At 34.0% G+C, this 72,089-nt stretch overlaps 1 protein-coding gene and 1 pseudogene across 1 annotated transcript; one reads left to right on the top strand and one right to left on the bottom strand.

Annotated features, from left to right (window-relative positions):
• The first annotated feature begins 16,248 nt into the window (after positions 1–16,248).
• LOC112997666 (ATP-dependent DNA helicase pif1-like) lies at positions 16,249–19,898 on the top strand (annotated as a pseudogene).
• Positions 19,899–20,136: 238 nt separating this feature from the next.
• On the bottom strand, positions 20,137–27,237 carry LOC100809699 (linoleate 13S-lipoxygenase 2-1, chloroplastic). Its single transcript, XM_003555592.5, has 9 exons — positions 26,956–27,237; positions 25,928–26,199; positions 24,747–24,987; positions 23,882–24,205; positions 22,348–22,433; positions 22,139–22,249; positions 21,752–22,053; positions 21,367–21,633; positions 20,137–21,052 (listed from the first exon to the last, which is right to left on the bottom strand). The coding sequence occupies exons 1-9, from the start codon at positions 27,170–27,172 to the stop codon at positions 20,293–20,295; spliced, it is 2,580 nt and encodes an 859-aa protein (XP_003555640.1). The 5' UTR covers positions 27,173–27,237; the 3' UTR covers positions 20,137–20,292.
• Between the last annotated feature and the right edge of the window lie 44,852 nt (positions 27,238–72,089).

Raw genomic sequence — 72,089 nt, 5'->3', positions numbered from 1 at the left:
CCGATGTTAATGAACTTCGTTAACATCGGTTTTTCAGAAAACCGATGTTAACATATACACGGTATTTACAATTATGCCACCGCGCATATGTTAACATCGTTTTTTTAACAACCGATGTTAACACACCGATGTTGAATCCGCTTTTTGTAGTAGTGGGAATTAGAATGAACATGTGTAGGGATTCCTAGAGGATCAATTTTTGGGTTATTTTGGGATGTTTTATGAAGTTCAATTATGTTTTCATGTTTTAATCGTGGATTGAGTGTGGTTGATGAACCAATTGGTGTTCTGATACGAATTTGTTGTAAAATTGATGTGTTCTTGTGTTGGGTGTGTACCTTAGGGATTAGGATTCTTTATAATTAGCATAAGAATTGTGTGGTAGTGATTTTTTTTTATATCAGATAGGTTGACCTTTCAATCTTGTTGATTTTTATTTTATTTTATTTTATATTATTTTAATATTTTTACACCACAGTGTATACACATACATATATTGACACTCTTATTTCACAAACTTTATATTTTAATCCGCGTAGGTGATTTCTCATCATGAAATTCATATGTGCAAGGATTATTGGATAATTGAATTGACTAAAATCATTTGAAGAAATTAACTAAAGTTGTATTCACATTGTAATTAGCCATTTTGTTGATTTTGGTGACTTAGTTGAAATATGTTTGAAATATAGGTATACATGTTTTTCATATAAATCAATATAAGTAAGTATTTTTTATTTTATATATATATATATATATATATATATATATATATATATAGTACATATAATTGTACAGTAATATGTTATATATATTTGTTTATAAGTCTTGAAGTTAGAGGTGTTATGTTATTATTATTATACATTTTTATCTAATTGTTAAGTATATTTTGTAATTAGTTAAATTGTGAAATGTTAAATTCTAGACATGAGATATGGTTGTGAATGAGTGTGTAATTAATATTTCTAAGGATATTACTTGTCTTGTGAGTTATGAGTTATACAGTAACCTGACCAGTGTTTACCTAAAGAAAATTTTTATGCGCAGTGTTATAGGAAAAGTGTGGGGATTCCTAGTTAGGATCTTGAAAGGTTAAAATGTAGCGCAACTTGTTAAATATGTTTGAAATATCAGTGTGAGGTTGTGGGTATTGTATAATTCATTAACAGTGTTTGCGTGCAAAAAAATTATTTTAGGAGTTGGACCTGAATCAGGAAGGTGAGGCCCAAACAGATTCTTTGGAGTCTAGGCCTTGGGGGTAAAGATACTCGGTTTTAGTGCTCCTTTAAATCTATGTTAATCCTATGTGGTTGGAGCATTCTCGCAAAACAGAGTAACCCTGATTGGTCACTTTATGATTTTACTTAGTGAGAGTGACCTGACATACCCATTGTGTGTGGTGTCTTGTTATGTACTCCTAAGCGCCCCAGTGTAGTTTTTCATTGAGATGATACCACATTACATATAGGCTTGAGTCTTAGTATAATTGTTGCATAACGCATGTGAATTGTTTATTATGAAATCAGTGAATGTTGTTATGCCTTGATTGAGTGGGTGATTCATGAATAATGTGATGGATGACTGAAATATGAAATTTAAATGATAAAGTGTTGAAATAATATGAATTGAATTAAGTTGAGTTATATTATAAATGGTTGTATAATGTATTTTTATTATGTCTTTATTTATCTGTAATTTATTTAGAAATCTGATAACTCACACCCGGTTTGTGTTTGGGTTGATTGCCATTTTGTTTCAGGTGAGCCATCATATGATGAGTTACATGCTGGAGATGGAAAGACTTAGTTTGTGATAGGGATATGCTCTGATAAGTGTGACATAAGAGCATAGGATTTTACTTCGCATGTTATAATTTTCGTGAATGATATAATTGCGTTATGGTTTTTGTTTTAGTTTTTTTTATTTATTCAGAATAGACGGCCTTGTGTTGAGTCGGGATAACTTTATCTTTTATTTGAACAATTTCTACTATGTTTTCGCTAAGTGGATATGAATCTTTTATCCTTTTGAATTGATTTAAAGTAAATGTAGTGTTTTAAAAAAAATCTGCATGATTTTCTTCCCTTTTATTACTATGTGTTTAAAAACTTTTAAATAAATTTTGTATGATTTATTTATTTATATTTGTGAGGGTAGAGGGTGTCACATTTAGTGGTATCAGAGCAGGTCAGACCTTTCGGCCATGTGTGTTATGAACTTTCTGTGTTTCCTTGTGTACTCTGATGCATTGTGTTTTGTTTTGTTTTGTTTCTTGCGTGACATAGGAAGTAATGGCTACGAGAAATGAGCGAGAACGACTTCTTACCGAGGCCTTGAACAACTTGGTGCAAGTTATGGCCAATCAGGGAGGCAGTGGAGGAGCAACTGTGTACCAAGGTTTAGATCGCTTTCATAGGAACAACCCACCTACCTTCAAGGGGGGTTATGATCTTGAGGGTGCTGAGGCTTGGCTATGGGAGATTGAGAAAATCTTCCGGGTGACGGAGTGCCAGGACCATCAGAAGGTGTTGTTTGCTACTCACATACTAGCAGATGAGGCAAAGTACTGGTGGGAGAACACTCGCCCACGTCTAGAGGGAGGTGGTGCTGTTGTCCCATGGGGGACCTTCAGAAAAACTTTTCTGGAGAAGTATTTTCTAGAAGATGTGAAGAATAGGAAGGAGATGGAGTTCCTCGAGCTGAAACAGGGAAGTATGAGGGTGGCAGAGTATGCAGCGAGGTTTGAGAACCTTGTAAGGTATTTTCCTCATTATTAGGGGGAGCTAGGGAGAGGTCCAAATGTGTGAAATTTTTCAATGACCTCCGACCAGAAGTAAAGATGATGGTGAATTGTCACAGTATTCACAACTTTGCACAGTTGACCAACATGTGTAGGATCTTTGACGAGGATCAGCGGGAGAAGGTTGCATTTTACAAGAATGTCAATGCCAGACATGGGAAAGAAAAGAAGTCAGTGACCCACAGTCGTGCTAAGCCATATTCTGCCCCTCCTGGGCAATATGGCCACGGTTTTGGGGGACAGAGGACCAGTGGAGGACTTCAACCAGTTGGTGGAAGTTCTCAACCAATTAACAGGATGTCTCAGCCTGCTGGTAGAGGTAGTGGTGGAAGTGGTGCTCCTGCTATTGTTACTACACCACTTAGGTGTGGGAAGTGTGATCGACTTGGGCATATTGCTCGTGAGTGCACAGATAGAGAGGTGACTTGCTTTAACTGTCAAGGTAAAGGCCACCTCAGTACCAGTTGCCCACATCCAAGGAGGGAGAAGAGGAGTGGAAGTCTGAATAACCAGAGCGAACGACCAAGGATCACGGGAGAGTGTTTGCTCTTAGTGGTGCTAATGCCTCACAGTCTGATGATCTCATCCAAGGTATGTGTTTCATAAGTCAAGTTCCCTTGGTTGTATTGTATGACTCAAGTGCAATGCATTAGTTTATTTCTCGTGTCTGTGTTGAAAAACTTGCCTTACTTGTGTCTTCTTTGAAATTTGACTTGATTGTGAATACACCTGCTAGTTGGTCAGTTTTAACTTCTGATGTGTGCATAAGTGATAAATTGAATGTGTGATGAATTGTGAGATAACATGTTCCTTTGAGATCATAATATTGTTATTGGGATTTAGTATAAGTGCAAAGTTGAACATGTGTTGATTTGTGAGATACACGTAAACATATGATGGTGGATTGTGACATTGTGATGTGTTAAAATTGTGAACATGAAATTTGGTTGTGAATGCGTGTAGTTAACACTTGATGTGACAATACATATGTTGTGAGCTGTGAACTATATAATAACTCGACTGGTGTTTACCTTGAGAAAAGTGTTTATGCGTAGTGTTAAAGGGAAAGTGTAGGATTCCTAGTTAGGAACCTAAAGTGTTATATTGTAGTGCAATGTGTTAAATGTCTTTAAAACACGAGTGTGAGATCGTGGGTATTGTATAATTCATGAGTAGTGTTTGCGTGCAAAAATTGTTTTAGGGGTTAGACCTGAATCAGGAAGGTAAGGCCCTAATGGATTCTTTGGAGTCTAGGCCTGGGGGTAAAGACACTCGGTTTGAGTGCTCCTTTAAGTCTATGCTGATTCCATATGGTTGGAGCATTCTCGCAAAACAGAGTGACCCTGACTGGTCACCTTATGATTTTACTTAGTGAGAATGACCTGACATATTCATTGTATGGTGTGTCTTGTTATGTACTCCTAAACGCGCTAGGGTGGTTTTTCACTGACATGGTACCACATTGCAGATAGGCTTGAGTCTTAGTATAATTGTTGCATAATGTTTGCTAATTGTCTATTATGAAATTGATGAGTGTTATTACGTCTTGATCGAGTGTATGATTCATGTGTAATGTGATTGGTGATTGAAAAATGAATTTTAAATATATTTCTATAATTTATTTTGATCATGTCTTTGTTTATTTGTTTTTTTTTGTTTTTTTTAAATGTGATAACTCACTCTCTGAGTGTTATTTGTGTTTGGATCCTGTGATAATCTTGAACCTTGTGTTCGTGGGAGCAATTGACTAGGTTGATGACTTTAAAGATTCTCGTGCTAGAAGACATTGAGACATAATGCTCTGATAGGATGTGACATTGGGGATGAGTTTTTATGTCAATTGCTTGATGTTATTTTATTTTATTTTACCTCACTGATTTAACAAAATTTATTTTGTAAACTTTGACGGCCTTATTCTGAGCCGGATATATATGTTTTTAATAAATTTTATTTGACAATATTAAAATGAAGAATGTGAACCTTTTACCCACATGAATTTGTTTATTTGTATTTTTATATGTTTTATTTATTTATATGTATGTCGGAGTAGAGGGTGTCACATGATTAACCGATAGACGAATGATCGGAGGATATGCAATCTAGTCTAAAGTGATTTAGGAAAAGGCTAAACCATGCATGAAGGCCGACTGTCGAATCAATTGGTCCGATCCTCGTATGGCGACCGAGAGTGTGCATATCCACGAGATTGTCTAGTTGTTAGTTTCCCAATGACTTGGGTTAAAGTCTAAATAGGAACTTGATAGAGCTCAATGGCTCAACCAAGATTTTCTTACACCCTAATAGGACCTCGGCCTAGTGCATGTGTAGACAAAATTGAAGTCTCTTACAATTTGAAGTCTCATGTCGGACCTTGATAAAGCTAAAGGTTAGCTCTACAAAGATTTGTTATCCCCTAATACGACCTCACCCTAACTCATAATAGCCAGTACCGAAACCTCTTAATTTTGAAGTCTCGTGAGATGTCTCCACACTTCTTAAATATTTGAAAAGGTAAACTATATATGGAGAGTGCCATGTGAGACCTCGCTCACTTATTACAAATGAGAAAAATCAGGCAAATTAAAAAATGAGTTGAAATAATTTGATGTCTAACTGAAATAAAAAATAGTTGACATTTTTCTAAGAAAAAGCGTTATAAAAATGTGCAGTTTTTATTTTGAAAATTAATACGTGTGAAGAGAAATTAACTTATACACTTTTCATAATTGTATGCATAATATACTTTTAATTAATACTTTTGGATCATGACAAAGTTTTTAAGAAAAGAAAATAATTACACTACAAGTTAAATTTTAACAGGCCGGTAGTTAAATCCTTGGTAGCTAAATTTGGAGACTAATTAGAGGTTGTTTCAGAAATTGATCCAGTGATCGATTTTGTTGAAATCAATTCAAAGGATTTTATTTCTAAATTTTAGTGTCTAGAAAACTTAGTCTATTTATAATAGAGACTGAAAAATAAGTCTATAATTTTATTAGAGTTTGATATTGAAAAATCAATATCTAAAACGAGATAATAGAGTCTGAAAAATAAGTCTTTTGTTATATGAAGATTAGAAACTAAAAAACCAGTTTCTAATATTATTTCATTTTTAGACTGAAAATCTAGGCTCTAAAATATATTAATAGTGACTGAAAAATTGTTTCTAATTATATTTCTATTAGAGACTGAAAATTTTAACTCTGATTAAATAAATATTTTTTTGACCATTAGCCACTAAAATATTTTTTATAGCTTTGAGTAGAGGTTTTCTGCACTTCATTTTTACAGATTGAGAGAGTCTTCTTCAAAGATTCAATCACGCGACAAATTAAACTTGTCGGGAACTAGATTTGCAGCACGAAAATAACACTCTGATTATTGGTTCTTGCACTGGTTTATTAGGGAAAGGGTAATGAATAAGAACAAAATTACAAATGAAGGAGTGGCACGCTGATACGTTGATACAAATGGCAACGGCCGCTCACTATGAAGGATCTTGACTAGGGAAAGTGGTTGCGGAAAGATACGATGGTTTTCCCGTGGAGAACAATAATAGGAGACGGGATCCAGTGTGATAGGTGTATTGTATAAGTGTAAGGAATAGATGAATCCTATGGTCATAAAAAAATGGTGCAACTTGAACCACCTAAAAGGGTGGTCCACAGTAGCCTTCCCCATTTAGAAAATACCCAACTTCTTTAATTCACGCCATTAATGTGGCAAAATATAATCGAAAGAATACCATCCCCATGAAATCAGGTGAGAGTGAACTTTTCTTGGAAAGAAACTATATGCCTATGTTTATCTATATCCTATATTATAAAAGAGAAGTATAGAAAAATTACTGGTGTGTCCCCGCTTAGAAAATTGGCACCTATCCCTTTTCCTGGGTTTATTGTCATTTTGTTGGCTTTTTGGTTTGTGCTGGAGGTTCTACACGTGTGTGGTTTACGTGTTTGTTTTTTCATCAAAAAGGAATTGTTGTGCTATGTGTCTGATGGCTAAGTTAGCTTACACTCTTTGATTGGGCACATGGTTTGGGTGTTTTGTGCAATGTCGTTGGTTGTTGTTGTGTCATTTTCGTTTGTTTCATTTTCAAGTTTGAAAGCAAAACTGGATTTGAAGGTGTGAGACTCTGCCTTGGTTGTTTCTTTTCTAACTTTTATGTTGTGCATGACAGTGATTTTCCTTTTTGTTTTCCAGTTTGATTTTGTTCTGTTGTTCGGCTTGGCTATGAGAAGAAAAGGTAATGTTTTTTTGTTTAATGTCTTTGCGTTTGGTTTGGTTTCAGTTTGTATGTGTGTTAGCTTTTCCAGGTGATTTTAGAACTCTTTTTCGGTATTTTTCTTCTTTGGTGCTTTGTTTACTAACTTTTATATTGTGCATGACTGTGATTTTATAGTTTTTCTTTGGTTGAGAAGTTTCTTTTGGAGTTTACTTTTGCTCCGTTGCTGGGTTTGACTATGAGAAGAAAAGGTAATGTTTATGTTGTGCATGTGTGTTTTAGCTTTCGTTTTTTGTTTTTAATGAGTTATGTTTGTTTTATAGTTTGCCTTTTGTTGGGTTTATTGTCACTTTGTTGTCCTTTTGGTTTCTTCTTCAACTACAACACATGTGTGGTTTATGTGTTTGTTTTTTCCTCAAAAAACAACTGTTGTGCCATGTGTCTGATGGATAAGCTAGCTTGCATTGTTTGGTTGGACATGTGGTTTGGGTGTTTTGTAGAATGTCGTTGGCTGTTGTTGTGTCATTTTCGTTTGTTTCATTTTCAAGTTTCAGAGCAAAATTGTTTCTTTGTTTGCTTCTGGATTTCAAGGTGTGAGGTTGTGCATTGGTCGTTTGTTTTCTAACTTTTATGTTGTGCATGGCTGTGATTTTCCTTTTTGTTTCCCAGTTTGGTTTAGCTCTGTTGTTCGGTTGGTTGTGAGAAGAAAAGGTAATGTTTTTTTTGTTGAATGTCTTTGTATTCAATTTGTTTTCAGTTTGTATGTGTGTTACCTTTTCCGGGTGATTTTAGAATTCTTTTTCAATCTTTTTCTGATTTTGGTGCTTTGTTTTCTAATTTTTCTTTTGTGCATGGCTGTGATTTTACAATTTTTCTTTGGTTGAGAAGTTTGTTTTGCAGTTTAGTTTTGCTGCCTTGCTGAGCTTGATTGTGAGAAGCTAATGTAATGTTTATGTTGTGCTTTCTTTGGTTGACAAGTTTGTTTTACAGTTTTCCTTTACCCATGTTTGGGTTTGGCTGAGAGAAGTTGAGCCTTAACTTGAGGATGATTGTTTTTTCTATGGTTTGTTAAGTTTGGTGTTAATGCATTCTTATATGTTTGTCGCCTCTTTTGTTAATTCGGTTTACTCACATGGCCAGATGTTTATTTTTACTGATTCATATGCAGTTTATTGTGGTCTTATGTGTGTTTTGTGAGTTTTCTTCTTTGTTTTTTTGGTGACAGGTTGTTAACTTTGGTTTCCAGTGGTTGAGGTGGTAGTTTAATTTTTTCGTTGTTTGACTATATGCTTGGTTTTTAACTGATGTTCTATTTTTCTTGGTGTTGTTGTTCAGGCTTTGCGATTATAAAGTTATGGCATGTGTTGCTGATAAAATTAAGTTGATAGATGGATCAAGGGAAGCTTTTAAGCTTTCTGTAAGGATCACTGATCTTTGGTTCATTAGGATTCCCGAAAAGTCTGAACAAGTCGAAATGGTGGTTGTTGATTCTGATGTATGTTTTTGGCGGGTTTTTTTATTATATATTATATTATTGACCATTTAATCAGGTATTTATATGTTTTCTATATTATAGGGAGATGAAATCCATGTTGTTTGCAAACAGGATCAGTTGAAGTCTCGCAAGGCTAATTTGAAAGAAAATTTAACTTATGTGATGCATAATTTTAAAGTTATGAAGAATGATGGGAAATTCAGAGTTTGTGATCATGAATATAAATTATGTTTTACTGGAGTTACTGTTGTTAGGCAATCTGATATGGAACACTTACTTTTTAGGAAATTCAGATTTGTTGATTTTTCCAGTGTCATTGCTGGTCATTTTCAAATTGGACTCTTGGTTGATAAGATCGTTGTTTGCAATTTGTGGATTGATTTTGATTGAGGTGCTTATGGATTTTCAAATAAGATGCGTTTACCTTGTGGTTGCTTTAGATGTTATTGGCGTGGTTGATGAAGTGGTATTTCGATATGTGTCATCGAAAAATACGAGGGTTGTTTTGAAATTAAAGGATTTGAGGTTATCTTTTACAATTTAAGTTTTGAGTGTGTGTGATTGTTGTTTTTATCTAATGATGATTAGATGCTGATATACTGATACATTAATTGTTATTTCCTTCTGATAGTGGACAGGTGCTATCCTGCACACTCTGGGAAAATTACTGCTTACAGTTTTTGTCTTATTTGAATGACATTGAAGATGAAAGACTGGTCGTTATTCTTTTGACATATGCCAGGATTAAGGAAGCACAGGGTCAGTGTAATGTGAAATTTCTCAATTTTCATACTTACTAGATAATATTTTGTTTGGGTCTAATCTGTAGGATCATATCTGCTGTCGGTCAGTAATTCTTTCAAGGCGTTTAAACTCATGATCAACAACCTTGTGTTGGAAATTCAAGAATTTAGAGAGAGGTATTTTGGCAATGTGTTACTTATGTGATTGTAATTTCAAACTGTTAAATATGTAAGTAATCTTTGCTAGGCTTTTGCATTTGTTCTATTCTTATAGCCTTTTAGATTTAGGGATCGAGGTTAGATCAGTTTTGACGCCTATTGGACAAGGGAGTTCACAGGTTTCAAGGTCATCTCAATTATCATCAAAAGATGTGTTTCTGTCAAAGGCTGAAGAGAAAAATATCTCTCAGATTAATGCCACTTCCGAGGTGATGTTCTTATTCATTTGTAGCTTCTCTTTGTAGAAAATCTAATGTCAGATTCTTCAAATAGGAAATTGTTTGTGTTAGTGTCGCCAAGATTACAACAATGGTGATGGACAACTATTCATGGTGCTATCTGGCTTGCGGTCAATGTTATAAAAAAGCTGACATAGAAACTGTGTCGTTCACATGTCCGTGTGGCAAAGACAACGATCAACCTTTACTAAGGTGATTGATTCACTGCTTAATTGGTATGACGTTCATCAACTACTTTTTCTTATATGGTATCTATATTGCCAGGTATAGAGTTGAAGTGATGGTTAATCACCAGGGTGAACAGACCAAATTTTTTATCTGGGACCGTGAATGTGCACAGTTAATTGGTCAATCAACGGATGAAGTCAATAGACTCAAAATAGAAGTATGTTATTGTATTGTCATGCAATGTTTTTTAATTTATAGTGAAAATTTGTTAGGTTGCTATCCATTTTTATTCTTCTTTTTCGTGCAAGGATGGCGATGTTGATTTAAATGCCTCTCCTCAAGCACTTGATAGGCTATTGGGTTGTTTCCTTGCATTCAAAGTGAAGGTGCAACCAAGGTTCAGGAATTTTGTTGTTCTTAAATATTCAGATGAATCAGACTTGATCAATGTTGTGCTGGATATGATTCCCGATAGTGAGGTTGTGTTTTGTCAAATGTATTTGAGTTATTGTGAGTGTATGCATATATTTCATTTGTTTTTTTTAGTGTCAATTCATATATCATGCAGTCATGTTGCAAGATCGAGAATTCAATACTTGAGTCGACCGATCCTACAGAGCTTGAATCTGTAAGCTAACATTGTCTTTCTCTATTTTTCTTGGTGTATGTTGCAATGATGGCAACAAAATTTAGCTGACTCATCAATCAATATTTTATGCAGCAATCTATGTCTGTTACCGCTGATCATGACTGTTCAATGCTTAACTCAAGTGAGCCTACAGAGCTTGAATCTGTAAGCTGGCATTGTCCTTGTGTGTTTTTGCTGGTGTATTTTCCGATGATGTCAAGAAAATTTAGCTTACTGATCAGCTAATATTTTATGCAGCAATCTGTGTCTGTTACAGGAGATTATGACCCTCTTCTCAGGATTCCATTGACACCAACTAAGCGCGTATCTTCTGATGAGTTGGATGATGAGTGAAAAAACTTTCAGATTTCACCTGCCGAAGTTTCCTCCAACAAATTAGCCAAGCATTCTCAGGCTGAATGAATTATGTTGTTGACAGGTTGCCTTGGATGTTTTTTGATGATCGTATGACCAAATTGTAATATTTACCTCGTGGCACTTTTTGTGCTTTTTTGACTCTTTGCATGGACGATGTTGTTGGAACATTAACTGCTGGCTATTTTGTAGAATACCATTCCTCTCTCATTTTCGTTAAGTTCATTTTGTAGTTCCAAACCAAAACTTTTTTTTTTCCTCTTTGATTAAATGTAACAATAGTTTTTTGAGGCTTTGCATTACTCTATTTGTTAATACTGTGATGAAATTGCAATCTGTGGATTATTGTTGTCAAAATCTTAATGAATGTAATCAACTCAAGTTAACTGATGAATTAAATTTTTTCTTTTCTCTGTTGAGTGCTAATTAAAGAGAGATTCAATACAAGGATTATTTCGATTCAATACAAGAATGCTGATGAATGTTAACAAGTCAAGATAACACATGAATTAAGGTTTTTTTTTTTAACGAATTACACATGAACTAAAATATAAGCTGACATTTAGTAATTAAACTCAGTTTTTTTACTACTTAAATATTAATCATGAGTCATTACAATCAGTAAAATAGATTGACATATTAAGTAATTTTCAAAACTATTTAATCCTATCTTTATTGCTATTACACAGCTAATTTTGAAATTTAATATAATCAGTACTAAGTAAAGAGAGATTCAAGGCAAGAATTATTTCGACTCCATTAGGAATAAGAATTGCAAATATGACATATTGATCAATCAAAGAGAGATTGGACAGCCTTCGATATCAAAGTTTTCTCTACCGTGCATCTTTAGTTGTAGTTTTGTGTTCTAATTTCAATTTCATGCTTAATTTCTTTTTTATTACAATAACTGTAAAAATGTCTAATCACATTTAATCCACCAAACCCAGATTTGATATTTGTCATCTCTTGCTTTATGTCAATTGAGATTTGTTTATTAATTTACCGATGAATCTTTAGCTGTAATTTTGGATGCCAAAAGAAATCTATTCATTAGTTATGAAATCCATTATATAAAAATGTCTAATCACATTTAATCCCCCAAACCAGGATTTCATATTTGTCATCTCTTGCTTGATGTCAATTAACATTTTTTTATTAATTTACAAAATATTCCATCTTTTGTTCCAAGTTCCGTTCTAAATTCTTGAGCTCTAAACGTGCAGATCAATCACATAGTTGATTCTATATTCAGAACTTACTCCTCTATATACAATATCTTTACATGTGAGTCTGATCATTGCTACATGACTCATTTTCGAAGCTACTTTAATTCAACTTGCATGTTTAATTTTGTCTTTATTACACAACTGGACATTTGTAATTACTTTGATGTATAATTTCCTCTTTGTGCATTTCAAAACTTTTGTCGTGGTGAATTGATATACCAAACAACTTCATTGATATCAACTACAAACATGCAAAATAATACACATGCAAATGCATCTACCTCAGGTAAAGCCAGAATGTATAGGAAAGCTATCCTGCAAAAAAAAAAAAAAGACTCAGCCTGACAGATCACATAAGGCAACTATAGATTCCACTCTGAAAGATATACAATGTCATGGTGAGAAATTATAAATAAGATGTTTTCTTTTAAAAAAGCATTAGTCTATTCAACTTGACTTAATTTGTCTCTATTCTTAAGTCATGACAGCTGATTCATTAGAGGATATAAATTTTGAATCTCCACAAGGTACGATGATAGAAAATCCTTACTCAATTTTTTTTCCCAAATTTTAATTATATCTATGATATCTAACCTAAATTGTTACAGCATTTGATTCTAATTTTTTGTCTGAGGATGAAAATTGTCAATCCAACAGTAATGAACCTGCAATCGATACTGAAGGTAATAATTATAGCTCTGATATAACCTTAAGGATATCGACTGATATGCTTTAAATTAAATTCTACTATCTCATTAAACAATTTCAGGCTATTCTAACTTGGGTGATCAAGCCATGCAATGTAGACATTGCAATGCAAAAATGTGGTATAATGAAAGAATTTCAAAAGATAAAAATACAGCAAGTTCAAAATTCAGCTTATGTTGTGGAGATGACAAAGTTGAACTTCCATTATTATAAAGTCCACCAAAATATCTTGAACGACTTCTGTTTGATGGTAATGCAAGTGATAGTAAAAATTATCAGTGTAACATATGGACATATAACATGATGTTTGCCTTTACCTCTTCTGGTATTAAGCTAGACAAATCAATTAATGAAAGCAGAGGACCTCCTACAATTAGAATTCAGGGTCAACCATGTCATCGAATAGGCAGCTTATTACCAATGCCTGAAAAACAACCGAAATTTGGACAATTATATATCTTTGATACGCAGAATGAAGTTGAAAATAGAATTAATACAATGAGGTAGTACTTCTTTTGTTTCTTTTATTATCAAATATGAAGAATTCTGATTGGGAAAACATGTTTTCTGACACCAATGGTTGTATTTTTATAGTTTTTTGTACCCAACATGCTGTAATTCAACTAGAGATTGTTTCAACTTTAAGTCAAATGCTGGATTAGCACAATGTCCATGCAAAAAGTTTCAGAATGGCCAGGGACAGATTGGTAGATAGTCAACTAGATAATGTAAAATTGAAATTGATAGCTGCACGTGAAAAAGATGGTCGTACATACAATCTCCCAAATGTTTCTGAAGTTGCTGCCCTGATTGTTGGTGATTTTGATCCAGACTCAAGAAGGGATATTATTGTTGAAACTCAAAATGGAGAATTACAAAGAATTCATGAATTAAACTCTAGCTATCTAGGACTCCAGTACCCTTTACTCTTCCCTTATGGTGAAGATGGATATAGACCTGATATACTTCACTATTCTACATCTAGCAGCAGAAAAAGGAAGAGAAATCGTCTAACGATGAGAGAGTGGTTTGCTTATAGACTGCAGTCCAGGTCAAATGAAGCACAAACTTTGTTGCATTCTAGAAAACTATTCCAACAATTCATCGTTGAAGCATACACCATGGTTGAGTCTGAAAGACTTAGCTACATCAGGAACAACCAAAAAAAACTTAGAGTTGACAAGTATTGTAGTTTACAAACATCATTGGATGTTGGAAGCAGTAAAGGCTTATCTAAAGGGAAAAGAGTGATTTTGCCTTCAAACTTTGTTGGCAGTCCACGCTATATGGACCAACTTTACTTTGATGGTATGACAATATGCAGTCATGTAGGTTTTCCAAATCTTTTTATTACTTTAACTTGTAATCTAAATTGCCATGAAATTCGTAGAGTACTTGCACCTTTGAATCTAAAAGCAACAGATAGACCGAATCTTATCTCACGTGTTTTCAGATTGAAGTATGAACAGATGCTTTTTGACTTAACAAAAAAACACCTACTTGGAAAAGTAGTCGCATGTGAGTTTGCCATTAATATGCTTCTTTAACTTATACATTTGTTTATTGCTTTTCATTTTTTCCTCATATGATACAACTATATAGAATTTCTATATTACTGTTGCACTATTACTATGATCAACTAACAATTGCAGATATGCACACAATTGAATTTCAAAAAAGAGGACTTCCTCATGTGCATTTATTGTTATTCTTACACCCAGATAATAAATATCCATCTTCATATGACATTGACCAGATAATATTAGCAGAAATTCCTTCACATGAAAATGACCCTGAACTCTATACATTAGTCCAAAATCATATGGTACATGGGCCATATGGAATTCTGCAATCTAAGTCTCCATGTATGAAAGAAGGCAAGTGTAGCCGTTTTTACCCTAAAATGTTTCACCCTCAAACTGTTTTAGATTCAAATGGCTATCCAATCTATCGTAGAAGAAATGATGGTCGTACAATTTCAAAGAATGAAGTTACTATTGATAATAGATATATAGTACCTTACAATGCAAAATTGCTGAGGAAATACCAAGCACATATAAATATTGAATGGTGTAATCAAAATACTTCCATTAAATATCTATTTAAATATATAAACAAAGGCTGTGACAGAGTCACTGCTGTTGTTATTTATGATGCTAATGGTGCACTTGAGAATCCTATCACTCAAAATGATGAGATTAAAGAATATGTAGATTGCAGGTAATATTAATTTAAGATGTATACTTAATTTACTCATTGTTTCTTTAATTAATTCTTTTAATTATGAATTTTTTATGCTAGATATATTTCTCCATGCGAAGCTACTTGGAGAATTTTTGGTTTTCCAATACATGCTAGAAAGCCTGCTGTGGAGAGATTACATTTTCATCTGCCAGGGCAACACAATGTTCTTTATGAGGATGATGATGATATAGATGATATCCTGTCAAAGCCAAGCATTTCATATTCAAAATTCTTAGCTTGGATGAATAGCAACAAATGTTTTTCAGAAGGTAGAAATCTTACTTATTCACAATTTGTTTCCAAATTCGTGTACAACCAAAAGGCTAGATCATGGAACCTTAGAAAGAAAGGCAATACACGTGGTAGGCTAATATGGGTTCCACCAACCACTGGTGAATTGTTTTATCTAAGAATGATGCTTACTACATGCAAAGGAGCTACTTCATTTGAGGATATTAGAACAGTTGAAAATGTTCTATACCCGACATATAGAGAAGCATGCTTCGCAATGGGTTTTTTTGCAAGATGACAGAGAATTTGTGGAAGCAATCAAAGAAGCTAAGGACTGGGGCACAACTAATTATTTGAGGAAATTATTTGTCTTAATGCTATTATCAGGTGCCATTACTAAACTTGAAGAACTTTGGAATCAGACATGGAATTGGTTAGCTGAAGACATTGCATATCATTATAAAAAAACAACTCTGAACACAGGTTAGTTTTAATCAATTTGTAACTTTCTATGTTGAATAACATCACAGATATGCATTGTTTAACTATTTTCTTTATCATTTGTTAGAATTAGAGATTGATAATGAGCAACTTAAAAATTTAACATTACTGGAAATTGAAAAACTTCTACATCCAAACCAAAAATCACTCAAAGACTATCCTACAATGCCATATCCTGAGGGTGCAAATCCTGCATCGTGTCTAGAGAATAACTTGATATTATCTGAACTTAATTACAACAATGATGAGGCTAGACCAGAATTCGAAAATCTTTTTCTATCTATGACAAGTAATCTGCCAATTCATATATTATAAATTGTATTTAACAAAGTTAAATTCCATCTGTATCTTCTAATTTTGCATCTACTAATTCTTCATTTCTATCAAATCTCAACTTATTTTTTATTCTAGATGAACAAAAACAAATTTATCACAAAATTATGCAAGCTGTCAACAACAGTGAAGGTGGCAAGTTTTTCCTATATGGATATGGAGGTACAGGAAAAGCATACATATGGAGAACATTAGCAAGTTCATTGAGGGCAAAAAATCAAATTGTGATTATGGTTGCTTCTAGCGGCATAGCTTCTCTGTTATTGCCAGGAGGCAGAACTGCCCATTCCAAATTTAAGATACCTGTGCCAATTTTCGAAGACTTAACATGCAACATACTTCAAGGAAGTCAGCTAGCAGAATTGTTAAATCAGACAAATCTGATAATTTGGGATGAAGCACCCATGGCTCACAAATTTTGCTTTCAAGCACTTGATCAAAGTTTAAGAGACATTATTAAAGAAAAAAAATCCGAATCAAATTTTTGGAGGCAAAGTTATTGTATTTGGTAGAGATTTCCGACAAATTCTGCCAGCCATTCCAAGAGGAAGTCGTTCAGACATTATAAATGCAACAATCAATTCATCATATATGTAGCCTTCCTGTGAAGTCTTAACACTCAGCAAAAACTTGCGTTTACAAGGCAATCCCCCAATCAATTGATGATCAAGAAACTACTAAATTTGCAAAGTGGATTCTAGATATTGGAGATGAAGTTTTTGGGAATCAAAATGATGGATATGCTACGGTTGAAATTCCTGAGTACCTACTGATTACTGAATATAATGACCCCATTGATGCTATAGTCAAATCAACATTTCCAGATTTATATGAACATCACAGTAATCCTGAATTCTTCAAATGTAGAGCAATATTAGCTTCCACCAATGAAACAGTTGAAGAGGTCAATGATTATATACTTTCCTTGATTCCAGGTATTTATGCATATCTGAAACTTACAAAAACTAACATCTATTCAGTATTTATCCTCTATTTAACTTTGCATGCTACCTGAAATAAATATAATAGGTGAACAAATGGAATACTTAAGCTCTGATTATATAGAGAAGTCAGAAACCATTGACAGTTGGCATTTCCAATCAATTACAACTGAATTTCTCAATTCACTAAACACATTTGGTCTGCCAAAAGCTAAAAATTGGTAGTCCTATAATGTTGCTAAGAAACTTAGACCAAACGCAAGGTCTGTGTAATGGTACTAGATTAGTAGTTACTAGACTAGCCAAACATGTAATTGCAGCTGAAATCATTTCTGGCAAAAATCTTGGCGATAATGTTTACATCCCAAGAATGTCAATGTCACCTTCACAATCACCATGGCCTTTTAAGCTTTTAAGAAGGCAATTTCCAATCATGCTATCTTATGCAATGACAATTAACAAGTCTCAAGGCCAATCACTTTCTATGGTTGGACTTTATTTGCCAAAACCAGTCTTTCGCCATGGACAATTATACGTTGCATTATCAAGGGTCAATTCAAGGCAAGGATTAAAAGTTCTTATTCATGATAAAGACCAAAAAAATATGACTTATACTACCAATGTAGTCTTCAAAGAGGTTTTCAAAAATCTTACAAGGTAACTCTAAATTTTGAAACAACAAATTGTACTATTTATTGGCAACAATTCCTAACTGTTATCTTACTCATATACATTCTAACATACAGCCAAAGATGATATCATATATTACAATCTTAAATTTTACATTGTCATGTATGTAATCTTAATTACCACATTAATATCTTCCATTTATAATTTCATTTACTTAAGGCTATATTATTAACCCGTTTAGAAAGATATTCATAACCTTTGAATATTTAGCACTTTATCACAGCTTAGCATAGTGCTATCACAGCTTTAAAAATGTCTTTTACTTAATTAAACAATGTTGCTCATATTCAATTGCTTTCTTTTACAGCCAAATCATACAATGACCTCCTCTCATCCTCAAATAACAACTACTACAAGTGAACTAGAATCAAATGACTTTAATATATCTGAGCCCAAATTGTTGCTTTGACATTTACCTGTAAAAATTTTCTTTATTTTTCTCCGAAATATAGAAATTTAAACTATTGAAGTTCAATAATAAAGTATCTAGCATTCCACTGAGCTTAAAATTCCTTTTTGTTTCATACGCTACTCCTTATATGATAATTATCCTTTAAACAATATTTATCAAATTTTCGTGGCACTTTTGTGCGACTATGAAAAAAAATCGCTCATGCCAATCGTGCAAATATATCAGATCATGCTGCGTATACTCCATTGGTTGAAAACAACATCATTTTTATTTTACAAAAAAAAAAGACATTAAAAAAATCCAGTTATGCAACATGACATAGTTAGTTTTAAATAATTGCCATATATATCCTTCAGAAATCATATGATTAAAAAATACCATATCATACCCCCTCTGCAATACATTAAAAACCAAATCCTAACAAGCAATTCTAGAAATTGCCCCAATCCTCATATCCAGGCCCAAAATAAATCTACACCGTTACTGCCCCACACTATCAACGGTGTTAAGCTTCTACTTCCAACAAAAACTCTTCATTTACTTGGCATCTCTTCAATTCACAATTATTCACTTCACACCTATTGACAATCGTGCTCACTTTAAAAGCAATGATCAAATCAATCGTCAGTTATGCCATTGGAAACAAGCAAATATTAAATACCACACTCTAGAAAACGCTATAATCTACCTTCTCCTACAAATCCTCTTTCACTTTTCTGTCCAGACTCCACTTCCACACCATCCACAAAATGAACCGCACATCTTTAACAGCATCAAGTGAAGTAAGTCATTCCTACTCTCCTCTTCACGCCAGGCAATTTTTTCTTCCTTTTCTTCAAGATCTACACTTAATCTATTCAAACTACGATATCTTTGTCATTGCAGATGAAAAATCCCATGATCGGACCGCCATTGATCATTCAGTTTATCGCTGCCTTCAACAACGACAAAGTCATCTTTTTTTCCAATTCTTCCATTAGTATTATTGTTCCATATACATGCATTTATATTTCTCACTTTTTTTACAGAATACCATACAGCTTCCAGCGTTCTACCATACACAATGGGCACCACAGTATCCCGAGTTTGTTCATATGAGATACAATGGAGCCATCTACGAAATACGGGTCAGACAACACAAAGAAAAAGTGTATTTAGCAGATGGACTCGAAAACTTCAGGAAAGATTTGAAAATCTACGAGTCAACCACCATCAACTTTTTTGCCTGTGACCATCACTTTGTATTTGACATACATTTCATACCACCACTGGAGCGGCAAACTTGTGGCAGGCAGAGGCATTCATCCAGAAAGCATATCTGGACTCTTCGACTTACTCAGCAAATGCTGGATTCTCCTGAACCCCTGGTAAGTTGACTTTCATACCTTAATCTCTTTAAACACATTTTTTCCATTTTAAAAATTCTACTTTTTCCAATTTACAGAAACGCCCCCGTTGTACAGAAGTTCCTCTTAAAGCTTGCGGTAATCACATGACACTCTTAAGGCGACATGGCCCCCCATTGCAATGGAAAGTTGAAACCCTGAATCCTGCTATTGGTGGAAAAGGCGTTCTCCAACCATGGTACGATTTTCTTGAAGAAATGAACTTTGATAATGGAGATGAAATCTCTATTTACTATAGATATTATGAAAAAAATTGGGATATTATAATTAGGAAGCAGGAGGATTGGGAGGATAGTGACAACAACTAGACTGCCTTTGAGAAAAAAAATCTTGCTCATGTAGTTTCAACAAACTCTGTTAATGTTTACTCAGTGTATTTTGTTGTTAATCAACTTTGTTCTCAATCAACATTTTGCTATTAATCTCCATTTTCCTGTTAAACAATTTTGTTATTTTGGTGTCCATCAACATTTAGAAAATGCTTACCAAACAACCCGTGCATGTGCACGGGTTGCAGACTAGTTCTTTACTAAATGAAGAACTAGATATGGAATTTTCCTGTGCCATAACATAATCCGTGTACATAAAATGTAAAATATGAAGAATACATTGTGCCATTATATTTTATTATTTAGGACCCTATGAGGCACATAACAATAAAAATAAATTGTTCTAATTTGGCCTTAATTAAATTACCAAACTTTAAATAGATATGCTATATGGAACCCCTTTTCCAGTGACTCCAGGCCCTGAAAATGGCTTCAATAACTCATAAGGCATTATTCCAGCTCCATGTCTGTTCTTCAAATTACTATTTCCATTCCTTGAGTCTATAATACCTTCAATCTCCTTCAATCTCCTATTAAACCTTTCAAAGGCTACCTTTATAGTTGGATTCTCAGCCCATGATGGCTCCATGTATTTCCCAATGTACTGTTCATCAAGTGAATGATCTGACAATAAGTTCAAGACTACCATCACTAATGTTGCTTGAATTTGTGATGGGAAACACTCCAAAAGAGTTTGCTCAGGTTTGTTTAGAAAATTTCCCCATTCTTCTTCAGAAGGGTCTTCTGTTGGCATTTTGTTTCTTGCAATTGTGGGTCGGTTAGGGAAATAGCCTCCATAAGCATATTGAGAAAAGTTCACAGCTGCATGATGACCAGATGCTACCCAAGCTATTGTGGTTATGATGTCAATAAGATCTTTTGATGTGTTAAGATTTGGCCACCATGGTTCTTCAGATTTGTCTCCATGACCCACTGTTTTGATTTCTTTCCACCATGCTTGGAGCTCTTGGTCAGATTCTATGATGCTTGGGGTTGGATAGTAATGGTTGACATAGTCGGTGACCCATTGTTTGATGGCATCCCATATGAGAAGACCATCATTGGCAAAAGGATAATCTTCAATTGTTAGCTTTAGGCCATGTGGTGCATTAGGATCTGCCACAGCCATTCCCCTGATAGATAGAATAAAATTAAGATCAACAATTGAATGCTTAATGTGGTTTTGAAAAAGAAGAAAACATAATTAAACTAAGGAGGGTTAGGAAACAATTTGTAACACACTCTTTTTCAGAATATTCAATTGTTGAGTACAATTCAAAATTACAAAATCATCAGTAGAATTAATTAAATAAGAATTGAGATTGTTGACTGAATTTTTTAATTTCTAATAAATTTTAATAATCATAAAGATGTGTTTAAAAAAGTTTATTTAAGAGTATATTATTAGTATTTCTCATCAAACTTAAAACCTTTCTGATAACTTTACCTGGAAATAAGATCATTGGGAAGTGCTTGCGAATCAAATTGCCAAAGTTGATCGTATGCCACAGAGCTTAATTCCATTGAATATTTATTAGTAAGGAATGAAATTTCAATGACCCCATTTGCACTAATAAGTGCCTCACGTGCAAGGGAATTAATCTGCATGGTATATCTCAAATGAGGATGTAATAATCTATAAATTGGATGCATGGAACTAAGTTGCCTATGTGTTGCAATTACAAAAGGTTCCACGACACAGTGAGTCCTCAACCTACAAAACAAAATTACATGTTAGCACTAGTTAAGCTTCGCTGAAATTCGTACAAACTAAATGTTAAGAATAGTCAAATTATTGACGGATCCAAAAAAATTTAGTTGATAGTACTCACCAATGACTTATAAGTTCATGATAACCAGAATCATGGGCCAGAACATGAGCTTTAGCAAGCCTCCAAAGCCAGAGATTGGTTGAATCACAAGAAGGTTGGAAGACTTGTTTCCATTGTGGATTTCCATCCATAGGTGGTCTAGTGAGCTCAATAGCTAATGGCTTTAATATCCCTTGATCAGTGAGGAAGAATAATGTTCGTGATCCATATAATGTGGTGCCCTTAATTTTTCTCACTTTGCTTACATATGGTAAGAATAAATCATGGTAATCCAGCATGAACAACTTCTTTTCTTTAAGGGCCTGCATGTAATTAAATATACAAATTTTGAGCATAGTAAATATATATTCTTAATTTGATAAAGTGTCATCAATGCTTTGTTGGTACCTCTTCAATTGTTCCATAAGTGATAATTTGTGGCTCAATGACTTCCCTAGTTATTGTTGATTCCTGTGGACCATAGATTTGCGGGTCTAGTTTACTTGTTAAAGGCCATTCCTAAATAAATGAATAAAACATAAAAGAAAAGTTTAAAAGTTATTGTGCATACATAATAGTGTGAAAGAAGTAATCAAAATATTTGTAGCTACTCTTACCTTAACCAATTGGATGCTATATGGGTTGACACCTGCCAAAGTCTCCCTAGCAAATTCCACATCTGAAAACCAAAAGAACTTATCCCCTGCAATACCAAAAACCACTCTCAACAAGAGATTTGGAATGAACTTACTACTTTCATGGAAGGCTATAGATTTAGGTTCAATCACTTGATATTATGTTATTAGCTTAAATAACCTCTTTTTTTTTACATAACTTAAATCTTCTCTAAAAGGATAACCTGTCTTTTTTTTAAAAGAAAAATAAAATTATACCGAATATCTTAAATCAATATATTCGTCTTCATTTATTTTTTTTTATAGTTTGTGCTCGCTTTAATGTGTAAGGCTCTTACAGGGCATGGAAATTCTATTTGTACCCTGTTTTTCTCTTTACATCATTTTCCACGAATATTAATTTCTAAAATACTATATAAAAACAAAAGTATATAGAGAGGTTTGAAAAGAAGAAAAACGATATGTGGAAATAGAATTCACAACAATTATTTTCTCAATATCCAAGCCTCTTATGGGCCTTTGGCGTCTTAGCCTTGATTTCTCTTTTCACCAAAAAAAAATTCTATTTGAATTTAGATGCGAGACTTCTTCATCCAATTCACGCTGCACTTAAATTCACAACAATTATTTTCTCAATATCCAAGCCTCTCCTTGGTATTGAAGAACAATAAAAAAATCAACTGTAATTTGGCCCACTTTCACAAAAAAATACTATCATTTGGCCCAAATGCACCAACCCCGAACTTTTCAAAGGGTCACGTGTCTACCAATATGTCATCATTCATATTTCTTAACCTTGTAAACCATAACTACTATGGAACATAATTCTTCTAAATGTTTTCATAATTATAGCACTCTTCACCCCTCACCTTAAGCCATGTTTACACAAGTGTTTTGATCGTATTCTTACCAACCGAACCACCTTCGTTGGCTAACAAGGCATGTCAGGCTCGCTCCAATGCAACCCAAAATTAATCAATGTCAATATTCAAGCATATATAGCCAACATCTTTTGCACTTAAACTTGTAGTGCATTTAGATGAAGCAGTGCAATAAACAGGTTTATTGGTGATATCAAATGAGAAAATAGGCTATCTCTACTTTTACCACAAATAATCATATATGTTGAATCATTCTCAACCAGTTTCAACTAATCAATAAATAAATATATATATATATATATATATATATATATATATATATATATATATATATTTTATATTATCATCTAATTACTATTAATATGTATTTAATTATCATAATTATCTTAAAAATGATATTAATTAATTATATTTTTATTAGGACAGTCTAAAACTATTTTATAGCAGTGCATGATTATTAAATTGATATCAAATTTGAGTACATAGAACTTATAATAAATTATTTATATAACTGTACTTACTTTTAAATGCTTCTTTATAGAGCGTTATCATCATCATCTTTATAGAACATTAAACTCATTCTACGAAATTTAAGTACATAGAACATAACAAATTATTATTATAGCTTTACTTACTTTTAAATGTTTCTGGGGCATCAAAGCGTAAAATATTCTGAGTATCATTAGCAGCCTTGATCAACTTGGGAATGACTCTTTGGAGCAACGATAATCCGTTGGCCTTAAGTGGTGGTAAATGCAACCCCTCCTTGAAGAGTGTGTCTATGTCTTCGAAGCTGAAAAATCCAAGATTTGGGTCTGTGAGAATTGTGTCCACCGATTCAAAAATCGCATTCAGCCCTAAGGACACCGCAGAACTTGTGAACTGTGTCTGCTTTATACTAGCAAATGCCTCGTCACGAGGAACATAAAACCCTGAACTCTTTTTCTCAGACAATGGGTCTGCATGAAAACAAAGAAAAAGTGTGTTATAAACTATTATGTGATGAAGAAAGACATGCAATAAAGTGCAAACAGACATTAATACTGTTTAAGTTGTTTGGTAGCTAGCCAAAAATCTAGATTAACATAATTTTTTATTCTATCTTTGAATAATTATAAGAACTTATACAGGAGAAAAGTAAAAAAAAAATGAAAAGAAATTTGCTTATAATTAAGTTACAATTTAACTTTTATGGATTTTCTCTTATCTAGTCATTCAAAAAGTGAATTACAAAGTAGATTTGAAGAAGTTAAATTCATTTTACTTTTTTATTTTCTTTTCCTATAAATACTAATAGAAAAATTCATCCAAACAAAATCAATTATAACGTCAAAGTTTTTGAGTTCTCTGCAACTACATTTGCATGCAATATCAAATATTGCAAATAGATTTCAATTTGTTCAATTAAAACAAATTGTTGCTTGGTATATATAATATAAAGTTGTTACATATAGAGCAAAAATATATTTGACAAGATGAGTATGCATGAGATTAAATAACCTGCATCAGAGTGCTTTCGACCGGTACGACAACGTCTTGGATATGGATTTTGTTTAGTACCACCAAGAACTGGCCTTTTAAGATCAATATTGGTATCTGGATCTCCAATATCATTATACACATCATAGTCATATATTCTATCAGAACTTTGACATTCTCCTTCTCCATTTCCTCTTAGAAGAACTAGCTCCTCTTCTCTCAGTCTTTGTAATCCTCTTGGCGTTTGTGATGGCAGGTATGACTGTTCCATGTATAGATTAATTTTCCATATATATATGAGAAGTAGTGAGTGTGAGATTTTTGTGACTCTCTCCTATCTATTTATCACTATTCTCTACTACGATAATATCCTTGGATTAAATATTTGAAAAAAATTCAATAATTTTTTAGTCAAATATTTTATGTATTGAATACTAATGTGATAGATCAATCGGAATTCGAACATTGCTATATATGATCATGTTGATGGTTACAAAAATTACTTTAAAAATCATACTTGACATAAATTTCTTATTGGTTCACAGGATAAAATAAATACACTAACAATGCAAAGAAATTAACTCAAAAATAAAATGGAAAATTACAAATGTTAACGGTGAAAAACATGGGTGGCCGTGGTGTACGTATATGGTAATGACTCCAAGACAGCTGCAAGGTTCTCTCAAATATTGAGGGCTTATCACTTGAAAAACAGTATTTACTAATGGAATACCAACTGCTCACAAGATGCTACAAATTTGGTGAAACAGGTAGAAATATTGATGATAAAAAAATCAACTAATATTGTATTTAACAAATTTAAAAAGCATATATATTATTCTTTCGTTTCTATTTAGAAGATCAAAATTAAAAGTTGTCAATTTGTCTTTATAAAACCCATATACAATGTTTATTTTATTATTTATTTTTAAACTAAAATATTTCTAATTAATTATACTGGTAGAGAATTAAAAAGAGAAAAAAAAAACAAATATTAATGACAACGATACTTGAGAAGAAAAAAAAAGTTTAGGACTGGTATATTGCTATTAATTACTAAATTAATCACTTTAGGTAACTGTGTCTTGTAAATAGAAATGAAAAGGGATCATAAAAATAATTTTCTATCAAAGTTGTATCAATCTGAAACTGTTTTCCATAAAAGGAAAAATGTTTAAAATGCAAAATTTAATAATTCTAACCTTGTCAGTAAAGAAGACTCTCTTCATGGCACCATCATGCTTGGGTTGAATCCATGAATTACAAGTGAAGTGAACGTGGCCAATATCAGGGAAGCCATGAAGAACTATACTCTTTAGAAAGACCTCCTCTTGTTGCTCGTTTTCAATCGTAACAGCACCCACACTTCCAAAATCCGTGGATAACTCAAATTGAGCCTCATACCGTATCTCATCCTCCTTTTTTCCTATATTTTGAACCGAACTTTTTGGTGTCTTCTTCTCTATATTTGTTTCTTCATTCACAGAATAATTGAAAACAAGGAATCAGATAGATAAAAAGAAAAAGAGACTTTTCTCTGAATGGAGAAGTATCTTCACTATTGAATATTTTTCATACTCAACTTACTGACAACTAATTGAAAAAAAAAAATATCATTGCAATCCCAACAAACTCAAACTCAAAAAATTATACAATAAAAACTATTATCTTGCAATAAAATCTCGATATTAATAAATTTTCAAATAATTATTAAATTTTAAAACAGAATATTATTAGATTCAATTGTTATCACCAAAAAAAAAAAAACTAGTTCAATTGGTTAAATAAAGTGTGTGTATATTATAAGTTTTTGATATCGTGTTCAATTCTAACATATAAAATGTAATTATTAATATAATCAAATTGAGTATATAAATTCTAAAACATATTTATATCACTTTTTTTTTTTTTTGAAAGGTTGTATTGTTCATTATTTTTTTACACCTTTTTCACATCCATCAATACTTTATAAATTTCTCATCACTTCAGAGACGGGTACAATATATAAAGATTTGACTCCTCCAAATGAAAAAGAGTAAATCGATTTTTATCATTTCAATACATTCATAATTTATTATGTATATATGTACCGTAACATCTTTACTTAATTCTCATAAATGACTGAAATTACCTAATTTACCATATAAACAAACTTTATAATATCTGGATCAAGCTTATAAACTCTTTTAAAAGAAACATAAAAAAAACAACCTAAAGAAGTTGAACTTACTTGGATCAAGCTCATCACTAACAAGCTCCAAAACAAGTGTTTTCCCAGCTAACTCTTTGATCCCATCTACCGCTGAATTAATGAGATTTGGCACAAGTCCACCATCACTTTGTTCAATAGTCACAACAGCTTTCACATTCACATTCTGAGATTTTGTGTTGGTGTTGCCACTGCTTGTTGCCATTCCAGCTTTCATGCACTGAGGCACGCACCACATATGTGAAACCCTTGTCTCGTGTTTTATTTTAGGAAGTTACACTGAAACACACAAAAACCAAATATTACTATGGCAATTGTGAGTATCTTTCTTATGTATATATAGGGGTAAAGATGTACTGTTAATCATGATTAACATGTGAATTACTCAACATCTTGGTATTGTTTGTGTTAATCACAATTTGAATTGCATTGATCTACGTGGGAGACTTGCCGTGTTAATATTTTTTAGTACCATTTGAGGAAAAACCGTTGAATTTTTACTAACGTTTTTGCCAAAATAAGAAAAATGATCAATGCTCAAGCATGCGTAAAAGATAGGCTTAAAATTTGTTTGGACTTTGGAAATCCCTTACGATAAAATATATTTCGCAAAGAATAAGGGTCAACAATGAATATCTAAGACAAATTGACATTTCATGACGAAAATTGCCATAATCAGGGGTGGCTTGGCTTGTGGAGCCCATGATCAATCAAAATATTTTTGAATTTTTTATATATGTACTTCTACTCATCTAGCCTATCTTTCGTACCAAAAATATGTACATCTTTTAGTTTTGGCTTCTGCTTTTCCTTAAAAAGTACTTTCTCATTTTGCACTTCTAATAATTGGATAATTCCCTCTTGACTAGTAGGCCACTTTTATAAGTTATAACTACCACTTATTATCATACTCATGTTTTTCACTGGTTATTTAAATATGAGAAACCGTAAAAATCTAAGAAAAAAAACATTATCAAGAAATTTAAAAAAGAAAAACGAAACTTTTGGAAGATGCCGAGTTTGATGAAAAAATAGAGTGATAAATTGAATACTTATATTTATAAATTTTTTTTATTAAACTTGGTAATTTTATTAATTCGTTTTATAATCACATATATATATATATATATATATATATATATATATATATATATATATAAATTATATTAAGATACAAAATTATATAATTATAATAATAAGATAATATTTATAATGAGTTATTTTTGTTAAAATTTAACTATATTTTATATAATTAATAAGAAATTTTATACTAATATTGTTTTGTTTTATATATTATTTCGTATTGTATTATCACTTAATTATTATTTTTTATCAATTAATATTAAAATTCATAAGTTTTATAATATTCATTTTTAATATGATCATATCTTTCTTAATATCATGATGCCATTTGCCAACTATTTTTTTTATTTTCACTATTCAAATTTTAATATTTCTATGATTTATCATTTTTTAATATTATTTCATTTATTTGTAACTATTATAAAGTTATTTTATTATTTTTCATTTGATTCTATTTTGCTATTGTTTATAATTTTAGATAATATTATTTTATTTCCACTTTCATTATCGGCACTAATTTAATTATTAGTTTTACTTAAGTTCAGAAATTTTATTTATAAAATCACATTAATTCTTAAAAAAATATTTTGAGGTTTTTATTATTGCAATAATATTACATTTAATGATTTTAATAATATATTTTTTATGTTAGTTTAGCAATATTATTTTAAATTTTAATGGAGGATAAAATTTCACAAAAGCAAAAAATTTTATTTGCATCTAGAAAATTATATAATTATTCCATTATAAACGTATTTGATTGCTTAATTATATAATAATAAATATCATTTATGTTATCATAAATATATTACCATTATTTTATTATTTAAAAGAATAACAGCTATTGTTATAATCTAGCTGATACTTATTTCATGTGGAAAAAAAATCAATTAAATGCAATCAACCAAACATAAGAGATGAATCAAACAATTATGACAACATATCATGCATGAAATGTCATGCCACACAAGGACTACTCGTGCAATACAAAGACTACTCCATGAAATTCACTTGGTCTTGGTCAAGTGATCATGCCGAAGAATCTTTTAGTCATAGTAAAATAAACAAGAACTCTCCATTTGGGTAAATAACACTGGCACATGTCAAAAATTATTTGGGGGATCTAAACAAAATGTAGATTGAAGAATCTTGTATCTTAGTTTTTTTTATTTTGATATTTGACATCTCAAAACACACTTAATAGATGTGACATATTATATTGATTGTTGGCATTATATTGATTGCTCTAGATAGGTATGTGTGTGCTTTAGAGTGGTTTTTATACCTTCTACATTCTTTAGGATAATGATTCATGATGACTTGATTAATTAGTTTTTGGAAGAAAAACAAATTAATTGTTCATAGTGTAATCAATTATCATTTGATGTAATCAATTACAAGATGAAAAGACTAGCACAAGAATAATCTTTTATTGAGATTTAGCCAAAAATCATCGAATTAATCGATTATCAAATACAATAATCAATTACAAGAGAAGGATAGGTTCTGTGTAATGAGATAACTGATTACCACTTATTATAATCGATTACAGTGCTTCTGAAAATGCTTAGATTACTTTTTGGAAGACAAAATAATCGAATACCAGTTATTGTAATTGATTACTTTGGGTCACAGAGCAATAAAAGCTCTTTGTTAATTGAGATAATCAAATACCACATAGTTTAATTGAATACCACGATTTTGAAAATGCATAACAAGGGTATTTTGATCAAAATAGTCAATTACATGTTTTGGTAATTGATTAAAGTTGTTTTGTCAGTAAAAAATTATAAATGCTCTCACATGTTCTTTCTCACTAGTGACTCTTTTTATGATCTTTTGAAAATACAATCTAAAAGTCATCTAAGGAGTTGTTTCTGCATTTCTTCATGAGAGTCAAGTTGATCAAGGATCATTCATCATGGGTTGATCATCTATGATAAAGCTTGAAGAAGTTTTGATCTGCACATTAAAGGTGTACATTCAATCTAATTTTGATTTCTTTGTAAAAGTTTAATCTTGGTTAGGGTTACCAATGGATTTTGAGTTGATAGGGTTTCAACTCTTGGATTTTCTCTTTGATGCAATCCTCCCTAGGAAGGGACCAGTTACTAGATCCATGAGCCAGAGGCTTCAAGAGGATTGGGCTAGAGTTGCTAAAGAAGGCCCTAGGGTTCTCATGAACCTCAAGGTAGATTTCTGAGCCCATGGGTCAAGGTTGGGTCCAATTATCTTTGTACATATTAGATTAGGATGTCATTATATTTGGTCCTTGTATTTAGGACTCCATAATATAGGTAGGGTACCCTAGAAATATAGGATTTTTCAGTCCTTGTATTTTAGGGCACCTAGACTACTTTTTGTATTAGGGGTAGTTTTGTAATTTCACACACACTAAGTGAATACTTGATGTGTGTGTTGGGAAATAAATTTAATTGAATTGGTAGAAGCCCAATCCAATTAAATTTTAGAGGGGGAGGTGAGCATTTGCTTATTACACCCCATTGTCACATCATATAATCACACTTTGTGCATGTCCTTCATGCTTTACATGCCTCATGATACCTAAGCACACTTAGTGGAGAATCTTGGAATTGATCTTGGATTAATGGGCTGAACCATAACTGAAATTCACTAATCATAATTAGTGAAAATTTGGTTCCACAAATTCAATTTCAAATTCAAGTGAAATTTGAATTGAAATTCAAATTTTCCTCCAATTTTGTGTGACACTTAGGCTATAAATAGAGGTCATGTGTGTACATTTTTTCAACTTTGAGCATTTGAGAATTAAACTTCAAATTTCAGATTTCTTTAGAGGCACTAAATTTCATGCTCTTCTCTTCCTCTCCCTTCATTCATCTTCTTCTTCCTTCAAGCTATTATCTATGGCTTCCTATGGTAGTGAGCTTCTTCTAGACTCATCTTCTACTCAAAGTGGCATATCCATTCATCTTTCTCCTTGTCCATTCTGCTGCAATCAGACCTCAAGAAGCAAAGGAATCCATTGATGAAGAAGATCCAAGGCCTACAAGCTCCACATGGAGCTATATCATGTGGTATCAAGAGCATCTTCATCTAGGTGATGTTCTTTTGCTTCCTCTATCTTTTTATTCGGTCAATTCACTTTAATTCCTAGTTCTTTGTCTTATTCTCCATGTATATCCTCCACTGTCTTGTGGTTTGGTGTTGTTTAGAGTAGATTCAAAAAAATAAACCGATTAAATCTTAGATCTACATTTGTTCTTGCATTTCTATGGTTCAAATTTTATAGATCTACTCTTGAATCATATTTTTGTGTTGATTTTAGGTTCTATCATTTTTCATTCATAATCTTCTTGTGCTGAACCTTTAGATCTAAATTTTCTTCCAAAATATTGATTAGAAAAAAATAAACACAAAAATTTAAGTGCAAATCACTTAATCCATGTTCTCTTAGAGTCATGTTTAGTCCTAATAATTGTCACATTATGTTCTAAGTTTGTGTTGAATTTTTATTTTCTTGATTGAATTCTAGATATATTAGTTCATGTATTATTGTCATTCTTAGTTAATATTTTGAATTTTGAGTCTAATTCATGCATGTTATTTAGTTCATAACATGTTCTAAATCAATTCCTACAAGTAGTCTTGTTGTTGAACTTTGTTTTTGTTTTCTATGTTTCCTACATGATGCCTATGATGAAGTTGAGTTGTGGTGCAGAGTTGTGGTTGGATTTGTGAATCAAAATAAGTCTTAAGCTCTCTTGAATTGTGTTATTCAAGATAATTGAGCATAAGCAAACACAAATTGTAACTATCCAAGCCTTAAGCAACATAAACATTACTCTTGATTTCTAGGTTGAAATTGCTGGTGCTGGTAGCTTGAACATACAAATTTGTATAAATTACTGGCAATTGGTCACTACGAATTTTGAGCTGAAATTTTTACTGAATTTTCTAAACATATAGAAAATAATTATAAAAAAAGAACCAAGCAATTTGGATAAAAGGAAAAAATAATAAAAATCATAGAAGTTGGAAAAAAAAATCAGTGTCCACGAAAAAAAAGTGAAAGGGAAGTGTGCTTGTTGTTTTGGCTCAAAACTTATTCTATAATTGGTGTCTATTTTATACTAATCTTAGTTCTGAAATTTCAATTGAAAATTAGTGTTAAAACAAGTGCCAAAACTAGAGGTTTCTTGAGTCTTATTTTTTTTTGTTTTTTTTACTCTACTCTAGAGCCATTCTAGGTTTCTCTTTGAGTCCTAGCTTGCTTTTATGTGATTTTCATTGCTTTAATTGTTGAATAATCCTTGAAAATTTTTCTTGTTAAAAATCTATTGGTTTAGCTTCCATTTAATTTTTTGGTCTTTGGTTATTACTTGTCTCTTTGTTTCCTTGTTTGTGACTCGCCATATAGTGAAATGGAAAGGAGGATTGGTGCCATCTCTTGAAGAATTTGAATCAAGAAGCAAGGGGAAAACCACCTTAAGAGCTATTGGACTAAGAAGCACTCCAAATTGAGTGAATCACCAAAGAGAGAACAACCACCAAAGTTGAGGACCTTGTTGTAATTTTGTAATTGACAATTTACTTACTTTCATTGCTTTCAAATTTTGTAACAAAAAGGTCTTTCATTGGAAGTAAGTTGGGAGCCTCCAATAAGTCACCCTAATTCCATTTGTGTGTAATAATTTTAGGCAATTTTCCCTTAGGATTGTGAGTGTTTTGTTTGGAACCTTAAATGTGGTCATCCAAACACTCTTAGGATTCGCCTAGTTTACATTTCTTGCTTACTTTCATAGCTTATTTTCTTTACCTTACACTGTCAAACAACCTAGATAGCTTGCCTTTTACCAATTACTTTTTACCTTATCTTTCACACCTCTTTTAGTGTTTATTTTGGCTAGTTTCAACCATAGTTTCTTTTACCTTTTGTTTTCAAACCCCCAACAAGAAAGAACCATAACTTAGGAACCAACATGAGTCTTCATTCTTCATCTAGTGTTATTGGTGAGGGTTCTACTCCTAAGGACCCCTTGTATAAGATATTAGATGAGTTGAGATCCCTTAAGTTGTGAAAGAAAAACAAGAGAGAAAATAAAAAGGTAAAAATAGAGTGAAAGAAATAAGTCAAGATGAAAGAGAGAAAATAAGAGAGGAAGAAATAAGTCAAGATGAAAGAGAGAAAATAAGAGAGGAAGAAATAAGTCAAGATGAAAGAGAGAAAATAAGAGAGGAAGAAAGAAGAAAAATAATGAAAAAAAAGAAAGGAGAAAAACATGCCTCCTATAGTAGTCATGACTCTCTTGCAAGAGTTTAAGTGAAGAACTTAGCGACTATTATAGATGGCGCCATAGTTCACATACTAAACATCACTCCCAAAGAAGAGAAAAGGATAGAATGCCTCAAGAGGTTAACATTAGTCTCCCATATTTCCATGGAAAAGATAATGTTGAGGCTTACTTAGATTGGGAAATGAAGGTTGAATAACTATTTGCTTGCCATCATATCAGCGAAGAGAGAAAAGTTCCATTAGTCACCCTTAGCTTTCAAGGGTATGCCCTCTATTGGTGGACTTCCCTTGTTAGGGAACGAAGGATTCATGAGGATCCTCCAGTAGAGTATTGGAATGATCTTAAGAGTGCCCTTAGGAAGAGGCACATTCCCTCCTACTATGAAATGGAGTTTATGGACAAGCTCTAGAGGCTTAGACAAGGGAGTATGAATGTTGAAGAATATAGACAACAAATGGAACTACTCTTGAGTTGGACTTAGGGAGGAGGAAAGAACAAGCATAGCTAGGTTCCTTAGTGATGTGAACCTGACTACGAGCGGATCACTTGATACAGGCTACGGAGATTTTGGATGACGCCACTTCCAGTGAAGGAAGATAAGTCAGGGTAGACGCCACAAGGATTACCTTGATAAGTCTGAGACTGATTCAATACGGAACCTAGAGAGAAGCTCTCACCAAATTTTATGAAAATGCCAAAAGTTTTTTTATTGAAAACAAAAATCAATACTTATAGTGTATTTGAACAAAAAGATAAAAATAAACATGGGCCTTCAAAACAGTTTGGGCCAAAAAATTATAAATAAAAAAATAGAACATATTTATTATGGGCCTTTAAAACAATTAATAGTCTTGATAGTGTCTCTGCCTCTGGGCCTTCATCCTTCTCCACTTGGGCCTTCATCCTTCTCCACTTGGGCCTTTAGCTTGTATTTGACCATTTTCAGGATTCTCATCATTCCCTCCTTCTTGGAAAACATTTGCCCTCAAATGTCCAGGATCATCACCGGGTTCAAGTACCACTTCCTTCCTTTTTTTGTTGGCTTGCTTGGCATAACTTTCATTCTTCTTTGCAATTTGCACCTTTACTTGGTCATACAATCTTTTCACATACTCAACTTTGTCCTGTGCATCCTTATACTGAGTCTCTTAGGGCTTGCTGTTGTAAGTTGACCTGTTAGGCAATAAAGCTTCTGGAAGGAGATCAACTTGATGTTCTATGCTTCTTGAAGGTGGCAGTCCATGAGGAATCTCCTTGGAAAAGACATCTTTAAATTCCTGCAATAAGGGTTGAACACTAGGATAAACATAAATAGTGAATTGGTTAGAATTATCACTCTCTCTCTTGTGTATCACTCCATCTCTCAAGTGTATCACTCTTCCTTTTTCTATTCCTCTGTGGTGCCTCACTATTGTCTTTCTCTTGTTCTCTCTTTTCGCTCTTTCTGATTTGATCATCACACACTTCTCTGAGGGATAGAGGTTTATGAATAATTTTCTGGTCATGGTGCTGGAAAGAAATCTTGTTGGTGAAGCCATCATGCACTACTTTGGTGTCCTCTTCAATGTTGGCCCTCACTAGTGCCATCTCCATCTCCTTGTCCTCAACAATCAAACTTCCCTGGGATAACCTTTGGAGTTTGTGTCGCATGGTTCTACTGTAACTAGTTGGAACATACCTCTTTTGTATAACCCTTCTCATCTCAGTCCATGTATCTATCTCCCGCCCTTCTTCTCTCTTCATCTCTCTTTGATTTTTCTTCCACCAAACAAGGGCATAGTCTGAGAATGTAGCTGCTGCTAACTTCACCTTCTGCTCTTCCGGATAATCATTGTAGGAGAATGCATGCTGAATCTTCATCTCCCAGGTAAGGTAGGCGTCTAGGTCACTCCTGCCTTTAAAAGAGGATACATTGAGTTTTACTCCCTCAATTCTGTCTTGCCCCTCTATTCGGTTCGATCCATCATTGACCCTTTTGTTGCCACCATAAGGTCTCCCAACATTTGGATTCATTTGGTGCTCTAGTCCTTCTATTCGCCTGTAGAGCTCTTCATTGTTACGTTTTAACAAACGTTGCATTTGTGTAGTCATCGCGTCCAGTAATAAACGCTGAAATCCGTTCAGTTGATGATATACACCACCATTGTCACCAGCTCCTGCCATGATTAAGGAACAAAGAATTTTGCAGTAAATTAAAAAAAGATTCCGGACCTCACCACACTCTACTCACATGTTTCTCTCTTTGATGGTAGTTCACTCATGTTTGATGCTCTCAATATAGGCTTTTGTGTGATGTTTTCACCATTGCCTTTTACCACTCGTGTTCCCTCTTAAGTTTCTGGATGGACCAAATTAGACACACAAGGTAATATAATATAAAAGGAAAGACAATATAATTATCACAGACTGAGTAACAGATTTGATTTGGGATAACAATTTGGACTTGATTTGGATAGCAGATTGGATTTGATTTGGATAAAAGATTTGATTTGATTTGGATAATATATTAGATTTGATTTGGATAACAGATTAGATTGGATTTGGATAACAAATTAGATTTAATTTGGATAACAGATATGATAACAAATAAGATAATAGATAGGATAACAGATAAGATAATAGATATGACCAGTAAACTTCAAATGCTCATAACTTTTGCTACGATTGTCCGTTTGAGGCCCACTATATATCAAAACGCTCAGAATTCAAAGGAGAATCTAGATAAGGGGATTTGGTACATGATTTTCTGCCAAAAAAAGACTCTCACTGACTCAATTTCGTGTTCAAAGATTAAACACCCACTTTCTTTCTTTTTTAAAAAAATTTCAGCAACTTTTTTTTTACTTGAAACAGAACTCAAACAGATTTTTTTTTGACACAAAGTCTGAAAGACACAAGAAACAAGAACAAGAACAAAAATGTGACAAGAACAAGAACAAGAACGAAACAAAGACACAAACGAGAACGCAACAAGATGCAAACAAGAAAACAAATAACAGGACAAGGACAAAACACGAACCTGGATAAATTACAAAGAAAAATAATAGGATAGGATAGAACCTATATCAAGAACCGAAGCTCTGATACCAGATGATGTGAACCTCATGGGGCGGAACGTTTGATACAGGCTACGGAGATTTTGGATGACGCCACTTCCAGTGAAGGAAGATAAGTCAGGATAGACGCCACAAGGATTATCTTGATAAGTTTGAGATTCGTTGAACAAGGAACCTAGAGAGAAGCTCTCACCAAATTTTATGAAAATGCCAAAAGTTTTTTTTATTGAAAACAAAAACCAATACTTATAGTGTATCTGAACAAAAAGATAAAAATAGACATGGGCCTTCAAAACAGTTTGGGCCAAAAAAATTATAAATAAAAAAATAGAACATATTTATTATGGGCCTTCAAAACAATTAATAGTCTTGATAGTGTCTCTGCCTCTGGGCCTTCATCCTTCTCCACTTGGGCCTTCATCCTTCTCCACTCGGGGGCTTTGTCCTTCTCTACTTGGGCCTTCGTCCTTCTCCACTTGGGCCTTTAGCCTGTATTTGGCCATTTTCAGGATTCTCATCACTTAGTGGGCTTAATATGGAAGTATGGGACAAGGTTGAACTCCTTCCATAGAGGGACCTAGATGAGCTAGTCCAATTTTGTATAAGAGTGGAGCAACAACTTAAAATAAAGCCTTCTTCAAAATCTTATGGCTCTCACTCTTATCCAAGGAAGGACCAAGCCCATGGAATTTTGGGGGCTGCACCTTCTAAACCCAAGGAAGATAAGGGTAAGACCATAGAGAAATACACCCCTAAGACTAGTTCCCAAGAAAGGACTAGCAACATTAAATGCCTTAAATGTATTGGGAGAGGTCACATTGCCTCTCAATGCCCCACAATGAAAACCATTATCATGAGGCGTTAAGACATTTATAGTAGTCAAGAGGAGACTACTTCTTCCCCTTCCTCTAGTGGAAGTGAAGATGAAGTAACGGGTGAAGAGTCTAGTGAGGAAGTCTACCCCCATGAAGAAGGTGACCTCTTAATGGTTAGAAGGATCCTTGGAGGTCAATCTTGTGATCTATCTCAATCCCAAAGAGAGAACATCTTTCATACATGATGCAAAATTTTAGATAAAACTTGTTCTCTCATTATGGATAGTGGATCTTGTTACAATTGTTGTAGCACAAGATTAGTTTCCAAGTTGAACCTCACTATCATTCCCCACCCAAAACCTTATAAAATTCAATGGCTCAATGAGCAAAGGGAAATGATAGTTAACTAACAAGTGAAGGTACCTTTCTCCATTGAGACATATAAGGATGAAGTTAATTGTGATATAGTTCCCATGGAGGCAGGACATATTTTTAAACAATCTTTCTACCTTCTCCTATCAAGGGAAACATCCCTTAGCACTGCCACAATTCCTACATTTGAGACCTTACCCCCAAAGGTCCAAGAACTGTCACATGAATTTGGTGATATATTTGCCAAAGAGATACCCCCTGGGCTACCTCCTTTAAGGGGAATAGAACACCAAATAGATTTAGTCCTAGGAGCAAGCCTTCCTAATAGGTCAGCCTATAGGACTAACCCTTAGGAGACTAAGGAGATAGAGTCTCAGGTTAAAGAATTGTTGGAGAAGGGTTGGGTCCAAGAGAGCCTAAGCCCATGTGCTGTGGCAGTGTTGTTGGTGCCCAAAAAGGATGGTACGTGGAGAATGTGTACATATTGCAGGACCATCAACAACATCACTATAAAGTATAGGCACCCCATTCCTAGACTTGATGATTTGCTTGATGAGTTGCATGGTGCCAATATCTTTTCAAAAATTGATCTTAAAATTGGTTATCACCAAATCAGGATGAAAAAAGGTGATGAGTGGAAAACTGCTTTCAAGACCAAGTTTGGTTTGTATGAATGGCTAGTGATGCCTTTTGGGCTCACTAATGCACCAAGCACCTTTATGAGGCTTATGCATCACGTCTTAAGGGATTTCATAGGTAGATTTTTAGTTTTTTTATTTTGATGATATTTTAGTGTACAGTAGGAGCCTAGATGATCACTTAGGACATCTCAGGCAAGTTCCTTCAGTCCTTAGGAAAAACACCCTCTATGCAAATATAGAGAAGTGTACCTTTTGTGCAGATGATATAGTTTTCTTAGGGTTTGTAGTTGGTAGAAATGGGGTCCAAGTGGACCCTGAGAAAATTAAGGTCATCCAAGAATGGCCCACTCCAAAAAGTGTGGGAGATATTAGGAGCTTCCATGGGTTAGCAAGCTTCAATAGAAGGTTCGTTCCTAATTTCTCTACAATTGCATCACCTCTCAATGAGCTGGTGAAAAAGAATGTGGCATTTACCTGGGGTGAAAAACAAGAGCAAGCCTTTGCTTTGCTTAAAGAAAAGCTTACTAAGGCACCTGTTCTATCTCTTCCTGACTTTTCTAAAACTTTTGAGCTAGAATGTGATGCCTCTGGAGTGGGAGTTGGAGCTGTATTGTTACAAGGTGGGCACCCTATTGCTTATTTTAGTGAAAAACTTCATAGTGTTACCCTCAACTACCCCATCTATGATAAAGAGCTTTATGCCTTAATAAGAGCCCTCCAAACTTGGGAACATTACCTTGTTTCCAAGGAATTTGTCATTCATAGTGATCATCAATCACTTAAGTACATTAGAGGGCAAATCAAGTTAAACAAAAGACATGCAAAATGGGTAGAGTACCTAGAACAATTTCCATATGTTATCAAATACAAAAAGAGAAAAACAAATGTGGTAGCTGATGCCCTCTCTAGAAGACACACATTGTTTTGCTCCCTAAGAGCTCAAATTTTAGGATTTGATAATATTAGGAACTTGTATGCTTTAGATGAACATTTCTCTCCCATTTACGAGAGTTGTGGGAAAAAGGCCCAAGATGGATTCTATTTGGCTGAGGGGTATTTGTTCAAAGAGGGAAAGCTTTGCATACCCCAAGGATCCATTAGGAAATTACTTGTGAAAGAGAGCCATGAGAGTGGACTCATAGGCCACTTTGGAATAGACAAGACCCTTGTCTTACTCAAAGAAAAGTTTTATTGGCCCCATATGAAGAAAGATGTCCATAAGCATTGCACTAGGTGTGTGGCTTGTTTACAAGCCAAGTCTAGGGTGATGCCTCATGGGCTATACACACCTTTACCCATCCCTTCTGCACCTTGGGTAGACATTAGTATGGACTTTGTCCTTGGGCTTCCTAGAACCCAAATAGGTGTAGACTCTATCTTTGTGGTGGTGGATAGGTTTAGCAAGATGGCACACTTTATACCATGCCACAAGGTGGATGATGCTTCCCACATCTCAAAACTCTTTTTCAGGGAAGTTGTGAGACTCCATTGTTTGCCTAGGACCATTGTGTCAGATAGAGATGCTAAGTTCCTTAGCCACTTTTGGAAAACCTTATGGGCTAAGCTAGGAACTAAACTTCTTTTCTATACCACTTGTCATCTACAAACTGATGGGCAAACAGAGGTAGTTAATAGGTCTTTATCCACCTTTTTAAGGGCTCTTCTGAAAGACAACCATAAGTCTTGAGATGAGTATCTTCCTCATGTAGAATTTGCATATAATAGGGGGGGTTCATAGAACCACCAAACAGTCCCCTTTTGAGGTTGTCTATGGGTTTAATCCCCTAACACCGTTAGACCTCATTCCCCTCCCATTGGACACTTCTTTTATACATAAAGAAGGGGAATCTAGGTCAGAGTTTGTAAAGAAGTTGCATGAGAGGGTTAAGAACCAAATAGAGAACCAAACAAAGGTGTATTCAACTAAAGGCAATAAAGGAAGAAATGAGCTAGTTCTTAATGAGGGTGACTGGGTTTGGCTCCATCTTAGAAAGGATAGATTCCCTACTAAAAGGAAATACAAGCTTAGCCCTAGAGGGGATGGACCTTTTCAGGTTTTGGAGAGGATCAATAACAATGCTTATAGGTTGGACCTCCCATAAGAGTATGGAGTCAGCACCACTTTTAACATTTCTGATTTAATTCCTTTTGCAGGTGAAGCTGATATTGAGGAGGAGGAACTAACAGATTTGAGGTCAAATCCTTTTCAAGGGGGAGTGGATTTTAATAGCAAAAAAAAGTCAAGTCAATTTAACTCCTTTTTAATAGCAAAAAAAGTCAATTTTACATGTAATAATACAATAAAAATTGTCTTTAGCTAAATTAAAAACTAAGTTAATCTTGTATCTGTCTAGCACTAACCAGCTAATGTTAAGAACCTTGAAAAACAATCAAGTCATTTTTGTAATCCTTTTCAATAGTCATGAAGTCTATTTTCCAAGTAATAAAATAATAATAATTGTCTTTAACTAAATGGAAAACTCAATTAATCTTGTATGTCTCTAGCACTAACCACTTATAGTTGAAGAAATGTTTAGTTTGAATGTATATCATGTAGGTTTTGATGATGCCAAAAGTTTACTTGATGGGCACGGATTGAATCAAGTCAAAGAATCAGATCAAGAAAATCTAAGATAAGGACTTAGTAAATTTGTCAAAAGAATCTCAATTTGATTGTTATAGTTTGGCCTCAAAATCATTACTGTCAAAATTCTTTTATTAAAGTTAAATCAGTTCAAAAATCTCTTTGAGTAGGTAATTGATTATCAGGTTAGTGTAATTGATTACCAAAGAGTTTGTGAAAATGGTATATTGAAAATTTTGAACTGATGAACCAATGACAAAATTATTTGAATTTTGATTTGTGTAATCGATTACAAGAGTCATGTAATCGATCACCAGAGAAGAGATTTCAGAAAAATCCTTTGAAAAGACACATCTCTTCAAACTGTTTTGAACAGGCACAATGGGCTTATATATATGTGTGTCTTTACTTTGAAAATAAGAGAATTCTTAGAGAACTTAACTTTCAAAACATCTCTAAACATCTTTGGTCAAACTCTTACAAATTATTGAGAATTCTTCTAGGAACTTCAAGTTATATCATTTTCTCTAAAGAGAGAAATCATTCTGTTCATCTTATAAAACTCAGTTGTGATCAAAAGATTGTTTGTCTCTTGTCGTGTGAGAAACTCGAACACAAGGGTGAGGGATCCCAAGGTGTGTTCTATAACATCCCATTTTTTGTAGACTAATTTAAAAGGATTTTATTTATAAATAAGTAGTTTTTTAGAAAAATGATGAGATTTTTATAATTAAATAAATAAGGAGAAATAACTTTATTAATTAAAATAATAATTTGAGAGAAAATAAAAAGAGTATTTTTTTATTCATTTGATAGGAAATAAAATAGAGTTTATTTTTATAAAATAATAAAAATAAATAAATAGATTAAATAATTGGTTGTGAGTACCCTAGTTATAAATAACGAAATGTTAGGTCAGTTTAGACTGACGATAGCTTCTCAGCCTCTCTCTCCCGCATACCACCAAACCTATCTCAGGAAAATGACAATCTCAGACAAATGCACCATTAGATCATCATGAAATTTGAGAATGAGGTTCGGAACTCATTTTTGAACATTTTCACCATTGGAAATTTTGAAATCATGTTCGAGCTGAGAGAAATACACTTTTCATCGTAACCTTTTCTTTTCCCGCAGAAACCCAAAACAGTCTCAGTAAGACTATGATCCCAGATTCGTTAACCGTTGAATTGTCGTGAAGTTTTGATATGTATTTCAGGATTCAACTCCGCACAACTTCACCGTTGGGATATGCAAGATATTATTCAAGGAGAGAGAAAATGGAATCTCACAAAGGAAGTACAAATGGAGGCTTCAATTCCTTCTCCTTCTCTTTGATGTTTGGGAATTCTATCAGAGCAATCAAAGGAAAATCTTGAGGAATCATAGGAAATTGCTAGAGATGTCGCTATCACCATTGTAATACACACGTGAGCCCGCTTATAGGTAAGAGATGAGTTTATCGCAATTGGGGTTAGAATGAACATGTGTAGGGATCCTTAGAGGATTAATTTGGGATTTATTTTGGGATGTTTATTGAATTACAATTTTTCCTTTATGATTATAAATACAATATTGTTGTGTTCTACGTACCAATTGATGTTCTGATGAGAATTGATTGATAAACTTGAGTGCTCTTGATGTTTTTATGTTTTGACCCATGATTTTGATTAATTAATTTTGATATGATTATGAGAAACTATTTGAGGGGTTTTACTCCCCATGTTGTGATAAATCTTTTGTATAAATTGTTATGTTGAGATTATGAAATGATGATTCAAATTGTGAGTATGTGATAAATTGAACATGTGATGAATGATGAAATACATGTGTATTGAGATGTGATGTGTGTATTGAGTTATGAGCTATAAACTGTGCAATCATACAATTGAAAGACCCTTTAAGGGTGATGAGTACTGTGATGAGATCCACTGTGGGAACCCAACAAGTTAAAATGATTTTGAAAACAATTGAGCAGTTTTGTGTATTACATAGTTCATAGGTAAAGTGTATATGATTCATGAAGTGTGATAACGTGTTAAATTGAGATTATACCATTGTGATTGAGATCGAGTGTATGTGATAAACTGAGTATGCACGTGATTGAGATGTTGTGTGCATTGAGTTATGAACAATGAATTGTACAATCACACGACTATAAGACCCTTTAAGGATGACAAGTTAATGCTAAGTCCCTTTAAGGGCGAGGAGTTAATGCTAAGTCCCTTTTAGAGCGACGAGTTAATGCTAAGACCCTTTAAGGGCGACGAGTTAATGCTAAGACCCTTAAAGGGCGACCCTGACTGGTTTCCCTATGATTTTGCCTAGTGAGAATGACCTGACTTACTAGTGTGTGGTTTGTCTTGTCATGTACTCCTAGGCGCCCGACGTGGTTTTTCACTGACATGGTATCACATTGCATATAGGATTGAGTCTTGATGTATTTGTTGCATAACGCTTTTGTATTGATCGATATGGATTGATTGACTTGATGATATTGTGTTTTGATCCTTGAGTACATAAATATTGTGAAAATGAATGAGAGGTGTTGTGTTATGATGTGATGTTGGGCGACAAAATGGTGAAATGGCGTGAGCTATGTTTAAGTAAGTTTTATTTTGTTTATATGATATTTATACCTACATGTTATCTTGTTTCCCTCCATTAGTTAGGAATGTGATAACTCACTCCCTGTGTGTTATTTGTGTTAGGATCCTATGATGATCTTGAACTTTGTGTTCGGGGGAACAGATGACTAGGTGAATTGCTTTAAGGAACCTTGTGCTGAAGGACGTCAGGACACATTGCTATAATAAGATGTGACATTGAGACATAAGTTTCTATATTAATTGCATCATTTTAGTCTATTTTATTTTACCTCACTGATTTAACAAAACATTTTGTAAATTTTGACGGCCTTGTTTTGAGCCGAATATATTTTTAATAAGTTTTATTTGGTAATAGTGAAGTGAATGTGAACCTTTTACCCATGTGTATTTGTTTACCTATATATATATGTGTGTGTGTGTGTGTGTGTGTGTGTGTGTGTGTGAGGGTAGTAAAGGGTGTCACATGTTCAAAGATTGTAAGGGATTTACAAGGATAAAGGAAAATCTCAAGTGGGTTACTTGAGGACTGGACGTAGGCACGAGAAGTGGCCGAATCAGTATAAATCGAGTTTGCAATTTTCTCTTCCCATATCTCGTTTACTTTATCGCAATTTACTTTGTCTTGCAAATTTAAAAAACATTGTTAAATTGATTTCTATTTCTTCTTCTACATTCTAAATCTATCACATATAATTTAAAAGGGGATTAAAACTTGTTAGTCAAAAAAAATTTAAGACTTAATTCACCCCCTCCCCTTTCAAGTTATTGAGACCACTTGTTTAACATTTAGATCATACTACATTGATAACTATTGAATCACAAGTCTTGAGCAACATAATTGAAGCACTACTTATCACTTTTACATCCCAAGGACACATAGTATTAGTGGCAGATTGTCATTGAATAATGTCAAAAAAAAAATTTAATGAAAAAGAATTAAGAGGTAACCATATAACAATACAAAGTTAATCATCTACTTTGTATATGATGTTAAGTAACTAATAATCATCTACTTTGTATAACTAAATAACAAGTGTTATGAACTTTGGGGAAAAAAAGAGTCATTTTTAATAACAATGAAATCAATTTTGCATGTAATATAATATTTATTTTTAACTAAATTGGAAACTGAGTTAATTTTGTATGTGTCTAAGATTAACAAGTTATTGTTAAAAATATCTTTGGTCATACTACAATATTTATTGTTAGATCACAAGTGTCCAACTAAGCCGTTATTTTTTCATGTGATAGGCTTACGACAAGAAATAGCAATTATAGTCTGTCATTGAAGACAAATAAGAAATATATATATATATATATATATATATATCATGTTCCTTCACTTCATTTTTGGAGCCTTGTAAGTAACATTCACTACAAAAAAAGCGTGTAAATAATAGTGGTTATAACTGCCACTTTTTACACGATTAGCAGTTATATAAAACGCCATAAATCCTTCTCCCACAATCTTCAAAATTCCAAGACTTGTACGGAAAATGCTTAGAAGGAAAATTTTCTTTATAACATGTATATTATGAAGGAGAAAAGGGATTCATTTTGCCATTCATTCTTTGAACCTCAATGTTTGTACAAATGAACTTGGTTATCATCACCTAACTATGCAAAGGCTAGAATTTTAAATAAATCGTAACAAGATTAAAAAAACATTTTAATAGTATAAAGGTATACAAAAAAAAATAGTGAAAGTTCAACTAGCACAATGCATTGCTTCCCAGACTGTGCAAGTCCATCAGCAAACCAACTGTATGGAATCTTCCCAGCAAACCTTCTAGACTTTGAATTCAGTTTCCTTCGTGACAAAGTTGCCCACCACATAGAAACCTTACAAGATATTTCCTTGCAATTGTGATTAATCAAGGTGGCAGCAAAACTTTGGATACCTATTTTATAAGAGCAATAATTATTTGATATAAGCTTATTTAGTCAACATCATAAATAGACATGACAAAAAAAACCCGTACCCGTGAATACCCGCCCGAATCCATCCCGACTTTCACGGGTAATACCCGAGTTGACTGAGTATGGGTTCGGGTTTTCCCCGATAACCAAAAGTCGGATATAGGAGTATGGGATTACTAGATCCGTCCTGATCCCAAACCCGAACCTGCCCTGTTACTTAAAATCTTTAGAATTTTTGCATAATTTAATCAAAAGACATACAATTTTTATTACTAGTTAATTTTATTTTAGAATTTTTACATAATTTAATATTATTTTCTTAACGATTTTTGTAGACACATGCGCTATAATAAATTTATTGATATATAAGTAGTTAAAAATAAATGTTTAACAATCAATTTATTTTTTCTAAAATCAAATTTTTAATATTTTTTTTAAAAAAATATTTTTCTAATTCGAATCGAGTATGGAAAGGGGTCGGGGATACCTGATACCCGACGGGTACAGGGATGGGATAATAAACTTAAACCCGTCGGGTATCGGGTACGGGTATGGGGATATGTTAGGGAATCGAAATAAGGGATTGGAGAAACAATACCCGTACTCGCCCTGCCCCATTGCCATGTCTAATCATAAAAATGAGTTAATTATAAAGAACAACTAGAATGGGTGTAAAGCTCAACATAGGGCCAACTAGAATTTTAAATAGTGAACATTTCTTTTATAATTAATAATGAAAAATAGCTTCACTTTAAAAGAACTTTTCTTGAATAATAGTAATACCTTTTGTGCACTCGTGTTAGGCTTTTGTGAACCCTTTTTTTTACCATTTTTATTGGTTAAGGTTTTTTATTTTATAAAAATGGAAACCCTGAATTCCTATTATATACAACCAGCATACTGAGCTGAATTTGGATAACTTCCTCCCGCCACCGACTTCAACCTGAAAGGAAGAACTACAAGAACAAATGGCTTAATGTCAAAACAGATAGCACACATACAAATTAAAACTTTGACTAGCAATGGGTAACTAAAATATATGGCTGATATTTATGCTAGCTATCATGCATAATCAACATTAGCAATGTAACACTTTAAATTATTTTCCTGTGTCATTAACTTTTAATTTCTATTTTTAAGTTGACGAAATATCTCATCATTTTTTTTATAAATAAGATAAAATAAAATAAGGTAAAACAAACGTGTCTTTTGGAAAGTGTTAGGTTTTCATGTCATAATTAAATCCGGAAATAAATGAATACATATTTATAATATGAAGTCTTTGTATGTAAATAAAACAAATAAATAGTATCACGATAGAAGAAATTAGATTCAACCCAAAGTGTAAAAGTAGTGAAATGATCGATACATATCTGTTACATCAAAAAACATTTTCAATGAAGATCCCGCCCCTCAAATTACATCAAAATATCACAAAGGATCTAGGATAAGAACAGATCACTACCAACTAAAAGTACTTAACTACGCCTAAAGTATAAACACAAGAAGGTAATCAATCCTCCTCCTCAGATGAAGGCTCTAAATCTCGTAGAAGCTTGCAATACACTACCTCCTCCTCGAGCGTCATATCGATGTGATCTTCTCGATCCTTAGTGACCTACACGAGACTTACTAACTCCTCGAATCTCAAACTCAAGACATTACCTCTCCCATCAAAACTCACTGAGGTCACTTTGAATTCTTGAGCATCATGAGGCACTTCCATATCAAGATAAAAACTGGAGTCTTCAAATTACTCTAGTTGCCAGTGAGATGTAAATCCTCAAAGAATGTAGCAACATCAACGATGATTGATAGTGATGGGCGTGAGATCTATTCTATCTATCGACACCATGTGCACCATAGTGTGATACGTGTAAACTAACATCTGTGTCTCCAGACACGACCACACTCTTTCTGTTTGGCTACTATGCCAAGCTCGCAGGGAGCCCGACTCCCTCGACATATCCTGACCATGAAAGTTGTTGGTTGTAGGGGTGAGTCCTACACTCCTTAAGCGCCACAAACAACACACAAAACATACAACTTACATAACCATGACATATGGTTTCTCTTGACAAACAACACTCTCAATGCCCTAGAACACATAACTATCACACTTGACATAAATGACTATAATAATACTTAACACCTCTGACTATAACTCTTGACACAGTCAAATACTATACTTGACATCATTGATAATCACATTGGACATAATTGATTGTCGCACTTAACACATAACATGGCCCAAAAGTGCCACCAAGCTTCTCAAGTGTTGGTGGTCTTACACAACTACATGGATGATAATTAAGAGTGACTGCCACATACGGGTAAAATGTATACCGATCCCCAAGCTCCTAACTCCAAAAATTATAGCCTTAGAGCTCGTCAAGGGTAGCAAAGTGAGGCCTATGAGTTCCCGCGCCAAAAGGACGCACCAAATGTTGAGTAGTCACCACTCGCTAATTCCCCTAGGTTCTTTGAACCTCTTTTCCGATGATACCCCAATGTTCCTTATAAATCATCTATTTCTCAACATAAACCTTAACATCTCACAGATGGAACATAACCACATACGTCACCATCTAACAGATGGACCATAATCACATACCTCACTATCTCATAGGTAGAACATAACCACATACCTTAACATCTGACAGATGGACCATAATTTTATAAAAGAATATAAATTCACATGCCACAAATATAATTGTCGGAGTTCACACTCTATCGGACTTGTCATTGAACAACAACAACAATAATATACAAGTCTTTCAGAAAATGTATCAGTAGAAAAATCATCATAATTTCAGAGTATTTTTGCAGTTTATCTCAACAATCATATAACAATTAAATCAACAATTCCAAAAATAAATAATTCTAAGGTTACTTTATCTAGATGCACAGTTTCCAATGTTAAGCTACCTATTGTCTTAAATCACTCTGTCGATCAGTTTTACAAAGTTTTGCTCCTAACTTATTCTCAATGCTTTCGGTGCTCTGGGAATCGATTGCTCACAAATCTTATATGTTACCCTACATTTTCACACATAATAAACTCATTTTTTAGGTCAAAACTTTAATAAAACTAGTACACATAGCTCTCATTGCCAGATTATTTTTGTGATAGATTTCATCCAGTACAATGTTCTAAAACTTGTTTTATTCATAATTATTTTAGAAAACTCCAATTTAAATGAAACTTAAGGCTAATCCTATGTTTTAACACTCAGAACTCATTTTTGGCATCAAAACCTCATGAAAAACATCTTAGCTCAGAAATCCAGAACAAGGAAGCAAACATACAAATTTTAGGACAACATGTTCAAGGAAGTAAAACGTGACATTTTGGTTTTAAGTGAAAAACTCCATTAATTTGATTATGAAAAATGAGGGTAAATTTTTTTTTTCGCGATACACATTCACTGAACAACACACAAAATACTTATGTGGATACATACACACACACACACACACACACACACACACACACACACACACACACACACACACACACATATATATATATATAATGTACCATCATACATCATTCATATTATGTATCTAAGCTCAGTATGATGCATGCACCTGACAAAACACAACTACAGAGGAGTTGATAACAAAACATAATTCTCTCCCAAAATAATCCCAACGTCATCACATTGGCTTGACAGCTCCCACAAAAGAATCTCCCTCCACATCATCTACTGTAGTTCATCTGCTCCCACAAATGAAGGTTTTCGATCATCATAGGGACCAACCACACAGTACAAAATTGCAAGGGTGAGTTTATTATAAAAGAAATCAACGAGCATCAGATGACAATAATGAGCAAGGAAACTATAACAATAACCATAATCATACTGAATAATCCATCAGTTCGACATACACTTAACAACTAGTCGTCAACTTTTCCACAAGTCCAATCAATCATGCATAGTATGATTCATGCACCTGACATCAACTCTCAAATGCAATGTGGAACCATTCATTAGTAAATAGCCTAAGCGTGTCCACGCGACACTCTCACTTAGGAAAACTAGGTAACAAGGGTCAAGGTCACCCTGTTGTGCATAGACAACTTCCCCTATGGTAATCAGCCTGAGTCTTAAGGAAGTTCTAAACCAAGTAACATGCCCCCACGTAAAAATATTTTTCCTCATGAAAAACTGCAAGTACTTACTGAGAAAGTTTATGCTATTTCCATGCAGTTTGAAGTATGAAACATGGGCACCATCAATGCACTAATCGTGGATAATTAAAGATTCTAAGACATCCCCTTCTCTCTCCAAGGATGCTTAAAACTCTTTAACAACTCTATTTCCCCCTCCAGGGATATCTAACATGGTTACTACATTCCCCATGTACACACACAACATACATTATCACAATAACATTATCAACATCAACATTATCTTATCTCAATATCATTATCAACATCAACACCATCTTATCTCAATATTATCATTAACATTAACATCATCTCATTTCAATACACCATCTCATCTCAATATCATTATCAACATCAACTTCATTTCCTATCAATATTATCATAAACATCCACATCATCAGTAATCGCATTCCACATACATACATAAAAATTTCATGCCTGAGATTCACATTTCCCAGGTTTTCAGACAACACAAGTCTTATAAAACAATAATATCATTTATCAATAACAAATATATCACATCCCATTAGTCGAAAAACACAGTTTTCTTGAAAACCAACATGCACAGGAACATGCATAGATTCCCATAATTGGGTTCCCTAACTTATTGATAACTCTCCGCCAGCTCCTCTCAACGTTGCTCGGAGGTCTCTCAGATTCACACCCGTCGGTCCAAACGCAACACTTTATATACCAAATCAAATACAATTTAGTATAGATTTCAAAAACAAGATTAGTATCAACATCTAGGATCGAATGCCCCTGCTAAATTAAAAGGGGCTAAGAAGTGTTTCAGGATCTACATCATAGAGACATCATTTTGAAATTTTGATCACGCCAATGTGACCGGGGTTCAGCGAAGGTCACTATTAGTCATTATTTACGACTAACTTTTGTATTGACTAGTTTCATTAAATTAGCATCTTTCCTCCGATTTATGGTTCTTTTTGTAGGAGTTGTACATATTTTTATGTTTAGTTTGATTTTACTCAACAGATACTCCCATTTTGTGAATTAATATTGATATCATTTCAGTTTCAGGCCAAAAGAAGAGAAGGTCTAGCAGCTGGTGTCTCGCTAAGCGATGCATATACACTTAGCGAGTGACATCCGCTAAGTGAGACACTCAGCTCGCTTAGTGCGTTGGGAAACCCTAGAAGAGGATCGATCACAGATGCCCGCGCCCAACGCGTCACAAGCTCACCTAGCGAGTCGTTTCTTCCTTCTCGCGCTTAGCGCACCCAGCTCGCTAAGCCAAATTTCACTAACTTGCGCTTAGCGAGCCATTCTCGCTAAGCGAGCCTTCAGAATCTGAAATGTCAAGGAGCCTTTAAAACACTGAAGTGTGCGTAAAATCAAGTGAGGAGTCAAAAAACAGAGCAAGAGAAGAAGCTAGAACGTCAGAGCCTCAGCCTCGAAGAGAGTTTAGGTTAAAGGAGTGATTTTAGGGTTCTGGAGGTTGGAGGAGACATCCTCAACCATTTGTAGCCTTAGTTTTTCCTCAAAATCTATCCTTTGTGCTGAAAGTTGCTAACTTGTAATGGAAGGCTAAATCTCTTGTTGGGGAGTTCTGTTGAACCTTTGATGTAATATTCTCTTACTATCTATTTAAAGTTGTTTTTATGTGTTCATTGCTTCTATCTGTGCTTATTTCTATATGCTTGTGGCTTGATCACCCATTTGTATGCATAGTTAGGATTTTTAGTACTGGGAAGTGCTTTAAAACCTTATAACTTGATAGAGCAAGCTAGAAAACTGTATGTCTGGGGACGGAGTGCAACAATCTAGTCCTTATTATCCTGTAATCGTAATGCAACTCTTTTAGACTAAGTTTGTTGAGGGATCAAGGACGAGGTTTAAATAGAGTTAGGCCCATTCACTCGAGGGATCTTGGTTTGGGTACTTTTTCAGTAGAAGAACACTAAAACAATGTTAAATAGAGAAAAACATTTAGTAACATCAAAGTAAGTTCAATAGAATGACCCAACGCTTGTTACTTGACTGTTTTACTTCTCAACTTTTAGATATTTTAATCTTTAGTTAATTAGACTTTTAGACAAAACCCTATTCAACATTTACTTGCTTTATACAAATGTTTTCTCATTGAACATATATTTTATGAATGAAACAAGTTCCCTGTGATTCGATACTCGGTTCTTACCGTTTTATATTACTTGTGCGACTCAGTACACTTGCTGATTAGCATCGCAGAATATTATCGAACAAGTTTTGTTGTGAACAGTCACGTAAACAACATCAATTTTACAAAAAGGTAGTTTTTACAACGTCTCATTTTCAAGGGTTTTTCAAAGGAAGTGTAAAAACATCCTTTTACGGCACCTAAATCGCAAGAGATACTAAGACAAGCTCAAACCAACTAGGAGAAGACAAAGGAATCATGGTTACCTCAAAGAAACCACGAAGGAAGGGCTGAAAGCTTCATTTCCCTACTGAATCCTTGAGGTGGATTCTCAAGATTCAGCTTCGATTAAAGCTTTCCTCTCTATGTGGTGGTCCAGTGGCAAGCAATGGTGGCTCATGGCGGCCACCGGTGGTCGTGGGTGGTGGAGTAAAAGGTGCTAGGGTTTTTGGGCGTGAATATAGAAAAAGATGAAAATGCATGTTCTTTTCGTTGTTGGACGTATTTATAATCTATAGATCTTGCTTAGCGAGCTCATCTCGCTAAGAAAAATTCCACTATTGGTGCTGAGCGCGACCTCTCGTGCTCAGCCAATTACCTGCTCGGGTTAGAATTTCTCTAAGCGCACTGGTCACGCTAAGCGAATTTTCTTCTCAGGCTGGAATTTCACTTAGCACGCTTGTCTCGGTAAGTGAATTTCCCTCTCGGGTTGGGAATTGTGCTTAGTGCACTTGTCTCGCTAAGCGAATTTCCTTCTCGGGTTAGGAATTGCCCTTAGTGCGCTTGTCTCGCTAAGGGAGCTATCCAAAGATGTTATTTAGAAAATCCTAATGGTCAAAACATGCAGACATGAGTCACAAAACCTACAATTTAAATTTGAAGTTGATCAAATGGTTAATGAGTCCGGGATTATGGTTTGACTAAAATAGGTTTTTAGGTTAAACTTGACATCACACATATCCAACACAAGTCAAACAAACTCCGCATAACCTAATCATTCACACCAAGAAATCACACACAGATAATTCACACAACAACTCAACTAAACCATCTTAATCAAACAATGCAAGAATTATATTAAACATCTATTTTTAGTTATCAAAATTTTAGGGCATTACAACTCTTTCACCCTTTTATAAATTTCGTCCCCAAAATTTACCTGACTCAAACAAGGCTGGATAGGATTTTCGCATCTGAGTCTCTAGTTCCCACGGGGCGTCCTCTCCTTATGCACCTCTCCAGATCACCTTGACCAACAGAATCTCTTTCCCTCTTAATTGCTTTGTTAGTATATCTTCGATCCCCAAAGGCAATGTTTCATATGTCAAGTTCTCATTCACTTGTACATCATCCAATTCAACCACATGAGATAGATCATGGATATATTTACGAAGTTGAGACATATGAAAGACATTGTGGAATTAGAAAGAGAAAGGGGTAATGCAATTTGGTATGCCACAGGACCGACTCTTTTGAGAATTTGGAAGGGATAGATAAAACGAGGTAAGTTTTCAGGTTTTCAAAGGTCAACCAACCCCGTTCCACGAAGTGGCTCTTAAGAATACATTATCAGCAACCTCAAATTCTAGGTCTTTTCTCCTCTTGTCCTGATAGCTTTACTGCCTACTTTGAGTAGTCCTCATCCTCTCTTGGTTAACTTGACCTTTTTAGTGGTTTTTATTCCACTTTAGACCCTAGGGTGAGGTTTTCTCTAGGTTCTAGCCAGCACAAGGGTGTCCTACACCTTCTACCATATAGGGCTTCATAGGGAGCCATGCTAATGGTATAATGGAAACTATTTTTATAGGTGAACTCTATCAACGATAGAAAACTCTCGCAACTCCCATTTTGTTCTAAGACACATGCCCTCAAAAGATCTTGAATCAACTGAATGGTTCGTTCAGTCTAAGGGTGGTAGTTTGAACTTAGCCTAAGCTTAGTTCCCAATGCTTTGTTCAAACTCTCCCAAAATCTAGAGGTAAATCTATGATCTTTATCAGATACTATGCTAGATGGCACACCATGTAATATGACAATCTCACCAATATATAGGGAGGTCAACTTCTCAAAGGAAAACTTGATAACCCAAATAGAATCTAAATCTCTGGGGGTCCTAGGTAGTCCTACAACAAAATCCATGGAGATATTGTCCCACTTCCACTGGGGTATCTCTAAGGGTTGCAACTTATATGATGGTCTCATGTTTTATCTTAGCCTTTTGGAAGACTAAACACGCATACACAAACTCACTAACCTTTCATTTTATGTTGGGCCATCAAAACATTGTCTTCAGATCTAGATACATCTTGGTAGCACTAGGATGGATGCTCAGGTAGCTCATATGTCCTTCTTCTAAAATCATCTTCCTAAGCTCGGGCATATTGAGGACACAGATTCTATCTTGAAGTTTTAGGACTCCATCCGATCCCACATTGAAACTACTATCTCTCCCTGACACTATGGCTTCTTACTGAGTTTTCAGAAAAGGATCAGACTTCTGGACCTCTCTGATCTCTTATAACAACTCACCAGTAATTCTCAATGCTTCCAGCTTCACATTGGTAGGGGTAACCTCACACGCAAGACCAAGGTCTCTAAATTGTTCTAGGAGATCCAGCTCTCTAACCATCAGGGCAAATATATGTAGGGATTTCCTATACAAGGCATCAACCACTACATTGGCTTTGTCAGGATGATAGCTAAGCTCAAAATCATAATCCTTAAGAAACTCTAACCACCCCTCCGATGCTTGTTATGTTCTTTCTAGCTAAACAGGTACTTAAGGCTCTTATGATTGTTGAACACTTCAAACTTGGAGACATTACTAGTTTAATAACTTGATATAAAATATGATTTTTATCAATCCAACCATTTTATTATATCTATATATTACAAAGATTGTTTGTCAAATTTTATCATAATTGAACAAGCATGGGTGTTCAAGCATCTCCCACTATTTGTTTTTGAGAGTGTTTGATGATTATGACAACCAACACCCGCATGCCACTAGATGGAAGTCATTGAGAGGTACCAGCAAGGATGACGGGACTAGGGAGTGATTGGATCAATTATAAATGGATGATGTCAAGTCTTCATATGAGGGACACGTGCATGTCAGACCTCTTGAAGACCAAACATCTATTTTGGCTACATTAGATACGTGACTGACATGTGACCTTATCTTCCATAGAGTGTTTTGTGGCAGTTTTGATATGTACAGGGGATTCCTAGATTGCTACCTCATTACCATTTCTATGTGAAGTGCAATGAGGTGTGGGAGAAGTGAGAGCATCATGTGGTGTCTTAAAGGCAGGTTGTGCCACTTGAAGCTACATGGGCATGCACTTTTAACTACCTGGCTTGGTATTACAAGTGTTAGAATCCATATGTGATTTTGCCAAAAGAGGGAAAGGCACACCGTAGCCCTTTACGTATGCCTCGCTTTGGACAACAACCTCAACTTGGTGGCTAGTTGATTGGTTATGTACCTGGTGCATACTATTCTTGTTAGGTAATCAAACAATGTTGTCATAATTTCATTTCAATTTTTAGTGGAAAAATAATTACTAGTTGTCTTCCCCATTTTTGCAGGATTAGTTCCAAATGTTTGCAGCATCTATAGACAGATTATTAGCCTTAAGAGTTTTACCAGATGGCAATAATAGTCATCAACTCATACAACAGGCTTTGTTGATGGCATATAAGGGTGTAGCAACCGTATCCAACTCTGACAGACAAAGATAGAGGAGGAGAGCTAACGATAGTGGCCATAAAAGTAGTTGATTGTTTTGGACAATAATTGTATTTATTATTATTATTATTATTATTATTATTATTATTATTATTATTATTATTATTATTATTATTATTATTTAACCTTTTATGATGTATGTACAATTTTTTGTTGTTGTGTGAACTTATATGTTATGATTTATGTTGTGGCCAATTCTTTTTCTTTATCAACTACTTAAACAACACACACCTTGTAATGTAACAACAACAACAACAAGATTACATAATAGCACTTCTATAAACATTTCATAAAAAAACCAACCAACTTAGATTTCATAAATTAAAAACATGAATACATATATTTGTCTTCATTAGAGCTTGTTCTCAAGTAACAATAAATGTCAAGAAACATTTTCTACCTCTGATGGTATTCATAACTACTTTCCTTAAAGCAGCAAGTGATATGTCCTCACTTATTCTAATTAATTTAGGACCATGAGGAGATTTAAATGATACCCCTCAAAAGTTGATATCATGTCACCGTCATATACACAGCAGCAAGGACTTTCTTTATCTTTTATGAACACAATATAATGAGAAAAATCAGACCACCATTGATGTTTTATATTAGGTTATGTATTGCTATCTTGTGAGTCAATTATCACACTTTTGTATCGTGTGTAACATAAAAACAATAATTAAGATTGCATCGACTAAATATATGTTTAGATTGCATCAAGTTTTACAAAGGTATTGTTTTGTTATATCATTATTAATATGGTTGTTCTGTTTAGCAGAAAAAGCAATGATCCAGATTCACCATAAAATATCAATGACCCACGTAACATTGATTTATATGTATTAATTGTTCACATGTCAATCAGTAATTACAATATAAAGCAATAAATTTTCATTTTTTTCATTAAATACCTTTTTTAAATAAATAAAAAATACACAACAAAAAAATAATTCTAATAACATAACGGAAACATGACCCCATTGTGTTGTAAATAAAACAACAAAAACTATTTTCCGTTGTATTTTTTGGGGTGAAAGCAAAATCATGTTTCCATGGAAAAGGGAGTTTTGGAAAAATGAAAAAGCCACCCATGTAGGTGGTAGGAATAGTAAAACTGGGGGTGAGAATATAAACTTGTTTTTTAAGACCATAGATTATTTTTCTTGGGTTGATCATCTTTGATATTAGAGTGCATGTTCTTTAGTTGGATTGTACTTCGGAGAAAGTGAGAATGGAAACTATCAATTTTTAAATGTTAAAGAAATAAATTTATTTTAAAATTTAACCATTTTCACAAGTTTATACATTTTTAGCATAGGAGAAAAAACTTTTCAAACTGGCTAGAAACGGCCTAGTACTAATGGGGCATTTAGGTAATAAGCATAAAAAGGTACATTGAGAGCTTTAGTTTAATCTGGACACTGAAAAACAAGAGACATAAAAAAATAGATATAAATTAAAATTTGATGTAATTATTATGAAAAAAATTGGCCAACAAAGTTGTTATCAGAGATTTCTAAAAGGGTGAGAGATATAAAATTGAAAATTAAAAAAGAAGAGATAAAATTAAAATGAGGTCTAGCCCCTCGTATTTTGTTTTCTTTTGTGAATAGAACCCTAGTTATTTAAATGTTTATTCTATAATGTTTTTATTTTGACAGTTTCAATTCACATATTAGGAATACTCATTAATTTTGTACAGTTTGTATTAACCTATATATTGATTATTTTACTACAATAAATACTGATAATTTCATTATTCAATTGCTTTCTAGATAAAAGTTATGGAATAATAGTGGTAGTTAAAACTAATAATTGAATATAGTATTTTTTTTAGGCTAATTTGTAATTTTGATTCCCTATTTTTTAGGTTGAATTAAAAAAATAATTTTTTAAATGATTTTACCATTTTTAAAGATAGAGACATTTAGTCCCTCTATTTTTCAAAATCTACATTTTTAATCCTTTTATTTTAAACTAGCGACATTTAGTCCTTCAATTTTGTAAAATTTGCAATTTTGATCCTTCCACCATTTCGAAAAGCGATGATTGGTAAAAAAAAATTAACCTGATGTGACCCAAATTTAGTGATGAGACACAAGATTATTTGCTTAATCTATGTCATAGTCAACATTAATCTCTTAACAATCAACACTTTTAGTTTGAAGGGGACTAAAGTTACATATTTAAAAAAAATAAGAGAACTAAATGTCTCTATTTTAAAATAAAGGACCGAAATTATGGATTTTACAAAATAGGAGAAGCATAATTGTGGATAAGTTAGTGCTTGAGTTACAAGAAGAAAAAGCTCACTCGTTGATTCTCTTGTTTGTATCTGATGAAGTTCTTTATGAGGTTTCTGAAGATCAAACCGCTTCTAGTTTATGGCTCAAGCTAGAGAAACTCTTCATGAAGAAATCAATTTGCAACAAGTTGCTTCTAAAATGACATTTGTTTGGCCTCCAAATGAGAAAAGGTATGCCACTGAAAAAACATCTTTATGAGTTAAACTTTGTTCTAATGGAGCTCCATGACATTGATGAAGATCTAGGAATATTCTGTCAGCCTCTCTCCCTTCTTCATATGAGAATTTAATGAGTTCTCTTAGTGCTGGCAAGAACTCCATTACACTCGAAGAAGTTAAGTCCAGTCTTTATTTTAGAGAGCTTCAATTGAAAACGATTGGGAATAATGACAAAGTCTTTGCTTCAACTGATTCTGCTAAAGGGAAAAGGAAGAAGAAAGGAAAAGGTAGCAAGAAGAGCAAGGTTGATCCAAATGACATTTGTAATTACTGCTAAGAATTTGATCATTGGAAGAAATATTTTGTTGTTGTCGTTGTCAAGAATGATTCCTAATATGAAAATGATTTGGGTTATGGTTGTTGGTGAACAACTACAACAACATTCTGAACAATGGGTATTGGACTCAGGTTGTTCTTATCATATATATCCACACAAAAGCTGGTTCGTAACATATGAGAGGAAGTCTGGTGGTAATGTTTTAATGGGTAACAATGTTCATTGTAAGTCAACTGATATACACTTTATACAAATCGGAATGCATGATGGTACTGTTAGAACCTTGACCAAAGTTTGTCATGTTCCAGAGCTTAATAAAAATCTAGTCTTTATCGGTGCCATAGATTCAAAAGGTTTTTCTTGTTGGGTTGAAGGTGGAGTTATGAAAATCAAAGGGAAAGGAAAGTTTGTAGTAATGTAGGGGACCAAGGAAGAAAATTTGTACATCCTTCAAGTATCCACTATGAAAGGCTCAATCTCAACTATTTCACAGGCTAGGAGTCATGAGTTCAATGGCTTGTCCATGATAATTCTTTATGGCATCTACGTCTGGGCCGCATGAGTAAAAAGGACTAGAAATTCTGAGCAAATGACGTTTACTTGGAAGTCACAAGGTGAAACCTCTTCTGTTTTGTGAGCACTATGTCTATGGGAAGCAACATCAGATGAAATTCCCAAAGGTTGTGCACATTTCAAAGGTCAAATTGGACTATGTCCATTCAGACTGTTAGGGGCCTTTAAGAGTTCCATCACCGGGAGGGGTAAGGTACTTCCTCTTTATCATCAATGATTACTCTAAGATGACATGGGATGATGAAACATAAATCTAAAGCTTTCAAATGTTTCAAGCATTAGACCATTATCATGAAGAATCAAACAAGAAAGTCTATGAAGTATCTTAGGATTGAAAATGGCTTGGAATTCTAATATAAGGAATTCAATGAACTCTATAAAGATAAAGACATTGAAAGAGAATGTATTGTATGTTATACTCCACAACAAAATGGAGTAAATTGTTCATTGTCTACTATTATTAACTTCAAGATCCCTATTGAGGTATGGTTTAACAAACATGTTGAATACTTAACTAAAGGTGTTTGGTTGTCTAACATACTATCACATAAGTGAAGGTAAGCTGGAGCCCAAAGCCAAAAAAAGTGTCTTTGTGGGCTACAAAGATGGAGTTAAGGGATTCAAAATCTGATCTCTGACAAAAAGAAAGGTCATTATGAGTAAAGTTGTCATTTTTTATGAACTCTCTATGTTGCATTCTAAACTTGAAGAAGACTTGGGCAAGGCTGAGGATGTCACTAAGCAGGTGGAGTTTAAGAGCTCCATAATTAGAAATTATGATAAGAAGCAGTTTGAAGCACTTGATGAGACTAATCAGGATCTTCAAATACAACCTCAACATCATAATTAAGCACCAGTTGAGGAGTTTGACTAGATGAGTCATAACCATTTGAAGAAGCCTAAAACCACAACACCTAGAAAGTCTCAAAGGCAAATCAAATCACTTGAAAGATAGTGTGGTATGCGCTACACGAAGCAGAAGAAATCAATTCATTTGAATCAAACACTTATTAGAAAGCAATTTCCTATTCTGAAGCTAAAGAGTGGACAATGGCTATGAATGAAGAGATGGAATCCCTTCAGAAAAACTAGACTTGCAATTTAGTTGAATTACTTGAATGCAGACGAGTGGTAGGGTGCAAGTGGATCTTCAAGAAGAAATTTGGGCGTCCAGTAATGAAGTCATCAGGTATAAAGCACATCTAGTAGCAAAAGGCTATAGTCAGAAAAAAGATGTGTACTACAACAAGATCTTCTCTCCAATAGTTTGACACACTTCAATACATGTTTATTGGCCCTTGTGGAAACTCTGGACATGGAGTTGAGCAACTTGATATCAAAATTGTCTTTCTCCATGGAATGGAGAAAGACATTTTGATGAAACAATCTGAAGGTTTTGAGATGGAAGGAAAGAAAAACTTTGTTTGTAGGTTGAAAAAGTCCCTCTATTGGTTGAAGCAATCTCCAAGGCAGTGGTACAAGAGATTTGTTGAGTTCATTGTCTCTCATGGGTACATCAAAAGTCCCTATGATTCATGTGTTTATCATAGTAAGGTGGAGGGTGGTTCTCAAATTTATCTATTACTCTATATGGACGATATGCTCTTAGCATCCCAAAACAAGTATGAAATTCAAAATCTGAAGTCACTACTCAATAGTGAATTTGAGATGAAGGATATAAGAGTTGCTGAAAAGATTTTGCGATCGAGCCCTAAAAAAGTTCTTCTTATGTTAGAAGGAATGAATGTGAACCAAACAAGCAACCTTGGATGCATTAAATAATAATAAAAAGGAAACAAAAAAGTAGGTAAAGAAATAAGTACATTAATGGATTATGGTTTGGCACCTACCCTTTTTGTATTTCATGTGAAGTTTGGTGCCCCAAAAATACTATATCACATGTATATGTTCATTAGTGATCATTAGGAACCAAATTCAATTCCCATTTTGAAATCAAGATTCTAATTCAACTTGAAAGTTAGATTATACACCTTATTACTCACTCTTGACTTTGCCTTTTGTAGCATGAAATTTGAAGACCGCACATTCATCGGGTCCAACCATCAAAGTTAGAAGTATTCTTCACTATATTCTCAGCCCACGTAGATATGTTAATATTCAATCTAGAATTGTAGTGGTAGATAAACTATCCTTTAGTAATAAATGATTGATGAATCCTTTAGTAAAAGAAATGAGATGTTAGCAAGAATACTAGCAGTTGGCAGATCTTAGATCCTTAAGTATCTGATAATCTAGCTATGCATTAATATGAATTTCATTAATGTATGTTGACTTATCTATGATAGCAAAACACATATATACACTATGCAGAGCTATTCCTTATGGTGATTGAACATTCAACAACAACCCTTAGCAAATTTATTGTGTCACTATAGATAATGTTGCATCTAGAGGATTCAACCAACCACTTTCATTAAACACAGTTGGTTAAAAAATAAATAGGCAAATAAATTCAAAAAAAATTGAATGGGATAACTTTCAATATAATTGAAGACAAAAAAATAATTTTATAGAAAGAATTGTATGTTAGTTCATAATTAGTTTTGTTTGTTAATAACCACTCAAGCACCATAGATATTGTTCCTTCTACAAAAAAAATGTCCTTGATAGTCCTACTCTGTTGTTATATTGATAGGTATGAGAATGTTTTGTAAGTTTTAGGTGAAACACCCTCTTGTGCTATTAGAAAGTGTTCTCATACTTGCTGACATCTGCATTTCAAGAAATTATTTGGTAGTTCTGGACTATCACCAATGTGTATATAATACATATTTAAATTAATGAAACAAAAATAATAACACTTAATTATGTGTCAAGCACAAATTAGCAAGAACCTTGGTGGTCTTTTCTCTTGCATTCCACCTTCTAGAATTTGATGTATTCAGCAAAAGACTTTTCGTTGTTGCTTTGTAAGATACAATTGACATGTTTAACTTCAATATATTTTCTTTACATAATATAGGATTAGAATAGTTTATGAATTGAACTTAGGTTGCATTTCTGTCAATCAATGACAGATGGAATGCAATACAAGGCCAACAATATAGTAACAGAGTCTCGAAACCTATGGCATCGCAGTTTAAGCTCACCTTTTTTATGCTTCTTTTTTTTTTGCAAATCCTACAAACTTTTTAAATACATTGATAAGAAGATGCGGGAAATGAAATAAATAAAGTAGTAAATCATACAGATTAAATTTTTAATATATTGATAAAAAAATCGTAAGAGGTCAAATAAAAAAGGAGCAAGCAATAACATTGTGTAACTACATGTTGGTCAACTGAATGAACTTCATTGAACTTAAAATGAAAGGAAGAAATAGTGAAATCTTCAAACACTGCATGCAAGAATCTTCAAGTTTTGGATCCCAAAGTCCCTAGATTTATTCTGATCACAAGAAAGAATATAATTTTTAGATTTAGAAGAAAACAATTTTTTTAAAACAAAAAATGTAAGAAATTCAATTCCAAAAAAAGGTATTTTGTATTCTTAATTGAAACATACAAGATTATTATTAGGTTTTGATTACTTGAGTAATTTAAATCCAATATAGGGAATCAAAGAGAGGAGAAATTAGTATTTAAACAATGAATTGGTTAACTATTTGTTGTTGGTTAAAGTTTATTCTTGCAATTTTTAAAACTCTATATAATTTGCTCTTTTAGGAACTATGTTGGATATAGATGACACTAATAGAGTTTGCAAAAAGATTTTAAAGTCCAGCATGAGAGAAATTATTACATTATTGACGATCAACATGTTTCCAACCAATCTTTACGAGATACATAATCGGGTGTTGTTAATTCTTTCTTACAAATTAAAAAACTCGATAGCAGAAATTGGTAGGGACCATAAACACGTGTTGAATTGAAACTATCTAATAACTTTTCCTGGCATGGTATGGAATAGGATCCAATCCGTAATATATATACCTGCACACCAATTATAATATTCAATGCCTCGAGTAGAGACAAACATCAAGAACATGTGTTATTTTTTGTCAGTCCTCTCCTATTTTTGGCTCACATAGCTTCTCTAACTCAAGGCAACAGTGAATAAACAAAGAACCCAGGATGCTAAGTCTTAGACTCATTGGAAGACATGTCAACTTGGAATAGTCAACAATGTTCAGTTGGCGAAACAAGGGAAAATTTCCAAAGTTGTTGGACAAGGATTCTAGGTTTAAAGATCCCTTAATTGTAATCGTTGAAGGTTTCTAAAGCATTCAGGCAAGGATGGAAAGGCGTGGGAACATGTTCTCTCAATTGTTGGGCAAGGATTCTAGGTCTAAAGATCCCTTGAAGCAATACTTCTTCTACAAAAAATTTAGGACATTCATTAATTTCTAGTATTGAAAGGTGTGGGAACATGTTATCTCAATCCTCGCTTGATAAACTTATTAGATTTGCCAGATAACTGAGTGTCAGCTTTTCTAGAGCCATGAAAATTACTCCACCATCAAAGGACTCCTCATATAGGTACTTTACATGCATTATATTGGATATAATTAGCCTATTTAGAGAAGGTAGTTTCCCCAACAATGGAAGTTTTAAACAACTTTTGCAATCCTCAAGCTCTAAACAAGATAAATATTTGAGGGAAGGACTAGACATCCATTGCGGGAAATGGACAACTTTATATCCTCCCACCCTTAAACTCTCAAGTTGATGGGCATTAGGTTGAAGAACTTCAAGAATCTCCTCAACATTTTCTTGAAATTTTGACTCTTCATTTTCGTTCCATGTCAACCACAATTGGTTCAGTTGCTTACTTGACATATTGGCATTTGGAATTAATTACACTTTTTACTTTCTTCATATGCTTGATGTGAAGATCTCCTTTAGGCTTGAGTGGTCCTAATTCTACCAATATAAACTTTCTTTCCTTGCCAACTAAGTACATGCTTAAACTCCTTAGGGAAGTCAACTTACCTATCTAAGTAGGCAAGCTTGATAGCTTCCAGCAATCATTCAATGATAATTGTTGTAGAGCTTTTATGTGTATCAAATTTTCTGTAAACTTTTTGAGACCAAGACAACAATCTAATTTCAATATCTGTAAATTCCACAATTTACATAGATATTTTAGAAGAGTTTGGAACTCACCATTAAATCACCAACTAAAGATGGAAATTGTACTCTTCATTCACAATGGAGCACCCGCAAATAATAACATTTCAATACATGAGGGAAAAGTGGGGTATTTTAGAGACAAATGATGACCATATACAAGTCCTCAAAGATTTCACTTGATGCAACTAGATTGAATCGAATCTCGACCTACAATAAAAAAGATGGTAGATTGTCTCAAACAAAGCAACTAGATTATTTACATTTGTAATGCAAAAACCACTTCTACAACAAATTGAGCAAGATCATGAACAAGACCATGCATCTTGAAACTTGTAACTTTGCCAAATTCATTTGTCTCTATATCTTGAAAAAATGATCTCCAATACAATTCATTCCACACATTGTCACCAACATCTTCAAGATCTAATATTTTCTTAGATGAAATGAATCCATTAGATATTCAAAGATCAATTAAATATTTCTTACTTATTTCTTCATCTTTGGGAAATACTGCACAATATAAGAAAAACATTGTTTGCGTTGTATTGGTAAGTTCAAGTAACTTAACCTCAAGACAAAAATTTGCATTCGGGTTTTCCAGTAGTGGTAACCCTCTCCATTAAAGATTGGAGGTCTATTGATAGAATTTCCTTCTGGAAATAAGAAGACCTCCCAGGGCTTTTGCTGCAAGAGGCAATCCTCAATATTTCTTCACCATCTCCTTCCTTATTGTTAGACAAGTGGTCACAGATATCTTAAGAAGGGGGGTTGAATTAAGATATTACAAACTATTTCCCCAATTAAAATTCTATTTCACTTTCTATTCAAGTTACAAATTCCCTTAACAATGAACTTCTTAAATAATGATTCAAATAGAACAATTTGAATATAAATATAAAACAATAATAAATAAAAGAGTTTAAGGAAAGAGAAAGTGCAAACTCAGATTTATACTGGTTCGGCCACACCCTTGTGCCTACGTCCAGTCCCCAAGCAACCCGCTTGAGAGTTCCACTATCTTGTAAAATCCTTTTACAAGTTCTGAACACACAAGGACAATCCTTTCTTTGTGTTCAAAATTCTTTTTCACCAAGAGACCCTCGGTCTCTTAATCCCTTAGAGAATTAGAAAGAAGAAAAGAATGAATCTCTCTTGAAAGAGATAGATTTTACAATCTGAGCATTCAAATGATTCCTTATTGAATTGCAAGTGTATTGGCCAAAGAATTCTTAAGAGGATAAAATGATTTTGCTCTTTGAGAGAATAAACACTTGTTGTTCTGAAAAACTCTGAGAAAATTCGTGTTCTAAGTCACATATATATAGACCTTTGGTGGTCATGTAAAACCATTTGAGAAGATGTGACTCTTAGAAATAATTTTCTGAAAACCTTCTCTGGTAATCGATTACAGGATTTGTGTAATCGATTACAGCTTTTAAAATTTGAATTAAAATGTTTATTAATTGCTGGTAATTGATTACCAATATTGTGTAATCGATTACACAATCTAAAATTTGAATTCAAAATATTTAGTTGTTGTTGTAAATCATTTTTTGCCACTGGTAATCGATTACCAGAGAGTAAATCTCTTGAAAAACACTTTTTAACTTAAATTACTTGGCCAAACCTTTTGCTATATCAATTAGGAATTCCCTTCCTAAAATACTAGTGATCATCTTGATGTTGTGGCTTGTATTCTTGAATCATTTTCTTGAATTTAAACTTGAAAGGCACATTTGCATCATTTGCATCAAATCATCATGATCATCATCAAAACACCAAAGTCATTTGCTTCTACACTTATGACCACAAGCTCTACCCTTTCTTCCTCGTTTGGTCCAAAGGCTCGTTGTTTAGACAATTTCTAACATTTATTATTAGATAACTTTGATAATTCATGAAGAGGCATTGTTCTCATGATTGTTGCAACCTTTGTAAGATGTGTGGTGACCAGAACGGAAGCACCCTTTGCCCCAACAGGCAACAGCCAAAACTAATTTCAACCTCTACTAATTCTTTTACTCGTCATGCCACACATCATCCTGAACAAGCAAATATGTTTTTCCTCTAGAGCAAATCTTAAAGTTTTCTTTGTAGTGATTCTAGATCCAAGTCATCACATATACGCTCAAGTTGCTCTGATGATAGCTCTTATCATTCTCTTCAAGCTGAAACCTTCTAAAATACATACCCAAATTCTTATCTCAAAATGGTTGACTACCCTTTCATCATTGTAAATGAGTTGGGCCAATGTTGTTTTTCCATGTCCGCCTAAAACAACTATTGGATATACAAGTAAATTCTCATAATGAGAAGCAGCACAAACCATAAAGTCTACAATTTTATCCTTATCTTCTTCTCTTCCAAACACTTATGGTTAAGCGATGAATGAGCTGGTTTGGCGTCACTCAATGACTCCACTTCTTCTCTATGGAGCAGTCTCAATCAAATGAAAATTGGTCCTTTCTTCAAAAAAAATTTCTAATCTCTCTCTTATCCTTTTCATTTCCTTAGCAATTTTGCATCAAAAAACAAGATGCTTGGGATATGATACTTGACTCCTTAGTACTCCAACCCAATGTTTCATAGGACATACTTGTCCATGATGTCATTTGGCTCATAAGCTGCATCTTTTAGCTTTTGCAACCAATCCTTTATAGCTTGATATGAGAATTGTTTCTACTCAACATCTTCAAGCGTAGCCTTGATTGCAGTGAACAAGCCGAAAATCCTTTCCAATTCTCAGTCAAAACCCGAAAATCGTCCCTGCTCCTTTTGAATAAGTGAGTTCAAATTCTCAAGCACAATTCGAAGGACAGAATCAACCATCTTCCAAGTTCTTACCACAAAATGAGAATGGAACGAAAGAGGGAGCTAGTGTGCTTCAGAAATGACAATGCAACGATATAATCAAGTGAGAGATAAGATTAGAAAGTAGAGGTGTAGAGGAGACAATTAATTTGCATAGACTTGCAAAGTCAACAAGGAAAGGAGCCTACAAATAAATGCATTATGGGGTAGAAAAGAAAATAGAACCTGCACTTCTATTTTGTTTACATGTAATACTCAGTTTATAAAAATAATTGTAAGGGTTAAAAATAAAAAGGGTGGTTAGAATTTAAGCGAGTCTCATTGTTTTCATTTGTATAAATATAGCAGTATCCTATTGTAATCATATTAATTCATAAAAAATTAATAACACTTAGTCCCTTGTGACTGTTCTTCCTCGTGTGAGTTCCACGAGTGAGTTTCCCTTCTTCCTCTGTATTCAAAGTTCTTGTGTGAGGTCTTGGTTCTATGTTCTGAGAGTAGTAAGGAATCATAGGTTGATAATCTTCAACCTAACAATTGGTATCAGTTGATGGGTAACGATGGGAGGCAATACAACCAATAAGGATTTGGAGCATCGGATCGAAGGTCTGGAAAAGATCTTGGAGAATTCACAGTGAGCCAAGTACAAGATTCACCAAGAAACTTAAGCGGCCATTGCAGAATCAGAAAAAAACTATCAGTTGACGATGGATTTTGTGAATTCCATGATGGAGAAACTCTTCAAACAAGTTCATTTTTTGGGTGCCAAATCAAATTTAGAAGAAGAAGAAGAGGTGGGCAGCGAGGCAGGTTCCGACAAGATTTTGGATAGAGCACAGATTTTGTTCCCTACTTTTGATGGGACGAATTATTGCGAATGGAGAGCCAAAGCGGAATAGTTCTTTGAATTGCAGAATACACCACAAGCTCAATGGGGAAAGCTTTTGTTATTGTCAATGGAAGGGAAAGCATTTGTTTAGCAAAGGCATTACAAGACTCATAACAGCAATAAGATGAAATCTTGGCAGCAGACTCTTCAGCATGTGGCTTCAAGATTTGACATGGGGAATTATGATGATCCCATATCAGAATTATCTAAACTACACCAAGAAGGTACCTTGATTGATTATTTTGAAAAGTTTGATCAATTATTAGCTAGGGTAGATGTTACTGAAGAAATGGCTATAAGCTTTTTCTTGGGAGGCTTACATGCTTCATTAGAAAAATCAATCCGTATTCATAACCCTAGGTCTCCACAAGATGCAATGTGATTAGCTAGATTGCAAGATGAGGTCCTACAAGAATTAGAAAGGAAATTGGCAGGTACAAAGAAGAAGCAATTTGAGGGTGCCAGAAGCTATTACAGAAGCTGGAATTCTACAACAGTTAACTCAAGACCATCACCAATCACCAATACACAAAGTCCATTAGCTTAGTCTTCTACAAAGGAAATGTCTACAACAAAACCTTCTTCAAACAACAGAAGAGAAATGAGTGTCAAGATAGCAAAAGGTCTCTGCAGGTTTTATGGTGAGCCATGGGATAAGAATCACAAACAAAAATGTGTCGTTTGGGGGAAATTAAGTGCCATATTTGTTGCTCAGGGTGAGGCATCAAAAGATTCTGAAGAGGAGGAAGAATAGGAAAACATTATAGCCTTAGGAAAAGAACTGTTAGCCACTGATGCAGTTCAAATTTCACTAAATTCCCTTAAGGGGATAGCTGGTGGCCAGACCTTACAGTCGAAAGGAATTATTAACAATACTGAGTTACCATTCTTAATGGACACTAGAAGTACACATAATTCTGTGAGTGATAGATGGATGAAGAAATTGGGATTAACAACTCAGTGTATCAAAGAATTTCCTATGGTGGTAGCCAGTGATAAACCAGTAATTATAGACAAAAAGTGTGAGCAATTGAGTTGGAAATTTAAAGACCATGAATTTGTTGTGGATTTTTTGGTGTTACCTGGATCTCACTTTGGGGTAATTCTTGGAATACAGTGGCTGAAAACACATGGAGAAATAAGGTGGAACTGCAAATCTCTTACTATGGAATTTGAACATGCAAGGAAAACAGTGAAGCTCATGGGAGAACAACAATGTCGACAGCACCATGGATCGTCTACAACTATGAATTGCATTTTACCATAAGCTATGTTGTTATCTATTTCGATTTTTGAGACCCAACAGGAGACTTCACATCCAAAAACAACACTGACAGAACAATAGCAGCAAGACTTAACTGAAATATTACTGCAATTTGAAGATCTATTCAGAATTCCTACTCAGTTGCCTCCTCAGAGAAAATATGATCATCAGATTCATTTGACAAACAATACCCCCTTATCTTCTAAACCGTACAGATATCCACATACCCAAAAGATAGAAATTGAAAAGATGGTGCAAGAGCTGCTACAAACAAGATTTATCAGAGAGAGTGGGAGTGCATTTGCATCACCAGTGGTGCTCATCAAGAAGAAGGATGGAGGGTGGAGACTTTGCATCGACTATGGAAGTTAAATTTAGTCACAATTAAAAATAAATTTCCTATTCTATTGATTGCAGATTTGATGAATGAGTTGGAAGGTGCCACTTATTTTTCTAAGCTGGATTTGAGGAGTGGTTATAATCAAATTCGAATGTGGGAGCCTGACATTCCTAAAACTGCATTTAGGACTCATAATGGACACTATGAGTGGGTGGTTCTTCCATTTGGATTAACTAATGCACCAGCTACCTTCCAGAGTTTGATGAATGATGTTTTTCGGCCTCATTTAAGAAATTTAATCTTAGTCTTCTTTGATGATATTTTGATTTATTCAAAAACTTGGAGGGAGCACATGGAGCATCTTTCCTTGGCCTTGAAACTCTTAAGAGATAACACATTGGTTCCGAACAGAAAAAAAAATGTAGCTTCGCTAAACGTCAAGTTGAATACTTGGGCCATGTAAATTCAAAGTTAAGAGTAGCTCCTGATGCAGACAAGATAGAAGCAGTCCAACAGTGGCCAAGACCGACAACAATCAATCAGCTGAAAGGGTTTTTGGGTCTATCGGGATATTATAGAAGGTTTATCATGAATTAGGTAAGTTGGCACAACCTCTTACATCACTTATTAAGAAGGAAGCAACATTTCAGTGGAATGAAGCAGTTGCAGAAGCATTTACTACATTAAAAATGGCATTAACAAGGGCTCCAGTACTAGCTCTACCTAATTTTGTAGAACAGTTTGTAATTGAAACTGATGCTTCAGGTTCAGGTATAGGGACAATTTTGATGCAAAGAGGGCATCCTATCGCGTATATAAGCAAGGAAATGGGGAAGAAATATAAGATGTTATCCACTTATGAAAAGTAGTTTTATGCTATTTTATTTGCAGTGTAGAAGTGGCAACAATATTTTCTCGACAATCATTTTATCATCAAGACAGATCAAAAGGCTTTAAAGCATCTATTGGAACAACCACCAATATCCTTGATGCAGAATTGGGGCTTACGAAAACTAATGGGGCTGCAATTCACAATTGAATATAAGAAAGGCAAAGAGAACACAGTTGCAGATGTGTTGTCAAGGAAGTGTACAGATGGAAGTGTGGCTGCAATTTACCAGATAGGATCAGATTTACTGCAAACAGTGAAAGACACTTACAGTGAAGATACTAAAATACAAAAAATAATCGATAAGATTCAACTATTACAACAACCCTATAAGTAGTATGAGTGGCAAGGAGAGTTGTTGAAGAGGAAAGGAAGGATAGTAGTAGGGCAACATCAGGAGGTGAGAAACAAGTTGCTTGGTAATTTCCATCAATCTATCCTTGGTGGTCACTCAGGAGCATCACATACATATAAGAGGTTGAAGCAAATTTTCTATTGGAAAAGGATGCAACAAGAGGTTAAGGATTGGGTGCACAAGTTTATAGTTTGCCAAAGGAATAAACCTGTTTTGCCAAGTGGTTTGTTACAACCACTTCCTGTCCCTACTCAGGCTTGGCAGTGCTTAGCCATGGATTTTATTGTGGGCTTGCCAAAATCTAATGGGAAGACAATCATTCTGGTGGTAGTTGATAGGTACACCAAATATGCTCATTTTGTAGCATTACGACATCCAATCAATGCTGCTAAGATCGCTCAGGTATTCATTGATTCAATAGTGAAGTTGCATGGATGGCCCAGTGAGATAGTGTCAGATAGGGACCCAATTTTTATGAGTAAATTCTGGTTAGAACTCTTCAAGTTGCATGGAGTCAAATTGCTAAAGTACACTGCATTCCATCCACAAACTGATGGGCAGTCAGAGGCTTTAAATAAAGTATTAGAAGGATATCTCAGGTGTGCAACAGGAGAAATGCCCTCTAAGTGGAGTGAATTCTTAAGTTGTGCTGAATTTTGAACAGAAATGACCCTGTTTGAAGCTTTATATGGTTACAAACCAATCAGCAACAATCCCTTGATGACAGGTGATACAACAGTTGAAGTAGTAGACTACACCATCTGGACTCAAGAGGAAATTGCAACAATTTTACATAAGAATCTCAGGAAAGCACATGAGAGGATGCAATTGTATGCTAACAAGAATAAGACAAGCAAAGAATTTGAAGTGGGAGATTGGGTATATTTGAAGTTACAGCAATTTAAACAACAATCAATACCTAACTCAGCGTTTCACAAATTAGATGCACGATTTTATGGTCCTTACAAAATTGTAGAGAGTGGGGAAGGTGGCATACAAGCTAGACTTACCAGCTCAAGCTCGCATACATAATGTATTCCACATTTCTTTGCTGAAAAGACATCATGGAGATTGTCCAGTTTCTACAGCACTGCCAAGTTTTGATAGCAATGATCAATTGGAGTTGAAGCCAATTGACATTTTAGCTAGAAGAAGAATAAAGAAAAGAGGCAACAGGCTGGTTACAGAAGTGCTAATACATTGGCAACATACCACACCAAAAGAAGCTACATGGCATGAGGTGCACAAGCTGAAGCAACAATTTCCTCAAGTGGATTGGGACTCTTTATTAACGAGGCTAGTGGATGAAAGGGCCTTGGGGGCAAGGCCTTCAGATGGAGGGGAAATTGTAATACTCAGTTTATAAAAAATAACCGTAAGGGGTTAAAAATAAAAAGGGTGATTAGAATTTAAGCGGGTCTCATTGCTTTCATTTGTATAAATATAGCAATATCCTATTGTAATCAGATTAATTCATAAAAAATTAATAACACTTAGTCCCTTGGGACTGTTCTTCCTCGTGTGAGTTTCATGAGTGAGTTTCCCTTCTTCCTCTGTATTCAAAGTTCTTGTGTGAGGTCTTGGTTCAATGTTCTGAGACTAGTGAGGAATCATAGGTTGATAATCTTCAACCTAACAGTACAAGCTCAAATGATATGATTCTCCTCTCCTCTTGCCATTATTAATTGATGCCTATAAGGTCTCAACCTTTGAAAA

This window comes from Glycine max, chromosome 20 (assembly GCF_000004515.6).
Source record: "Glycine max cultivar Williams 82 chromosome 20, Glycine_max_v4.0, whole genome shotgun sequence".
Classification (NCBI taxonomy): domain Eukaryota; kingdom Viridiplantae; phylum Streptophyta; class Magnoliopsida; order Fabales; family Fabaceae; genus Glycine; species Glycine max.
Note: the sequence above shows the minus strand (reverse complement) of the source record. Positions and strands in the feature narration are given on the sequence as shown.

Coding starts and splice junctions, on each gene's coding strand:
- LOC100809699 (XM_003555592.5), bottom strand. CDS start 27,172: ATGTGGTGCGTGCCTCAGTGCATGAAAGCTGGAATGGCAACAAGCAGT. Junction 24,206..24,746: donor TCGAAAGCACTCTGATGCAG/GTTATTTAATCT, acceptor GTTTTCATGCAG/ACCCATTGTCTGAGAAAAAG. Junction 22,054..22,138: donor CTTATGGAACAATTGAAGAG/GTACCAACAAAG, acceptor AATTACATGCAG/GCCCTTAAAGAAAAGAAGTT.